General features: G+C 42.3%; 2 protein-coding genes across 3 annotated transcripts; one reads left to right on the top strand and one right to left on the bottom strand.

Annotated features, from left to right (window-relative positions):
• The first annotated feature begins 44,246 nt into the window (after positions 1 to 44,246).
• On the top strand, positions 44,247 to 54,491 carry LOC103719264 (65-kDa microtubule-associated protein 6-like). Of its 2 annotated transcripts, XR_005513107.1 has the most exons (13): positions 44,247 to 44,974; positions 45,644 to 45,847; positions 49,037 to 49,297; positions 51,357 to 51,572; positions 51,647 to 51,802; positions 51,881 to 52,040; positions 52,128 to 52,279; positions 52,731 to 52,818; positions 52,895 to 52,968; positions 53,066 to 53,140; positions 53,232 to 53,585; positions 53,723 to 54,078; positions 54,213 to 54,491. XR_005513107.1 is itself a non-coding variant. In XM_039129362.1 (12 exons), exons 1-11 carry the CDS (start codon positions 44,891 to 44,893, stop codon positions 53,571 to 53,573), a joined length of 1,812 nt encoding a protein of 603 aa, XP_038985290.1. In that variant the 5' UTR covers positions 44,247 to 44,890; the 3' UTR covers positions 53,574 to 53,585; positions 53,723 to 54,188. The 2 variants fall into 2 exon arrangements, 1 of the variants encoding a protein (XP_038985290.1); XM_039129362.1 differs by lacking the exon at positions 54,213 to 54,491 and having other exon boundaries at positions 53,723 to 54,188.
• Positions 54,492 to 55,718: 1,227 nt separating this feature from the next.
• On the bottom strand, positions 55,719 to 70,359 carry LOC103719258. The gene is made up of 7 exons (XM_017845747.3): positions 70,200 to 70,359; positions 65,435 to 65,499; positions 65,229 to 65,305; positions 65,004 to 65,152; positions 64,819 to 64,900; positions 61,927 to 62,047; positions 55,719 to 56,255 (listed from the first exon to the last, which is right to left on the bottom strand). The coding sequence occupies exons 2-6, from the start codon at positions 65,466 to 65,468 to the stop codon at positions 61,934 to 61,936; spliced, it is 456 nt and encodes a 151-aa protein (XP_017701236.2). The 5' UTR covers positions 65,469 to 65,499; positions 70,200 to 70,359; the 3' UTR covers positions 55,719 to 56,255; positions 61,927 to 61,933.
• Positions 70,360 to 71,723: the final 1,364 nt, after the last annotated feature.

Here is a 71,723-nt window from a genome sequence, read left to right as displayed (position 1 = left end):
GTAGCCTGCGGGGTCCGCGTAGGTCCTGCCCCTTTTTTGACAGAAGCCACCAGCCCCTCTCACGGTTTTGCCCCAAAAGGCGCCTCGAGAGGAAAGATTTTGGCCTCCTCATTATAAGGCACAGACCTTTCCGCTATCCGGCGATGTGGGACTAAATTCGAGAACCTATCCCACAACACAGCCCCCCCAGCGGGAAGGTCTGTGCGTGGGCGGGGCCTTCCTTCTAGTGCCATCTGTTGCAGGGTTTCGCCCCGGCAACAGTCCCTACCATCTGGACAGAGAAAACGACTGCATCCGTCCCGAGGTATTGTCCGCTCTGGAGGATTCGTGGATCGTAGCCTGCGGGGGTCCGCGTAGGTACTGCCCCTTTTTTGACAGGAGCCACCAGCCCCCCTTCACGGTTTTGCCCCAAAAGGCGTCTCGAGAGGAAAGGTTTTGGCCTCCTCATGCACAGACCTTTCGGGTTCGTGGATCGTAGCCTGCGGGGGTCCGCGTAGATACTGCCCTTTTTTTGACAGGAGCCACAAGCCCTCCCTCACAATTTTGCCCCAAAAGGCATCTCGAAAGGAAAGATTTTGGCTTCCTCATTATAAGGCACAGAACTTTTTGCGATCCGGCGATGTGGGACTAAATTCGAGAACCCATCCCACAACAGAAAGAAACAAAGGAGGCCAGCTAGTTTGGAAATAATGGAGAATCTGAGAGGTAAGTGTTCAAGTGCACGTGTGAATGAAATTACTTCGTATTTAAAAATTCCACGTACCACACCATTAATCGACAGGTCAAAACCTCTACAATCAAAGTCGGGTTGAGATGCTGTCTGACCAAAATAAATAAATAAATAAATAAAAGACTATATGAATGTTATTATATTCTTCATATTTAGGTCGTGTTTGAATGTTAGATAAACCTTGGTTCGTACATTGGGCTTGTCTATCACCCACCCGATCCCAGTTACTACACCAATCTCGTATGCCTTTAGAATTTGTTTTAATCGTAGAAAAAATTTTTCTTCACTGAAATAGTTTTTCTTAATATATGATGCCTGAAAAAATAGTTTTTGTATAATTGATTAACTATGGGAAAGTAACATATTTCAGATGGCTTATATTTTATTGAGCATCTATTTTTCTAAAAAGTTATGTAAAATACTTATTATACTCTTAATTAAGGAAAATATGTTACTTCATTCTATCTAAATGCTTAAGGGCATTTTTAAAAAAAAAATCTCAATTTTTAACCGGTGGAAATTGGATTTTTTCCATAAAATATAGAAATCTTACTTCTATGAGAAAGCAAATTTACCATTTTTTTGTGAAAATTTCTATTTTTCCATTGAGCATACTTTTCTCTCTCTTCTTCTCGTGAACCAAATGAGTCTTTAGGGATTGGTAAATTCAACAGAAAAATGTATGGTACTAGGTGGTTGGTAGTAGCACTCTAGAAAATAATGTAGCTCGGTAAAAGTAATTTTACGCGCAAAGATTTCTATCTCTCTCTCATGTTTCTCCTCTCTCAAACTTTTTCATATTTTTCTTTAAATAATTGCTCTAACCCTCAAAATCCAATGACACAAAAGATAATTAATCTTGGAATAAAGTGATAATTTATGGATACCCAAATATAAGGTTAACCACCTTTTAGTTAGCTATCTTGCATCCAAATGCAGCATAACTAACTTAAGATTAATAAAGAACTTTGTGAAAACTTAAAATAAGAAAACAATATTACATGCATAAAAGCCTAAGTACACAATTTTTAAAAAAATCCATTAAAAGAAAATGTAGATATTTTAAAATGTAGCTATCCTGCATACAATTTTTAAAATGTTTTTTAATAGGAAGGTTTGTGTGAAGCTAACGTCCCATATCAGGGATCCCATCCCATGCTGTTATGTAGATAGTTTATTGAATTAAATGGTGGGACAGGAAGGGGAATTGGAGCTATTCCTTGACATCCATCCAAGATTCTCTTATTTTTGGAGTAAATCTAAAAATTATTTGGTTGCAGAACTTGTTACTTTTTATAATGATTGCAGGATATTTGGAAATGCTGTTTGATTGTAAGATGGTGCTAAATGCTGAATAGGGAATAAGTGGTAAAAAGGGAATAACTCATTTATTTCACCTCCTGTAATGAAATAAAGTTGTTAGAATCCAAGGGGTACTGCAGCAACCAAAATAAAGTTATTCTTCAACAGGTGAATTCATTTGGCAAGTGTCTCCTTATTTCACCACTTTGGTTTATCCTGCAATCATCATACAGAGTCTTAATTCCTTTTATTCTTCTTCCAGTTGGTTCTAGGCTTCTTTTTTTTTTTGCCGATCTGATCTGGTCAACATATAATTTTAAGGCTCATTTAGGCTATCAATTGGGTCAAAGTAGACTTAGGTTCATTCTCAAGGCATTATATTAAACTGGTTATGAAAGCAACCATTGGATAAGAATGGCAGGAAGAGGGTCACTCTTCCCACCTTAAGCCATCCTTTTGTGTTCTTCTCCCTCTTTTGTTCCCTTGTAATTAGCCTGATCTTTGATTATATCTTGCTCGAATCATTTGCAGTGCACTATGATTATTGATGAGCTCTTTTGGTTCCATTGGTATATATGTTTTGCACAAGAATTACTGTAATTGATGCTCCACTAATTAGATACTTGACTCGCCAAAGCTTAGGATTTGATCCAGTAAACTAGGTCAAATAAGCCAATTAGGTCTTCTGCAAATAATTTTGACTTGTTTTGTTCTCAAAATGATATTAAGAACATGCATAGAATTTTCCTTTGAAGTCTCTAGTGGATGAAAAAGGATAATATTATATCTACTATTAAGATCATAAAGAAAGAAAAACAAAGGAAAAAGTTTAGTGGCATACGATAGATTTGGAAGTTGGAACAATAATATTTCTTTACCAAAAGAAAAATGTTAATAAAAAATGGAGAAAAATGGATATACTTCTTCTTTATCAAAAACAAAAAAGAAGAGGAAAAAGACAAACAAGATGATGGCACTTATTATTAACTTGAGGAAAAAATGGATTTGATTCTTATTCCACCACTTTTAAGTGGTGAGAGAACAGCCTTCGCTTCAACAAATATTGGGTAAGAAGGTACCATTTATTGCTTTCTCAGTACGATGTAGGGCATCACAATTATTAAAGTCAAATGATTGAGGAATCCAATCACAAGATTATGATAATATTGTTTTCCTTGTAGGGTGGACATGAATAAGAAGCACCACATGATGTCCCATGGAAATCTACCAATTAACTAACTAAACTAAAATACTTTCAGCAGATTGAGCCATCAACAGCTGAAACTATAAGGAAATCCAAGCTTTCTATTAGTTTGGATATCCTACTTGGATCAAAGAGTGAAAAGGAGCCTCCTATAATTTCAATGTTAGGTTAGTATGATGAACGCATTAACAGATTGCAATACTGAATTGCAAAACGTAGTCCAAAGATGTTTATCAAAAAAAAAAGAAAAAGAAAGAAAAACAAAGTCCGACAAGAGTTCTGCTACTGTAGGCGACCGTGGAGGAAGATGAGAGCAACGGTTAAGTGAACAGAATGTGAGGAACAATAGGAGGATGGAGAGAAGAATTTTTCCAAAGAAAGAGGAAGAAGGATGCCGGCGAACGGTACATCTTACGAGCGAGGAACGGCTCTGGGTTCCTTGCCGAAAGCAAAAGTACCCATGCCGTCCGACGCAGCAGTTAGCAGGGTGGGCTATTTCTCAGACCATTCTCTCGAAGAATAACTAGAAGAAGATACAAAAATTTAAAAAGTAGGACTTAAATTCCTTTTTATTTCATTAAAATTAAAAAAATAAGATATATAGCCTCTATTTATAATTGTGATGTCCGCCCTTACACAATTTGAATTGGATTTCTCTTCTTAATCTTAATATGACTCTCTTTTTTAAAATAGACTTTATTAGTAGAAAGCTTTTAGAAAAAGCTAAAAATATTGAGGAGGTAGATCTCGACTACTACATCAACTATGTCTTCTGTTGCTCTGCCTGATTTTTTTTCGGACAGAAAACTATTTCCAATCAAAGTCATTATGGGTCGGGCCTAAAGTTTGAACTCTATTCATTTTTTATCAGGCTTCAGAAGGTAGTTGGAGAAGAAAGATTGGACTAGACAAAGCCTGATCCATGATCAGCTTTAGCATCAAGGGTGAAGTTGTCGGGAAATGGTTGGAGAAGAAAGGTTGAACTAAACCATCCTCCCAAGTCTTTCATGGAAGCAGTCATGCATGGAAGATCTAACCCCCATGCTGACTTGACACCGCCTCATTCCCACCCTAGTTCCTGAAAGTAATCATAATAAAACCCTAGGCAATTCGACCCATTCATTCTTTGCCATATTTGACACACGACCTATCCAACCACCATGAGCAACACATGTTCCAGGCGTGGAGATACTAACCATTTTATGCAGAACTGACAGAACCTAATAAAATGCTTTAAATGTGTAATAACTCAGGACTTCACCCAAAATGGCTAGTCGGAAGATATTATTTTAGTTTCTTGATCTTATATAAATACCCAAAATCTATCCAGCGAATAATTGATGTGGGACTAAATACACGTCCATACGGATCCTTACAAAATGCTATCAGTTTGGTCATTCAGCCCATAGATGCGGGTCATCTGTGCACTGGTAGAAATCCTCTCACCGAACAAAGTCCATCCCCTCACCATGCAACACCAAGACACCGATAGTCCTACTCACAGTCCAAACCACCCACTATCTTCAAAAGTCTTCCTCTCAGTTTCGGCAGAGATGGTTGGGATTTTCTTCCTACCTCAATCATGTCGCTTTTGTGGAGACTTATGATCGACCGATCAAGGTTGACAACGTGTCTACCACCCTTGCCCACAAAGTCAATAAGGTGGACTCGTGGACAACTCACAGGCTTTTGTAAAGGGAATTCTCTGTCTCTTGCCCCCACAACCAAACAGTTTACTCCCTCATGGCGGAGGAGCATATCCGGGGAGACGGATTCTCCCTCATCGTAAACCATTGGAATCAGTTTAAGGGTGGAATCCATCACAAGTCGAAGTTTAAGGTATGTGCAACCATCAAGAACCTCCCTCTCTTTTGCTAGACTGCTGAAGCAGTCACTTCAATTCTCTCCTATTTCGAACAGCCTCCCTTTCTTTGTAACTTGACATCACAATTTCTTCTTATGTGCCCAAGTTTACCATACCGATAACGCTTAAAAGGTCTTCTTGTTACGTTTATTTGAAGAATTTACAGCATCATGTTCATGCTTGAATCATTCTTCTTCTCTTTTTCTTCAAAATTTTTCTTTCTAGCGAGCAAAGCGCTTCCTTCTTTATACTTTATTGAAACACTAGCTATTTATTTTTGCCAAGGATTCCCGTGAGGATAAGAGATTCTAAAACTCTTCCAAAGATTGTTATATATTGAGCCTATCTTTGGATTGATGCAGCATAAGAAATATATTCTGGTTTCAGGCCACGAACAATATGATGCTTCAATCGTGCTTCAGAAATTAGTTCCTCCAGATCCAAAAGAGAAATTTCTGAATACAGATTTCTAATTTTCAGAAAGAATTGAGTAATTGAGAGATAACCCTGTGTTGTATTTGCAAACTCATTCTCTAACATCTATAGTCGAGCCACATCCTTTTTGTTGAACAATTTGTCAAGGGTCTGCCATATTTTACTTGCCGAATTACATCGTATAATATGATCAAACAAACCGAAAGAAATAGACCACTTCAAGACAAATTATGTCTTTAGCATTTTTTTTCCGTCCATCTTCTGAGAGCTTTAGCATTTTGTACATTATTTTCTAGAGATATTGTATCAACTCCACCCACAACCTCCTGCAAGTTTTCACCAATAAGATAAGACTTTATACATGTTCTCCATACTCTATAATTAGACTGGTTTAGCAATTCCCCACAAAGTTCACTGATATGACCATTCAAATCCATCTTAGAGCACCAGCTGATTTTCTTCACCCGGAGATCTTGTCACATACCAGCTACCAACCTTGTAGCTATGATACCGTGTAGGAAATGATAGTGCAACCAAAGTCACACTATCCCAAGATCGCCAACCACAATGTGAACAAAAAAGGCAAACTACACGCAAAGGAGTCCCAAGAAGAATAAGAGTGAATAATTAAGCGAAGCAACTCAATACACAGATGGAGAACAATCAACTTGTGGTTGTGTTCCCAAATACAACTGATAGAAAAGTATTTTATAGACTTTATGAAGACTTCTAGTACATGCATTCACATTAATTACATGTAATTAAGGCTGTATAGGAAAATAAAGAGACATTATTGAAAGATATAAAGATGGATAAGTACATGAATATATTAATGATCCTTGCATGAATCTAGATTAATATATATCAAGACTATTCCAAAAAAATCAACTTCACTAATTTTAACATACCGCCGTAACTTTACTAATTTCACCTTCTTAATCCATTATCTACTAACGAAGTGGTGGTGGAGATACTACCAGGAGCCTCAAAGACCCTCGAGACAATTAGTGAACAGAATACTTCAAAAACAAGACACACGGCCAAGCTCCCAGCAACAGTCTCAGGTACATGTCACATCTCCGGTAATATATTTTCTAAACTAAATCTTAGTTCTTTTGGAGTATATCTCTAAGCCTGTGTAATGGCAAAGAAATCGCATTTTGGCATGATTCATGTATCGGTAAGAAACCCTCAAAGAACTTTTCCCAACTCTCTTCATTTTCTCCGAAAAACCTCATACTTCGCTGGCTAACACATTAAACTTCAGTTAGAGAGGAGTTCAAATTTCTACACCTTGAGGCCAAGGGGAGAATCTGAGTTTCTAGCACTAATGTCAAATGATGATAACAAGATCGAATGGAGATGGTGCCCCTAAAGGAAATTCTCAGTTAGAAGTAGCTATAGCTTCCTTAGCCACACAAGGATTATCTCCTCCTTCGCAAAAACCGTATGGAAAAGTTACAGCTCCAAGAAAATAAAAATCTTCAACTGGCTGGCATACCATAATAAGATCTTAACGGGAGAAGTTTTAAAGAAGAAGATGTACAGAGGCTTATAATTATAAGTGCAGGCTACATTCAGAGACTCGGCTACAGTGATCGAGTGGTTTTAATGCCGATATAGCAATAATGGCAGGTAGTCGTTGCTCCGTGATATATACTAGCTAATAAAAAGGTGTGGCTCGTTTCGGGCCACCTATTCCATCGGGAGGCAAACAGTACTGCTGGTTGGGCCGCCTTCTTAGCAGCTCATAAATAAATTTTTTTCTTATTGAAATATTTTTTCTGAAAAAATTTCTAGAAATGCGATGTCTGAAAAAATAATTTAAGCATGTTTGGTTGATCATGAGAAAGTGACATATTCCGAAATGGTTTATATTTTGTTGAGTATCTATTTTCTTCAAAAAGTTGTATGAAATACCTATTATACCTTTAATAAAAGAAAAGATGTTACCCATATATTTTAATAGCCAAAAAGTATTTTTGGAAAATAAAAGACTCTCAATTTTCAATAGGAGAAAAAGTAGCTTTTTCATATATTTCTTTTTTTTTTTTGTTGACTACACTTTCCGTCTTTCTTTTTCTATGAACCAAACAAGTCCTGAGTCTCTAGGTTCCTGAAATTCACTATACAATGATAAGCCCTCTTAATCAACATGAGCACCAAGGAATGAGCCTACATGAACATATTTAAACTTCTTCGCAATAAAACACAGGATGAAACATCCTTCCTTTTCATCAGAAAAAAAAAAGGAGTCCAAAGATGTGTTACCTATGGTGCATGTCATGGATAGAAATTTTCCCTCTAAGAGGTGTAACCTATGGTGCATGTCAAGCCTTATTTTTGTGACCAGGTGGTCTCCTCAAGCCATTATCACAAGGCTAGCTTTGTGGTTCACTACATGACTGTCGAGCCCAAAACTTCAATCCCAGAGTGTGAAACAGAAGACGTGCATGAGGACTTGCCATGCGAATGGCCAATATCTTCCTCAGGAGAAGCGAAGAAAGCATATAACATTAGAGACGGAGTAATCTGGTCCCGTTATTATGTTTTCTATCACCTCACAGATACCTTCTTAACAACAAAAAGCACTGCCTTCTTTATGCGCTTACACTACCCATCAAATAACTCAGTATATATATATTTAGACTTCTCATAACAAGAAGAACAAACATAGCACTCGAGCTTTTTTCTCTCCCCCTCTTTAATGCTGTGTGCACTAGAGATTGAAAGTGAACTATACCTCCCAGTCCCCTGATACTGTTACCTTTAATGAGACATCGATCCAAACTCGATCGTGACAACCATGATGAGAGAACAGCATAGATATGTGGCCTTGATTAGAGCATCCCCATCAGAGCAAGCCACAATCATCATTCATGTGCCAATGTCTCGCATCTTGTCATGCATATCCCAATGGTACGTCCATGCCACACTTCCAAGAAGATCCCTATAAATGGTCAGATTGCTAAGTACTGGATTCGCCATGGCCATGGCTTTTCTAGTGGAGCTTGCACCAAAAGAGCTGGATATGAAGATTGCAAATATGTTAAACTTCCCTCATTGGGTAGCCTTTCCTCTGATCAATTGAGATGCATTGCAAGAGAATGGGAGCAAGTGGTATCCCAATTAATGTTGGTCTGTGATATATAGAAACATGACTTGAATTGGCATCTATGTATGTTATAATCATCGTCATCATTGTCATTATCATATTTTTGTCATAATTGCAAAAATTGTTCTGAATGCAGACAATAATTTCCTTCACCTGAATTCTCTTTCCTTGAAGTAGAAGAATACTTTTTTCTTTGAAAAAATTTGTTTTAAGTTGACAATTATAATATACAATTTGACAGCTTTCAGAAACCTCTTTGCTCTAAATCTTTATATATTTGTGGTCGTTATCAGATATATATTGTATCTAAGGAGGAGAATATATGAAAATTTTCTAGAGGTTCTATATGGCCACCGTGTTGGTATTCAATATTCTTGAGCTCTATGATCAAAATAATGATGACTAGGAGATGATCATGACACACTGGTAGTTAAGCCATATGAGTCACAGTGTCAAGTCAGAGGTCGCTCCAAGTAGACCTCTCAACAAAAGCCAACCTGTCCATTCGCTCAATGATGCCTGTCGACAATTTTTTTCTAAATAATTTCAAAAATATTTAATTTTTTACAAGCTTTTATGTTGAAAGAATGAATGAATGATTCAAGGAACTATTACCGAAACAACCAAATTGTTTATGACCTATCGAATGAATCATGTCTCACAGATTATTCCAATTCATTAGTAGTTCTTGAATTGTGTATCGATTATACTGAGTTTACGTTAAGATCTTCCACCTTTTTCTTCTTCTTCTTTTATCTTTTTGAGGTAAACTCTTCAAATCAGATTGTACAAAATTAGTCCATACATTCTTGTCTAGAAACCTTGCTTTCATTTGATGAATGCACTACAACTAATCTGAAAGGTCCTTCATCCGTCGAAGTCCAGGACCAAAAAGTGGGTGTACATGCTCGAAAAGATTCAAAGTTACAGGTTTACATCCACCACTGCAACTTGCTTGGTTATTTGCACTATTTAGTTTATTGGTATTGGAGCCTTATCTATTTTTGCAAAGCATATTTTTGAAAGGGATATGAGATAGGTACTGTTGTCATGGAATCTGGACCAAGGGTCGGAGCATAATTTGGACAATTTTGAGGTTGGCTGGAGGCAAGCTGAGCAGGCTGATAGGGGTGTCGGGTGTTGGGTTCCCCCGAAGACAGCTTGCAAGAAAGTCTGTTTGCCGGAGAGTTTCTGGTGGAAAATTTTCCTATGCCCAAGTCAAAATAACGAGGCAATAATATGGAAAGGAGAGAATTTCAGCATAGGATGACTCTCTTAAGTAATATTGCCTGTGGTATGCCTTGTGTACTTGAGGTCCCCCCAGGCTACTTCTTTATATAGGAGAGCTCATTTTGTCCTGACTTGATCTGACATGGCGTGCAATGATGGCTAGGTAACAGCCGGTAATACGGTCAGGGCATGTGAACAAGTTTGCGTGGGAGGCGTACAATGCTAGTGGGGCACAGGTCGTGGTGTTGCCACAACTGCAGGCTGTTAGAGTTGTAAGTTGTTAGGATTGTCAGTCCTTATCACTACGTGCCAATTGTGCTCTTCGGCTGATGGTTTCTCGGTTGATTGGTTCTTCGGTTGGGGCCGAGGTCGCTTACCTCGGTTGATCGGCTGCTCGGCTGGAATTGGAGTTATTCCCCTCGATTTACGTCGAAAGTCAAGGAGGTAGGTTTGGCCTGAAGTCGAAGTGCCCAATATTTCTTCCAACATTTTCTCCCCACTTTTGAGATCGAGCTACACCTCAGCTCGAGTGACGAAAATTATGTCGTCATCTCGATCAAGGGCAATGCTCTTATCATGGGCATTAAATGCGTCAATTAGTCTTATCGAAGCGTCGCCGCATTCGGAATATCTTGAGGCATCATTATTGCAGCGTTTTCCTCAAGACACATTTACTGCATCGATTCTGGTGAATTGCTGCGCCATATTCGGAGCTAACACATGGCTTGATCGCTCAAGTAGCCGAATCGACGCTTTGATCAGGGCTGTTCGACCCCTTACATAAGGGCGGCCTCTTCCTTCAGTTGGCACATCTTGCTCTTGATGCTATCTCACCTACGGACTTGAGTGTCCAGGCTATCCGGTGGTGCTCCGGCAAAGTCCTTCATTCCCGGCTCCGGTGTCCTCTGCATTCTTTTGTTTTTCGGTGGGTACCTATTCTTTGGTTGCTCAACCACCTCCCTTTGTCTTCTTCCTCTCTTTCTTGTCTCTTCGTTCTTCTTCGTCTTTCCCACCATAAGGGACAGTGAGGTTAAGCTTTGGAGGGGAGTCGGTCGCCGGACCATTCTCTCCGGGTTCGACAATCATCACCTTCGGCTGAGTCCAAGATCCAGTCGGGCCCAGATCATGAGGTATCCATCCTTACCCAAGAGGTATTGGACCTCATCCGAGCCCATCATTTTGTTCCTCCCAAGTTCACCTTTGAGCTTGCTGGTGCCGATGTTTGAGTGACCATTCCTTCCTCTTCTCAGCTTGGCCTGTACAAGGAGACTCTGAGGGCCGGGTTGAGATTACCTATCTACCCTTTTTTTGCCTGATTAATGAGGACCTATAGTCTCGTCTTGATCCAACTGGTGCTGAACTCCTGGCGGGTCCTTGTTGGCTTTCTTTCCCTTTGTCTCCTCTAGAGCATTCGATCTTTGATTTCCCTCTTTTGGGGGTGCTTCACTCTGAAGAGGCATCCTCGGAATAGCAATTGATGGTATTTTTCTTCTCGAAAAATAGCCAGTTGATCTGAGGTACTCTCTCCTCCATCCATAGATGGAAAGAGAAGTTTTTCTTTGTTTCCTCACAGTAGCTATGGGGGTTTGAAACTATACGGAGGACACCTCAAAGGGATTTGAATTGGCCCTTGGGGTTGTTTGGTGGATCAAAGGGCCTTGGACAAGCTCCTGAAATTCTAATCCAAGACTCTTGACCTGCAGGAGTTGTTGTCCAGGAAGACGCCAATTAATATCGGTTTGAGCCTGACCGACCCATAGGATAAGCTCCTCTATGTTTTCACCTCGATGTTTTAGGCTGACCTTGTCTTTGGTTTTTCGACTCTTGCTGTCATGAAGACCGATCTCACGTTGATTTGTGAGAGTAGAAAGATGAAGAAGAGGTCGGTTGCGGCCGCCGAGGATGAGACCCCTCAAAGCAAAAGTTGATGGGGGCGTATTCCTCGACTCAGGCTATTGAGGCCATCATCGAGGTTGGAGTCGAGGCCTCGGTTTTCTCTCAAGGTGTTCGTAGCTCAAAGGGAGATTGTAAAGCTTGACCCTAAGGTTGAAGTTGTTCAACTGACTAGGTCAGCCCCTCCGGAGGTGGTCATCTTCACCCAACCCCACTTAGCCATCATGCCCCTACGTCAACCATCTCCTAAGGTTCGTGCTTTAGCTCGATCAAATCCAGGCCCATTTGCTTCAGCCTAGGAGAGCCCCTCAGCTCCAGCCCATGCCTTCAGGACCTACTTCTAAGAATGGGCGGTCAAAGAGTCCGACTAAGCTCTAGAGTCTTCTGAAGTGGTGTGGGAGCTGGTCCGAGCCAAACAACTCCAAGCCGATAGGGAGCTCGTGAGCTCCCTCGACCCCATTGAGTTCTTCGTTAAGTCACTTTTCTCAGCAACTAACTCTCCTTCTTCTTTTCAGCATGCCCTCAAAGTAGACTGCATGCATGAGAGGATAAAGATACTCTCGAGGAGCATCTAGGGTATAAGGTGAGGGCAGAGACTGCCGAGGAGCACACCCATCTGGTCAAGGCTAGGGCAGAGGCAGCCGAAGAGTGGGCTCGACAAGTCAAGTAGAGGGCGAGGACAGCTGAAGACCAGGTCGAGTCGGCAAAAGACCAAGCCTCAGCCACACGAACCCAAGCCATGCTTAAGGAGAGGCAACTATCCACGGTCAAAAAGGCCTACAAGGCTGCTGAGCAAAAGGCTACGAAACTTTCTACAAGCTCATTTTCGACCTAGAGATGTCAGTTGGCATGCTGAGCCTTCGGCATTGGGGCCAACTTTCTGCTTGGGCCATTTTCAACCTAAAGAGGTTAAGTGGTATGCCAAGCCTTCGAAGCAGGGGCCGGCCTTCAGCTTGGGCTATTTTCAACCTGAAGAGATCGAGTGGCATACCAAGCCTTCGGCTTGGGCTATTTTCAACCTACAGAGATTGAGTAGTATGCCAAGCCTTTGGCGTAGTGGCCAGTCTTCTACTTGGACAATTTTTGACCTATAGAGGTCGAGTGGCATGCCAAGCCTTCAACATAGGAGTCGGTCTTCCGCTTGGGCTATTTTTGACCTATAGAGATCGAGTGGCATGCCAAGCCTTTGGTGGCGAGGTTAGTCTTCTGCTTGGGCCATTTTTGACCTACAGAGATCAAGTGGCATACCAAGCCTTTAGCACATGGGCCGGTCTTTTTATTGGGCTATTTTTGATCTGTAAAGGTCGAGTGGCATGCTAAGCCTTAGTCTGGGGGCCAGTCTTCTCATTTCTGAACTACGATCCTAGAGGAATTTCGAGTGAGTTCAAACTTGAGGAGGCCCCAGGCATTTCCGAGGTGTCTTCTTTGTTGGGGCCTGGGCATCCTCAGGATGATCTAAGTCAAATATGTTTGTTGCAGTTGTTCAATATGAAAGTTAGAAATATGATAAAAAAAATTTTATTAGATATAAGTTTGGGCTAGAATGGACCTCACTGATAGTAGATGTGAAGGTTGTCGGAGTTCTAAGTCCGCAGGATCGGAGCATCGTCGAGGTGCTCCAGCCTATATGTTCTCGGTCACATTGCTTTAGTTACTCGGTATGGGCCTTCCTAGTTCGAGCTCAGCTTTTCGAGTTTTTCTGGTTGTGATGTTTCAGTTTTCCTCAAGACGAGGTCACCAGCTCGGAAGAGCTTACCCTTGACCCTGAAGTTTTAATACCGGGTTGCATTTTTCTAGTACATTGCCAGGTGGACTTGAGCTTGCTTCTGGTCTCTTCCAATAGATTGAGGTTAGCTCAGAGCCGATCTAAGTTTGTCCGGTTGTCAAAGCTCTCTATTTGGAGTGAGGGAAGCTCGATCTCCAGTGAGATCACTGCCTCCATTCTGAAGGTGAGGTTGAAGGATGTCTCTCCAGTGGAAATCCGATGTGTTGTGCGGTATGCCATAGGACGTTGTACAGCTCGTTGGCCTACAAATCTTTTGCTCGATCAAGCCTTGCCTTCAACTCCTACAAGATGGTTTGGTTGGTCACCTCAGCTTCCCCATGAATTTGTAGGTGTGCCATTGAGGTGAATCAGTGGTCGATCTCGAGCTCAGAGCAGAAGTCCTTGAATCGGACATTATCGAACTGACACCCATTGTCTATAATGATGGTTCGAGGGAGCCTGAACTTGCACATTATGGTCTTCCAAACAAAGTCTCGAGCTTTCATCTTGGTAATTTGGGCTGCCGGCTCGACTTCCGCCCACTTGGTGAAGCAGTCGACTACCGTAAAGAGAAACTTATGTTGTCCTGCAGCCAGTGGAAAGGGTCCGAGGACGTCAATCCCCTATTATACAAATGGCCAAGGGGTGCTGATAGGCGTCATCGATATAGCCGATCGTCATTGAATTCTTGTATCTTGTTGACATCGGTTGCATTTCTTGGCGAGGTCAGCCAGTAATACCCCTACTGTAGGACATTGTAGACTAAAGATCTGCACCCCTCTTGATGGTTGCCACAGATGCCCTCATGTATCTCTCGGAAGTGCATAATCTGCTTCGGTGTTTAGCACAAATTTAGAGTCGTTGATGCTCGGTATCTCCAGGACTTTGAGGTAGACACTTTTGGAAAGCTCATTCTTTGAAGTGGCCAATCTTGATGGTAGGTGGGCTCTTGCATTCTCCATCTGCGAGATCTATTGTATGTCAAAGATATAAAAGGCCGAGGTGATGTTTCTTACCTTCTATAGGTATTTGATCATTGAAGGCCTCTAAGCTTCGAATCTCTCCTAACTTGGCCAACTAGCAATTATGAGTCACTAAAGACCTTCAGTTGGTGAACTCCGATCTCTTTGAAGAGCGTGAGCCTGGTGATAAGTGCTTCATATTCGGCCTCATTATTTTAGGCCAGAAACTCGAACCACAGAGCATACTCTGCGACTGCTCCATCTAGACTGGTATGACTAGCCCCATTGCCCCTGGGTTTGACAACCCGTCTACATGTAGGATCTATGGGCACTTTGTGATCTTCATCTTCTTGGGGTGCTCGACAGAATTTTCGTCAGGGATGGTGCACTCTACCAGAAAGTCTGCCAGCACCTACACCTTAATAGACGGGCGATGTCGGTACTCTAGGTCGAATTTGTTAAGCTCCACCACCCACTTTGTCAGCCAACTTGCATTTTTGGGCTTTTGCAAGACTTGCCTCATTACTTGATCGGTCAGGATTGTGATAGAATGGGCCTGAAAATACTGCTAGAGCTTTCAAGCCAAGATATGAGAGCATAGACCGTCTTCTCCAACTTGGAGTACCTGGTCTTAGCGTCGCACATAATCCTACTTGTGTAGTAGATTGGCCTCTAGTTTTTTTCTTTTTTCCGCACCAGGACCGAACTCACAGCAGAAGGAGAAACGTCTAGATATAAGTAAAACATTTCTCCGACCTATGGTTTTGTGAGAAGAGGTGATGAGCTGAGATACTCCTTCAGTTGTTTGAAGGCCTTTCGATACTCTTCGGTCCATTGAAAGTCCTTTGGGCACTTTAGGTTATTAAAGAAGGGAAGGCAATACCCTGCCGATTTGGAGACAAATCTCATAAGCATGGCAATCTTCCTGTCAGGTGCTGGACTTTTTTGAAAGTCTTCGGGGGCTGCATGTTCTGCACTGCTTGAATATTTTTCAGGTTCGCTTCAATACCACGTTGTGTCACCATGAACCCTAGAAATTTTTTCGAGGTGACTCCGAAGGCACACTTCGTCAGGTTGAGCTTCATCCGGTACTTTCTAAGGGCAGCAAAGGTCTCCTCTAGGTTGGCGATGTGTTGCTCCACTACTCAACTTTTCATGATCATGCTGTCCATATACACCTCCATATTTTGGCCGATCTGCTTGTTGAAAATCTTATTAATGGGGCACTGGAAGGTTGCCCATGCATTTCTTAAACTAAAGGGCATTACCTTGTAACAGTAGAAACCTTTGTTGGTGAGAAAGATCATCTTCTCCTTGTCTTCAGGTGCCATTGGGATCTGGTAGTGCTCGAAGAAAGCATCCATGAAGGTCAACAGCTGGTATCCCAAGGTGGCATCTATGAGTTGATTTATCCTCGAGAGCAGGAAGCTATCTTTTGGGTAAGCCTTATTTAGGTCGGTGTAGTCAATGTAGACTCGCCACTTCTAATTAGATTTTTTTACAAGTACAATATTGGCCAGCCAATCAGGGTAGCTTACCTCATGAACAAAGTCGGCCTCCAGGAGCTTGTCAATCTCCTGGTTTATGATCTGTTGCCTTTCTGCGGCAAAGTTTTTTTTTCTTCTGCCACACAGGTCGGTAAATTGGGTCCATATTGAACTCGTGAACCATCACCTCGGGGCTTATGCCCGGCATGTTTACAACCAACTAGGCAAAGACATCCGCATATGCATGGAGAAAGTTGATCACTTCGGCTCGGTGTTCTTCACTTAAGCCTAATTTGATCTAGATAGTTCGGTCAGGCTCTTCATCCTACATAGGGACCTATACCAACTCTTCAGCTGGTTCTTCTCGCTGCTCCTTCAACTCGTCCATTGTATCCAGCCCCTTAATCGGTAGGGTTTCCACCGGCTTCTTTCCTTTGAGGATAGCCATATAACACTAGCAAGCTATCATCTAGTCACCTTTGATTTACCCTACTTCGTACCTCGTGAGAAATCCCATAAGCAGATGGTAGGTGGATACCACAGCTCGAAAAGTATTTATGTTAGGTTGGTCCAAAATTACATTGTAGGCTGAAGAAACACAAACCATGAGGAAGTCGAGCAGCAAAGTGTTATTTTGGGGCTCTTGACCTGCGGTGATCGGCACATTGATCACTCCTTCTACAGAAATTGAGCCTCCCAAGAAGCCGACCGGAGGAGCGTTGACCTTTCAATGTTATTTGGCAGCCAGTCTCATTCTTTGGAAAGCATCATAAAATAATACATCAACCGAGCTTCCATTATCAATAAGTATTCTCTTTACGTCGTACTTGGTGATAGTAAGAAAAATAACTACAGTAGCATTATGAAGAGTCTAAACTTCTCCTAGATCGACGTTAGAGAATGTGATGACGTTATCCGTGTGTTGTCGCTTCAAGACAGCTTCGGCCTCTTGGGGAGCTTGACTGCCCGAGGTTTCTAGGACCTCGGCAAGGATGCCAGCAATCATATTGAACACTCCAGCGGTCAGTTAGTTGTTGATCGGATCCGGGGGTGGTGGATAAGAGGCCAAAGTGGGTGCTTTTTGATGAGAGCACAAAAGTGCAATCGTCAGACTATTTTAATTAGTATTTTAGCTAATCATTAATAATAAAATTAACTAATTAACGTGGTATTTGTGTTTGAGTGCAGTAATCCAAGAAACCAATTAACATTAGGATTGAGCCCAATGCCCGGCAGCCCGAGTTCAAGTCTTCTTCCAGGGCCTGCCTGACTTCATCCCGCGATACAACACAACATCGCGAGCATCTCCATGTCCGCATCCAATGATCCTGATCAGATCCCTCCCAGCAAGGAAAATCCCAGGAGCGGTCCCATGGCACCTCTTCCAAGACTCCCAGATAAGCAAGCCGCATCAAATTCCCCCTTCCAGCAAGGCAGCACCCACAGCCATCCGATCCATCGCCCATGATCCCAGAAGCTTCACAGCACCCACAGCCATCCGTATTCATCTTCCAACTCAGCCCTCCTCCGCGCTCATCATCCACGGATCCTCATCCCCGTCGATCCCGCTTCCAAATCCGCCACGCCATCAACACCACTGCATGCCAGCGATCCCGCCACTGCAGCCTTTACCGCATCCTCACCGCGTCTCCACCGCATCCATGCCGTGGCATCCTCCACGCTAGCGAACGCATCAAACTCCATCGATCACGGCAGACCCCAGCTGCCTTCCGCTTCCAATCCCGACGATCCCGCGGCGATTCCCTCGCATCCAAGCGTCCGTGCCAGCTCGCCCGTGATCCCAGCAACGCCCGACTCACAGCCCCTCCGTGCGTTCCTCCCATCGATCACGGAAGATCCCAGCTCTTCCGTGATTCCACATCCTCCCCAGCAACCGAAGAAGGAAGCCCGCGTCCCCACCTTCCTCTTCAGCTCCCAGCAGCGTCCGAAGAAGGAAGCCCGCCCCTTCCGGCGATCCCGCATCCGTGGCCCAAAGAAGCAAGTTCCAGCCTCCCTTCCGCGATCTGCCCGACTGATCCAGCCTCCACCGCATCTCCAAGGGGCTATAAGAAGAGGGGAGGAGAAGTAATGAGGGTGTGCTCGGTTGGGGTGGGAACCAAAGGAGGTGGGAGCTCGGCTGGTTCAAAGAAGAAGAAACAGAGCAATGCTCTGTTCTTGGGAAGAAGAAAGAAAAAAAAAAAGGTGTTTTATGTTGAGAGTTCACCGTGGGAGAGAAAGGGAGAGGAAATAAGATTTCTTGTTTTTATTTTATTTGCAAAATAGGAGAGTATTAGGCCCTCTAATCTCCACTTTTATTTGTAATCAGTTTTCTTTTTATGAAATCCATCAATTTTCTTTTATGCAATCTATGTTCTAAGTTTCAGTTTAATTCCTGCATTTATTTTATTTGTACTGAAAATCTTATTTAAATATTTTTTTTTGCTGCTTGACCGCTACTCTGCATTACATTCTCAATTACAAAGTTTTCTTTCTTTCTTTTGTTTATTCTTCAAGTAGAAAATATTCTCTAGTAGACCAAAGAATCATTCAAACATCCCCGACGTAATGTTTTTCTTTGATCATTCAAAAATCAATTTTGAATCCGAGTGAACATTTTTATTTTTAAGCAACTCCAATCGTCTCTCTGTGGATCGACCTCTTACAACCACTATTCTTCGAGTAGGAAAGGTAAGAGTAGAAATTTAAATTTAACTTTTATTCGTCGGTTCTAACAACGATCTGTCTAGCGTATTTTTAGGTAGGCAGGAATCGGACGAACAGAATTTTGGCGCCGTTGCCGGGGAGGCAAATCGAGAAGCAAGAACGATCACGAAGATCAAATTGAATTTTGGATGCCCGGAGTGAACGCACTCCGGTAGTAAGTTTTTATTTTTATTATTTTGATTATTTTCAGTTAATAATTTCGTAGTTATTAAATTCTAAAATTTGAAAATTCGAAAAAAAATTTCAAAAATAAAAAAATAAAAAATAAAAAAAATAAAAAAATAAAATATAAAAAATATTTCAAAATTCAAAAATTCAAAAATTTAAATTCAAAATTTGAATTCTGAAATTCGAAATTTGAAATTTAAATTTAAATTTAAAAAATATATTAAAAAAAATTCAAAAAAAATAAAAAAAAAATTAAAAAAAAATCTATATTATTTTTGCTAGTAATTGATAAGGCGCAATCCCCCGAGGTGATCATACCTCTATTGGGACTCCTCACGGAGTAATCTCCAGAGCTTATTCAACGGGCATTCGGAGATTGACTGACGCATAAGGATTGCGTTTAGTTTACATTCAAGTTATTGTTATATATTAAAAAAAATTAATTAAAATAAAAAAAATAAAAATAGTAAAAAAAAATTGCTTGCTCATTTAATCAATACAACCTAATGACATTGCATAAACTTTTAAAAAATTATTGATTAATTGCTGCATCAAGCATTGCATAAAATAATTTAAGGGCAAAACCCATTAAAAAGATAAGGTCAGGAAGTCATTACCTGTCCTTAGCCCAAAAATCACCACCTTGCATACATATCCTAAGCCAAATTAAATTAAAATCAATTAGACGTTGGCCTTAGGGTTTTCGAGCTCAATTAGGCTCTTGGAAAGAAGCGGCTGAAAGCCACTCCAGTGAGGATTTAGTAATTGGTGATGTCTAGGAAAGTTTTACAACAGTGAGAACTGTTACGGGTATTGTGGTATCGGTGTATCCCTTCTGGCACCACCACACACCCTGGGACTTTCCTGGTCACTGATTACTGGATTGCTTAACTGGTAAGCTCAAGCTTAATCTGAAAGGGAGATTAGGAGCTGTCTAAATCTAGGAGAGAATTTCAGGAACTTTTTAACCTGATACATCTCTGTGCAACTAGATTTAAGAAGCTACTAAACCTCACTTAGCTCTAAGACTAATAGGGTCAAATTGTTGTGTGGTGTTGATTGTGGTCATCTTGGTCTAGCCCTTCTTCTTATCTCTTAGGATTTCGTTTAAAAAAATTGAGTCTAATTAAGTTGTGGAAAATGTATGCATGGTAGAAGGTCATTAAGGGATAAGTTAATCCCATTTGATCCTGAGATTGACAGAACTTTTCATCACAACCTGCGAACTGTAAACCAACCGTCGATCTCTACAATGGGTGAACATATTAGAACCCTGAATGAATTGTTTGCACCCGCATCCGCTAGTCCCCCTACCTGCATAGTATTACCAATTAATAATGCAGCCCAATTCGAGATTCGGGCTGCAACAATAAACATGTTACCCAAGTTTCATGGGTTCGAGAGTGAACAACTCTACATTCATCTGAACAAATTTTTGACAATCTGTCAAACGTTTAGAAATCAAAACTTAGATGAAGAGGGTATTAAATTAAGATTGTTTCCCATGACTTTAGAGGATCGTGCCGCTGCATGGCTATATTCCCTTGCTTCAAATTCCATCACATCATGGGAACAACTATCTAGAAAGTTCATGGCTAAGTTCTATCCCATGGTAAAAACTGAAAAAATTAAGGATGCCATAAGAACTTTTAGAGGAAAATCTGAGGAGGAATTTTCCCAACTTTGGGAAAGATTCCATGACTTGTTGGTCAAATGCCCACACCATGGGCTTGATAAGGCTGATCTGGTCCACTTCTTTTATAAAGGACTACCTCCAGCACATAGAAACATGATTGAGTCCATGCACAAGGGTAGGTTCATGAACCAAACCCCGGATCAAGCCTATGAATTTCTTGTTGACTTAGCTGAAAATGCCCAAAATTGGAGTAGCTATGGTGAGGAAGTAATTAGAGATGAGTTTGGGTCTAGAAAACCAGGTAATTATGAAATGAAAGCAGACCCAGAACTCAAAAATGTCATGTCCAATCTGGTGGCTGGAATGAACAACTTGAGTAAAAAGTTTGATGCTTTCACTGTTTCCACTAGTTCGAGTTCATACAAAGAGTCAAATCCCGTCATGAAAGTGGATCACGAGTCATATAGTTTGTGTGTTTTGTGTAACAGTCCTGAGCATCTAGTGGAGTGCTGCCCTAGTCTGCCTAACATAAAGGCCGAGCAAGCAAATGCTCTAAATTCATATAGTGCCTTTAAGAAGCCCACTCCCAACTCGTTCAGCCCAGTTTACCACCCTGATAATAGGTTCCATCCAAATTTCTCATACAAGCAAAATGAACCTATTCAGCATCAAGGTGGTCCACCAGGTTTTCAGAAGAATTTTTTCAGGATAGGTCCATCACAAATAAACCAATCATTGGCTCCACCTATCCCTACTTATAGTGCCCCTATCCCTCAGCAAACTACATCATTGGAAGCCATGATGGCTAACATGATGAAGCAGCAACAAGACTTCATCCAACAACAACAACAGACCAACATGGCTCAAACCCAGACTAACCAATTCCATGCGCAAGCGATTGCAAAACTTGAGGTTAGTCTGAGCCAAATAGCCAACTCTCTAGGGGATAGGAAGAAAGGTGAATTGCCCAGTCAGCCAGTGCCTAACCCTAGTAGGCAACAGAATCAAGGGCCGAGAGGCCAGTTTCATATTGATTCTAATGGAAACCCTACCCATGAAGTCCAGGCAATTACCACCTTACGGTCTGGCAAGCAAGTGGACAACAAGGTCCAACTTCCTGTGCAAGAAAAAGAAGAAAAGCATGAGCCAAACCCCACCCAGAAAAAGACACAAGAACAGGGAACACAAGGAATAGAGGAGAAACCAATAGAAACTTACACACCTAAGGCTCCCTTTCCTAGTAGACTACAAGACTCAAAGAAAAAATCTCAGTACGATGAAATCATGGAAGTCTTTAAAAATGTCCAGATAAATTTACCCTTCCTAGATGCCATCAGACAGATCCCCTCCTATACAAAATTTTTAAAAGACCTAACCATGGTAAAAAGGAAAACCAGTATTCCTAGGCAAGCTGTGATGGCTGCACAAGCCTCATCTCTTATTCAATAGCAGATTGCCCCAAAATACAAGGACCCTGGTTGCCCCACTGTTGAAATTAAAATAAGAGAAACCATCATTCGGAGAGCCCTATTAGACTTAGGAGCAAGTGTAAACCTATTACCCTATTCTGTCTACACCGAACTAGGTTTGGGGGAATTAAAGTCCACAAATATTACCTTGTCATTAGCAGATAGGACTGTGAAGTATCCCAAAGGAATTGTGGAGGATGTGATTGTAAAAGTTAATGAATTCTACTACCCTGTGGATTTTGTAGTCCTTGAAACTGAACCAGTAAAAAATCCAGAAAGTCACATCCCGGTGATCCTAGGTAGACCATTTTTGGCCACTTCAAATGCTGTGATTAGTTGCCGAAATGGAATAATGACTCTAGCTTTTGGGAACATGACTGTCCAGCTCAATGTTTTTCATAGTAGTAGTCAGTCAACTGAGATGGACGATTTGGAAGAAATTCACATGATTGAGAATATAATTAGCAGTTCTTTTGAAGAGTCGAGTTATTCTGACCCATTAGAAAGATGTTTGGCTAATTTTGGTCAAGATTGTGAGTCAAGTCAAGAGGTTAATGCATTGTTAGATTCCATTCCTGTGATGGATACTAGCAGATGGGCCACCAAGTTTGAATCATTGCCTATTTCGGAATCTCAGCTAGTGTCATCCAATGTCAAACCTCCACAACTAGAACTCAAAGACCTTCCAGAAAACTTGAAGTATGCATTTCTTGGAGAAAACAAGACCTTACCTGTTATAATTGCATCGAATCTAACTAAAGAACAGGAAGAGAAGCTGTTAAGTATCCTTAGGAAGAATCAGGAAGCTATCGGTTGGTCTATAGCTGATATTAAGGGGATTAGTCCTTCTGTGGTCCAACATAAAATCCATCTAGAAGAAGATGCAAAAATTTCTAGAGAACCACAAAGGCGACTTAATCCAATCATGAAGGACGTAGTTCGAGCCGAGGTCATCAAGCTTTTAGATGCAGGGATTATATACCCTATTTCTGATAGTCAATGGGTAAGCCCAGTTCAAGTCGTACCTAAAAAGTCTGGCATCACTGTGGTGAAAAATGATCACAATGAGTTAGTCCCTACTCGAGTCCAAACGGGATGGCGAGTATGCATCGACTATAGGAAGCTTAATGCCATGACTAGGAAAGACCACTTTTCTCTACCCTTCATCGATCAAATGCTAGAACGGCTAGCTGGCCACTCCCATTACTGTTTCCTCGATGGTTATTCTGGATATAACCAAGTCCCTATCGCATGTGAGGATCAAGAGAAAACCACATTCACCTGTCCTTATGGCACTTTTGCCTATCGTCGCATGCCTTTTGGGCTATGCAATGCACCAGCTACATTCCAACGGTGTATGATGAGTATTTTCTCCGACATGGTGGAGAAATTTTTAGAAGTTTTCATGGATGATTTTTCTGTATTTGGATCAAATTTTGAGGAATGTCTACACCACTTGACACTTGTTGTAGAACGCTGTAAACAGAAAAACTTAGTTCTTAACTGGGAGAAGTGTCATTTCATGGTAGAATCAGGTATTGTTTTAGGACACATTGTGTCACAAAGGGGAATTGAGGTGGATAAGGCCAAAGTAGAATTAATTGCTAAATTGCCACCTCCCAAAACTGTTAGGGAAGTCAGATCCTTTTTAGGGCATGCGGGTTTTTACCGCCGCTTTATCAAGGATTTCAGTAAATTGTCAAAACCCTTATGCGATTTGTTGGCGAATGATGCTACTTTTAATTTTTCGCCAATTTGTATAACTGCTTTCGAAAGACTAAAGTCTGAACTAACTTCAGCACCCATCATAAGGAGTCCTGATTGGAGTCGTCCTTTTGAAATCATGTGTGATGCATCCGATTATGCCATAGGTGCTGTCTTAGGTCAGCGAGTAGAGAAGCTTCCCCATGTTATTCATTATGCAAGCAAAACTCTAAATGACGCCCAACTCAACTATTCCACCACTGAAAAAGAATTGTTGGCAGTTGTTTTTGCTCTAGATAAATTTCGCCCCTACCTGATAGGATCTAAGATTCTTATTTATTCTGATCATGCCGCCCTTAAGTACCTTCTCACAAAGAAGGATGCTAAGGCAAGGCTCATTCGTTGGATCCTATTGCTCCAGGAATTTGATCTCGAAATTCGAGATAAAAAGGGATCTGAAAATGTTGTAGCTGACCACTTGTCCAGATTAATTGTTGAATCATCTGGAGAATCCATGCCTGTGTCCGAGACCTTCCCTGATGAACAATTAATGATGATTTCCCATACCAATGTTCCATGGTATGCTGATGTAGTCAACTACCTGATTACTGAACAAATGCCCAGCTCTTGGACCAAACAAGAGAAATTTCGCTTCCTAGCTCGTGTAAAATGGTATTTTTGGGATGAACCATACCTGTTCAAATACTGTCCTGATCAAATCATCAGACGATGCATCCCTGAACACGATCAAAGGAATGTCCTTTCCTTTTGTCATGACCACGCTTGTGGTGGTCATTTCAGTGGTAAAAAGACGGCTGCAAAGGTCTTGCAGTGCGGATTCTATTGGCCCACACTATTTCACGACTCACACGAGTATTGCAAATCATGTGACCGATGTCAAAGACTAGGAAAAATTTCAAGAAAAAATGAGATGCCCCTGAACCCAATCTTAATTGTAGAAATCTTTGATGTTTGGGGTATTGATTTTATGGGTCCTTTTCCTATGTCATTTGGGCACCAGTACATACTCCTAGCTGTTGACTATGTATCTAAGTGAATTGAGGCTATCGCGTGTAAGACCAATGATCACAAAGTAGTGATCAAGTTTCTTAAGGAGTCTGTCTTCGCTCGCTTTGGCACCCCTCGTGCTATCATTAGTGATGGGGGGAAACATTTTTGCAATAGAATTTTTAAAGCCCTTGCTAGGAAGTACAATATCACCCATAAGGTCGGTACACCATATCATCCACAAACGAGTGGACAAGTTGAGATTTCCAACAGAGAAATCAAGACCATCCTTGAGAAAACTGTCAATCCATCTCGAAAGGATTGGTCCCTTAGGTTAACAGATGCATTGTGGGCATATCGTATGGCCTATAAAACACCAATTGGAATGTCCCCATACAGGATTGTCTATGGCAAGGCTTGCCATTTACCTGTCGAGTTAGAACACAAGGCCTATTGGGCAATCAAACGCTTAAATTTCGATCTCGACAAGGCGGGAGAACATAGAAAGCTTCAGCTTGACGAGCTTGAAGAAATTAGGAACGATGCTTACGAGTGTGTTAAGAAGTACAAGGATCGTATGAAAGTCATGCATGATAAAATGATTACTCGTAAAGAGTTTTACCAAGGACAAAAAGTTCTCTTATATGATTCTCGATTACATCTATTCGTTGGAAAACTTAAATCCCGCTGGACTGGCCCATACACGGTAGAGAAAGTACATCCGCATGGTGCGGTAGTAATATGCAATACTAAAGATGGTAGGTCATTTCAAGTTAATGGACATCGTTTAAAACCATACCTTGAGTATTTGAGTCCAGAAGTCGAGGAGACACTTCTGACCGACCCTGTGTATCATGAATGAATTATAATTGTCTGGCTGAAGACATAAAACTTAGCGCTCTTGGGAGGCAACCCAACATATGAATATCTTCTATAAAAAAAAAAAAAATTTACTAACATGCAGGTTTGGGGAATTTTACCCCAATTTTCAATTTACCTACCCATATCAGGTAACTTCTCCTCTGTCCTCTTACTGCTTTAAATTTTCTTTAACATTGAGGACAATGTTAGATTTAGGTTTGGGGGTATTTTTAAGCATTTGAAATTTTATAAAAATTAAAAAAAAAGAGTTTTTATAAAAATTAAAAAAAAGAGTTTTTAGGTAAAATTTTTGAAAAAAAAAATTTACAACACACAAGGTATATAAAATCTAAGAGCCCAATGACTAGTTGGAAGTAGTGCAAAGTGAGTTCTTTTTATTAAGTTCCTTTTAGTGAGTTGTAAGCTAATTAGTGCTTTGAATTTCACAACACATCTGGCCTGCACTTTCTAAGGTATAGGTTCGACATTGTGTTGAGAATATGGTAGCAATCTCGAATCCTGATGAACCATCTTTTTCTGATCCAAAAAAAAAAATAAATAAAAAAAAGGATTTAGTCAGGTACATCGAAAAGGGCTACCTATTGTCAAAGGTCAGCGGGCTTGTGATGTGGAACCCGAGCATAGGTCCGTAGGGGAGTCTTGATGCCCGACACCTCATGCCAACTGGTGTGAGAATTGTCGACTAATTGCTCGCTACATGGAGGAATCATCATAAGAGTAAAAGTGCACAATATATACATTATCATTTCTCTTTCAAAAAAAAAAGAAAAAAAAAGAGAGAAGAAAAAAAAATGAAAAACAAAAAAATGTATATTGACCTTAAAAAAGACAATAGTGTGAAAGCCGTCGTTGTAAAAATTCGAGTAAACTGGAATATTACATATAAAGCCCATGAGGTATTAAAGTAAACATCCACAGCTCTCGAAATCCTGCAGAAAAGATGATTTTGAATCAGCAAATAGGTCTTGTCCGACCAATTCTTGGAAACTACTAATATTAGCGATATTTTGGAGATCCAAAACCTTAGCTTGTGCATGGTCCAAACTTCACTGAGCACTCAAGTATAAATAAGTCTTACAACTTCCTAACGGAAAACCTAATAACTTCAACTTAAATTGCATACTAACCTAGAAATTGGGCTACTTAGTAATTAAAACCTTGTGTGCTTTTGAAATTCTTATCAGTCATTTACTTGAAATTAGACTTTCATTTCATAAACCAAATTTTATTTTGGGATTGAAGTTTGTGGGTAACTTCACTGCAAACCCTCACGAGACAACACTCGTCCACTAGGGTAACCTAGGGGTTTAACGGTTTGTTGCACGTGCTAAGTACAATCGTAATGCTCTACGAAAGTGAGTATTTATCTTAGTTCATGTATATTTATATATATATATAATAAATAAAACTTTTGCGCTCTCATTTTATCATTGTCGCACTAAATCGCTAGAGACTAGCAATAAGCTGGTTGGGGGGTGTGATGAGAGCACAAAAGTGCAATCATCAGACTATTTTAATTAGTATTTTAGCTAATCATTAATAATAAAATTAACTAATTAACGTGGTATTTGTGTTTGAGTGCAGTAATCCAAGAAACCAATTAACATTAGGATTGAGCCCAATGCCCGGCAGCCCGAGTTCAAGTCATCTTCCAGGGCCTGCCTGACTTCATCCCGCGATACAACACAACATCGCGAGCATCTCCATGTCCGCATCCAATGATCCTGATCAGATCCCTCCCAGCAAGGAAAATCCCAGGAGCGGTCCCATGGCACCTCTTCCAAGACTCCCAGATAAGCAAGCCGCATCAAATTCCCCCTTCCAGCAAGGCAGCACCCACAGCCATCCGATCCATCGCCCATGATCCCAGAAGCTTCACAGCACCCACAGCCGTCCGTATTCATCTTCCAACTCAGCCCTCCTCCGCGCTCATCATCCACGGATCCTCATCCCCGTCGATCCCGCTTCCAAATCCGCCACGCCATCAACACCACTGCATGCCAGCGATCCCGCCACTGCAGCCTTCACCGCATCCTCACCGCGTCTCCACCGCATCCATGCCGTGGCATCCTCCACGCCAGCGAACGCATCAAACTCCATCGATCACGGCAGACCCCAGCTGCCTTCCGCTTCCAATCCCGACGATCCCGCGGCGATTCCCTCGCATCCAAGCGTCCGTGCCAGCTCGCCCGTGATCCCAGCAACGCCCGACTCACAGCCCCTCCGTGCGTTCCTCCCATCGATCACGGAAGATCCCAGCTCTTCCGTGATTCCACATCCTCCCCAGCAACCGAAGAAGGAAGCCCGCGTCCCCACCTTCCTCTTCAGCTCCCAGCAGCATCCGAAGAAGGAAGCCCGCCCCTTCCGGCGATCCCTCATCCGTGGCCCAAAGAAGCAAGTTCCAGCCTCCCTTCCGCGATCTGCCCGACTGATCCAGCCTCCACCGCATCTCCAAGGGGCTATAAGAAGAGGGGAGGAGAAGTAATGAGGGTGTGCTCGGTTGGGGTGGGAACCAAAGGAGGTGGGAGCTCGGCTGGTTCAAAGAAGAAGAAACAGAGCAATGCTCTGTTCTTGGGAAGAAGAAAGAAAAAAAAAAAAAGGTGTTTTATGTTGAGAGTTCACCGTGGGAGAGAAAGGGAGAGGAAATAAGATTTCTTGTTTTTATTTTATTTGCAAAATAGGAGAGTATTAGGCCCTTTAATCTCCACTTTTATTTGTAATTAGTTTTCTTTTTATGAAATCCATCAATTTTCTTTTATGCAATCTATGTTCTAAGTTTCAGTTTAATTCCTGCATTTATTTTATTTGTACTGAAAATCTTATTTAAATATTTTTCTTTGCTGCTTGACCGCTACTCTGCATTACATTCTCAATTACAAAGTTTTCTTTCTTTCTTTTGTTTATTCTTCAAGTAGAAAACATTCTCTAGTAGACCAAAGAATCTTTCAAACATCCCCGACGTAATGTTTTTCTTTGATCATTCAAAAATCAATTTTGAATCCGAGTGAACGTTTTTATTTTTAAGCAACTCCAATCGCCTCCCTGTGGATCGACCTCTTACAACCACTATTCTTCGAGTAGGAAAGGTAAGAGTAGAAATTTAAATTTAACTTTTATTCGTTGGTTCTAACAACGATCTGTCTAGCGTATTTTTAGGTAGGCAGGAATCGGACGAACACTTTTCGGTCCTACTGAGGGCGCACGTATTGGTCCAGCCACCCGCGCCAAATGAGTGCCTCGATTTTTTTCCATGAGCAGGATGCACTCTTTGGTATCGTGGCCATGGTTCCGGTAGAAGTGGCAGTACTTCTTCTGGTCTTTTTGGGTTACTGGGCGCTTCATTTGAGGCGGAGGGCGTAAATAACCTCAGCCTTGGATCTCCATGAGGATCTGGGTCCTTGGGGTAATGAGAGGGGTGGACCTCTCGAACTTTCAAGATGGACTCTTGGGTCATCGCGAGCTCCTCTTGCATCGAGGTGAAGCGCTCCTCGGCTCCCTCCAATCCTTGCGCCCCCTCTTGACTCCTTGAGGGAGTTATCTATTAGCGGACTCACAGTGGGTGGCCATAGCCTCCTTCGCATTGGCATACTTGTCCGCCCATGCCAGCATTTTAGCGAAGTCTGATAGAAAATGCTTCTCTAAAGTAACTGTTGCTGGAAATTGGACCCGGGGGCTGCCGCGAAGCCGGGGAAGGAGGAGCTCCGCTGCCGGAAGGGTGGTGGTCGGCGGCGCGCCGACTGGTGACGTCCTTCTGGAGGGGTGTAAGTCCTGCAAAAAGCCGGTGGCCGGGCTCCCCGGCACCGGCCCTCCGATGCTTAAGTCAGAGGGGGGCCAGATATGTGGAGAGAGCAAGGAAGAGAGTATATGGAGAAGACAGCCGGAATATTTTGATAAAATGAAGAAGATGAAGAGGATGATATCCCCCCCTGTGTCTGTGCTGTTTGCTTCTTTTCACCCAGTCCAGGAGGATTCTGTCCGGGGGCCCCCTCCTTTTCCCTCCAGGTTTCCTTTTATAGAAGGATTTTTGTTACTTGGGAGGTGACAGGAGGTTTGTCCTCTTTTGTAATAATTGGGCACGATTTGGCCCATTAATGGCGTAGTGGAGAACGAATCGGACCGGAATCAGGGAGTTGTCACGGTCGATCAGACCTGTTGGAGTGGTTGAACCGCCGGCTATGGTGGGCCTGGGGTCCGTGGATGGTAAGTGCATTTATTACCGAATGAACCGGCGGTCAGGGAGAGCCATACGCTCTGATGGTTTAGTGATCCGGAGATCGTCTTGGGCCGTGCTCATTAAATGACTAGGTGCATCGGAGACTTGAGGGAGTCTCATGCATTAATGGCAGGTCGTGCCGAATACCTGCAGAGATCTTATACCTTGATGGCTTGGAGATAGAGGCAGGCTATAGTAGAGTCGCGTGTATAGCCGCCGGACCTTTCGAGAAAGCTTGGCGGGGAGGAGTATTAGTCAAGGCATCGGCTCGGCAAGGGTGCCGAGCCGAGCTGGTCGCCCAGAGGGGCGCCCTGTGGCGGGGTTGCTTCGAGTACTCCTGGTCGGCGCCCTTTGGGCGAGCACCTTCTAGCCGAGCGCCTCTATTTGGCGCTCTCTAGTCAGCGCTTTCTAGTTGAGCGCTTCTCTGGTCGGCGTCCGCTGGTCGGCTGTTCCTATCCGGGCATCTCTACTTGGTTATTTTGATTGGGCACCTCTTGGCGCTCTCTCTGGTCGGCGCCCTTTAGTCGAGCGTCTTCCTGGTCGGCATTCTTTGGCCGAGCATCCTCCTGGTCGGCGCTCTTTGGCCGAGCGCCTTTCCGGTCGGCGCTCTCTAGCCGAGCGCCTCCGTGGCGGTATGACTTGGGGTTTTTCCCCCAACACTATCCCCCGACTTCCAAGTTCCAGTTGGCTACCAGCTGGAGCGTGGAAAGTAGCTTTAGTTGGGGCATTACGGATTCCGAAAATTTTAATTTGTTGCGCGTTTTGAATTATCGAGCGCTTTGAGGTGCCTTTAATAGGCGGCGTCTCTCTTTTCCCGAAGAGTCTCATTATTGGGACACTTTTTGCGAAGTGTCCTCTCGTCGTGGGCTCATGATGGGGCCGCACGATCCGATGGGGCGCTTCGGCGTCCGAAGCGCTAGCCCTAATTAAATGCGTCGTTCTGTCTTTTGGACCGACACGCGTCGCCATCTAAACAGGATACAGCGTTTTTCTCGCTGATCTGGGCCGTTGGGGAGGTCTATTTAAACTCTCCCCTGGCCCCTTGTCCTCTTTCTATTGCCTTCTGCTTCCAGCTTTCCTTCCAGTCTTCCTCAGACCGAAGTTCCTTCTCTCCGGCGTTTCCCTCAGGTCCCTCTTCTTTTTGATTTCTTTTTCTCGCAATGGGTTCTCTCCCTAGCGAAGTCGAGTCCACCATGAGCGTCCTGGAGGTCGAGATGACCGAAGAGTGGTTCTTTCCTCTTCACGGGTTCCGTTTGGAGCCCGCCAGGCGGAGGGACCGGATAACCGATCCTCCGGTAGGCCGGATCGGAGTGCATCTGGAATCGCTCTGGGCCGGCCTCCAATTTCCTCTTCACGGCTTCGTGAATGAGTTGCTAACGGTGTGCCAGTTGGTTCCGGCGCAACTCACTCCAAACGCCTGGAGGACGGTGGTCGGTTTTCTATCCCTGTGTTTACTGCAGGGGATTCCGACTTCTGTCAACGTCTTCCGGCGACTTTTTATTTTTAAGTCGAATCCGGGAGACGGGGAGTGGCTTTACATCGCCCTTCGGGCGGGTCGGCCACTCTTTCATGGTGCCCCCTCGTCCATTCATGGCTGGAAGGAGAAATTCTTCTTCCTTGGTTCTGCACAGTCCTGGGGGTTCGACCTCCGGTGGGGATCGGCTCAGCTCAAGTCCATCAACAAACCCCCCAGACTTTCTCCACGTGAGCAGGGGATCCTCGACGCCATCCGCAGCCTCGGGGACGGCATCTTACTGAACGGCCTCATATGTGAGGACGCTTTGGTGAACGTGGGCTTGAGCTCGGCACGTCCCCACGGTAAGGGTAGTTACAGTCTCTTTTTATTTCCTTACTCTTCTAATGTTCTAATCCTGTTCGCCTTTGCAGATATCGCAAAGATGGTGACGAAAAGCGAAGTCCTCTACGCCCGCTTCCAAAAGAGGGCAGCCGAGCTCTCGGGCGAGCCCACCGAGCCGAGGAAGAAGCAGAAGGTCTCGGCGACCCCGGTGACCCCGGCGCCTCCGGCGGCAGCAGTGGCCGAGGCGGGTCCTTCTCGCCCCGCTCACTCCGAGGCGAGTCCTTCTCAGCCCGCGCGCCCCGAAGCTGGTCGGAGGGAGGGCGCGGATTCCAGGGGCTCGGGCTCCAGAGGAGCCTCGATGGCGCCCCCATGCCCGGCGCCCTTGACGCAGATTCCTGGTCGGCAGGACGCTTCAGTTGCCGACCCGGAGAGGAGTTCTGCGGGTCCCGTGCTTGCACGCCCCGCCATAGTTGTGCGGCGGTCAGATCGGCCGCTTGTGCGACCCCAGCCCCCTAGCTCCGAGCCGGGGAGCAGTCAGGGAGCCTCCGGGTCGGCTCCGCCTAGGCCAGCCGATGCTGGCCTCCCGGGCCCATCGGGCTCGGTGGAACGGGTGCCCCTTGCACCCACCTGGTCGGTGTTCGAGGGTGATTCAGCCCTCGAAAACCCTCGAGTAGCACTTGAGATATTCCGGGTCGCGCTGCTCCCAGCCGACCGGGCCATGATGCAGTCCATGAGCTATAATGCTTTCATGGACTTTACCCGCTGCAACGCCGTCCGGATAAGTAAAATTCTCCACCTGTGTAATCTGTATAGATTTTCTACTGGTGGCGCCTTATGTTTTTCTTTTCGTCTCTTTTACAGCATTTGCACGAGATGGAGATGCTGATGCACCTAGTACAAGAATACCGGGAGAAGGCCCGGAGGTGCCAGCGCGGGTATGACGAGGCCCAGAGGAGGTACACGGCCGCCGAGGTGAAGTACCAGGCCTCCGAAGCGAAGTACCAGGCCTCTGAGGCCGAACGACAGGTGCTCCAAGAAAAGGTCGGAGCATCCGAGGGAAGAATTCGAGCTCTTACCGCCGAGCTCGATGAGAAAAAGGGCGCGCATGCGTTAGCGAGGTCCGAGCTGCGCGCTGCTGAGGCTCGATTGGCCGAAGTCGAGCAGGCGCTGGCCTCCCGCGAGCAGGAGGTGGGGAATGCCCGCCTCCGACATTCGGAGCTCGAGCGGGAAATAAAAACCCTCGAGAAGAAGGCCACCTACCACGAGGCTCGGGAGCTCGAGGCTCGGGAGCAAGCTCAGAGCGCGGTGGCGCTCTTTCGCGAGTCGGAGGAGTTCCGCGACCTCCTGGAAGAGGAGGGCGTGAATGGGCTGATCCAGGGCTTCCGGAATTTCCGCAATCAATTGCGGCGGCTCCTCCCGGATTTTGACGTGAACTTGCTCCAACCGGGAGCAGGGGTCGAAAGGCCGGATGCGGAGGCGGAGGCGGAGGCAGAAACTCCTGGGGCCAACCAGGAAGGTTTGGCCGGGGCGACCGAAGCCGCCCCCGAGGCTATTCCCGTTGCTGCCGAGGCTACCGAATCCCCGACTGCTGAGCCTGCCGCTCCCGACGCTGCTGAGACCGAAGTCGTCGAGCTCGAGCCTTGATATAACTTCTGTTATTTTTAAATCGAGACGGTCACGACATTTGTAAGGGCTGAGCCCGAATCCTTGTACTCAGCTTGCGGGCTTTTTTTGAAATGAATACATATTTTTGGAAACCATTCTGTTATAGTCACAAGTTTTCCTGCTCGGATCCATTTTAGGCTCCAAGGAGATGGGCTCTATGGCCTCTAATTTCGCCCGCCACAGGGTTTGGGTTTAGGTTCGGCTTGCCGAGCTCCATTACTCGGCCCTTCGACCAGCGGTAAAGCAACGCTTGTGCTCAAAAGGATTTGGGCTCGGAGAGTCCTTCCGAGCCTAGCCCAGATTTCGACTAAGCTCTAAAGCGGTCACTGGGACTTGAACTTTTTAGCAAAGTTAGTAAACTTTGGGTCCGAGCCCCACATTGCCGGGGCGGGTCGGATTCTTTTCCGATGAACGGATTGAATACTCGTCAGCTCGTGACGGGGATTCACCAGGCTTAGTATAATTGTGCTGGTGTCGTGTGTTTTCACGCCGAGGCGACTAAAACATTCTGCTCAGAGTCCACTCTTTGAGGACGTCGGCAGAGAAATCCAAAATATAATGTAGAAACATTAAATGAATGGGTACCTTGTACCGTGTGCGTCCTTGCGCCGAGGCGACTGAAGACGCTTCTCTGCTCGGACTCCGTTCTTTGGGGACGTCGGCAGAGAAATCCAAAAGCAGAATAGATAATATAAAAATATTAAATAAATGGGTACCTTGTACCGTGTGCGTCCTTGCGCCGAGGCGACTGAAGACGCTTCTCTGCTCGGACTCCGTTCTTTGGGGACGTCGGCAGAGAAATCCAAAAGCAGAATAGATAATGTAAAAACATTAAATAAATGGGTACCTTATACCGTGTGCGTCCTTGCGCCGAGGCGACTGAAGACGCTTCTCTGCTCGGACTCCGTTCTTTGGGGACGTCGGCAGAGAAATCCAAAAGCAGAATAGATAATGTAAAAATATTAAATAAATGGGTACCTTGTACCGTGTGCGTCCTTGCGCCGAGGCGACTGAAGACGCTTCTCTGCTCGGACTCCGTTCTTTGGGGACGTCGGCAGAGAAATCCAAAAATAGAATAGACAATATAGACATTAATGTAAAAACATTAAGCAAATGGGTACCTTGTACCGTGTGCGTCCTTGCGCCGAGGCGACTGAAGACGCTTCTCTGCTCGGACTCCGTTCTTTGGGGACATAGGCAGAGAAATCCGGCGATGGAGAACGAGCCGAGCTCGTTGGCTGAAGCTGGTAGAGAACGAGCCGAGCTCGTTTGGCCAATAAAGACCACATCCCAACGTATCGGGGCATCCTGATGAACCGGGGCATCTCGACGTCGAGGCATCCCGGCCGAGGTCGGGGTAGGAGCACGAGCCGAGCTCGTCCGGTCAGAGAGGACCGCTACTCAATAGTCGATGGAGCACGAGCCGAGCTCGTCCGGTCAGAGAGGACCGCCATTCAATAATCGATGGAGCACGAGCCGAGCTCGTCCGGTCAGAGAGGACCGCTACTCAATAGTCGATGGAGCACGAGCCGAGCTCGTCCGATCAGAGGACCGCTACTCAACAGTCGATGGAGCACGAGCCGAGCTCGTCCGGTCAGAGAGGACCGCTACTCAACAGTCGATGGAGCACGAGCCGAGCTCGTCCGGTCAGAGAGGACCGCTACTCATAGTCGATGGAGCACGAGCCGAGCTCGTCCGGTCAGAGAGGACCGCTACTCATAGTTGATGGAGCACGAGCCGAGCTCGTCCGGTCAGAGAGGACCGCTACTCAATAGTCGATGGAGCACGAGCCGAGCTCGTACGGTCAGAGAGGACCGCTACTCATAGTTGATGGAGCACGAGCCGAGCTCGTCGGTGGAAGTCGATGGAGAACGAGCCGAGCTCGTCTGGTCAGAGAGGACCGCAACTCATATCTCGACGTCTCGAGCTTCCCTATAGCCGGGGCATCCCGACGTCTCGGGGCATCCTGACCGTGGCCAGGGTAGGAGAACGAGCCGAGCTCGTTGGTTGATGGAGAGCGCACCACGAACTCACGGACATCTTCAGGGAGTCCACGCAGGTACTCCATCATCCCGAGGCATCGGGGCATCCCAACCGTGGTCAGGGAAGAAGAATAAACCTGATGCCATGAGATAATCAGGAAAATTGGTGAGCTCGGAATAAGTTCGCAAACCATCAGTTTATTGTGAAATGAAATTCACAGAATGAAATTCAATGGTTGAATAATGGGGAACCCCTTAGGGTTCTACTGGTGGTACACGCGGAGATTTTCAGAGCTCCAGCTCCGCGGAATGGGAGTCCCATCTAGAGACTCCAATTGATAAGTTCCGGGTCGGCGAATGCGCGTGACTCGGTATGGTCCTTCCCAATTCGGGGCCAGCTTCCCTCGCTCAGTGGGTCGGGAGGTTTCAGCTCTTCTTAGGACAAGGTCCCCTGGTCTGAAAGATTTGACTTTGACCCTGGCGTTGTAGTACTGAGCTGTCTTTTGCTGGTACCTCGCCATACGCACTCGGGCGACCTCCCTTGTTTCCTCGATCAGGTCGAGGTTGCCTCTGAGCTGCGAAGAGTTGGAGCTGGCATCGTGGTGCTCGACTCTTGGAGAGGGGAGCCCAATCTCTAGTGGAATGACGGCCTCCGTCCCATATGTTAGGTTGAAGGGAGTCTCGCCGGTGGGGACGCGGAACGTAGTCCGGTAAGCCCACAGGACATTGTATAGGTCTTCGACCCATTGTCCTTTGGATTTGTCGAGCCTGGTTTTGAGACTCTGCAAAATAGTACGATTTGTTACCTCGGTTTCTTCGTTCGTTTGAGGGTGCGCGACCGAGGTGAAGCGATGGTCAATGCCAAGCTCGGAGCAGAACTCTCTGAAATGGATGTTGTCGAACTGGCGACCGTTGTCAGAGATAAGGATGCGGAGAAGCCCGAATCTGCAAATGATGGACTTCCAGACAAAATCCCGCATCTTCTGCTCGGTGATCCGGGCGAGGGGCTCGGCTTCTACCCACTTTGTGAAGCAGTCGATAGAGACGACCAGGAACTTTCTTTGCCCGGTGGCTAGTGGAAATGGCCCTAAAATGTCAATTCCCCACTGGGCAAAGGGCCAAGGGGAGCTGATAGAAGTCAAAGGAGCCGAGGGCCGGCGCTGAACATTGGCGTTCCTTTGGCACCGGTCGCATCTTTGGACGAAATCCATAGCATCCTTCTGGAGTGTCGGCCAATAATATCCTTGGCGCAGAATTTTATGGGCCAATGCTCGCCCTCCCAGATGGTTTCCACAAATCCCTTCGTGGACTTCGCGCAGGGCATAATTAGCTTCCGTTGGGCGAAGGCATCTGAGGAGGGGATGGCTTCAGAGGTGCGCGGGCGCTTCGAGGAGGCTTCTTCCCCTGAGGCTTCCCCAGCCGAGGTCCCGCCTCGGATAGTGTTGATGACGCCGGCGATGGGCCTGTTGGCATTTGAACCTTCAGGCTGCGCTGCTCCTTCGGCTGGCTTCTTCCCTTCACGCCGGCCTTGCACAAACCGATCGAGCACCCCTCGGCGAATGAGTGCTTCGATCTCATTTCGGAGCTGGTAACACTCCTCGGTATCATGGCCGTGATCCCGGTGGAAACGGCAATACTTCCGGAGATCACGCCGGATTCTGGTGTCTGGCTTCGGAGGTGGGAGCCGGATGCAATCCCGACTCTCAATCTCCATGAGGATTTCAGCCCGAGGAGCATTGAGGGGAGTATACTTTTCATACCTCCCTTCGGGTGCACGGGCCTGCAGTGGGAACCTCGGGCGGAGTGGTGACCTCTGCTGTGGCGGTCCTCTCAACCGGGGTGGAGTCTTCGGGCGGGGCAGATTCTTAGCTCGTCGCGGAGACGGGCTTCTGGGCTGGCCGCGCTCCTCGCGACGTCTCTTCTTGGGGTTTTGCTCGGTCCCGCCCCGCCTAACCGCCACGGCCTCTTCTGCCTTGGCATACTTCCGCGCCCGAGCGAACATCTCAGTGAGGTCCGCAGGAAAATTCTTCTCGATCGAGAAGAGAAATCTGTAGGACCGGGCTCCAGTCTTCAATGCCGACATGGCGATTGACTGGTCAAGCTCCCGGACCTCCCATGTTGCGGCGGTGAACCGGTCCAAGTACTCCTTGAAGGATTCTCCCTCCGTTTGTTTAATGTCAAGGAGGGAGTCGGATGTCCGCCGCTGGGGCTGGCTGGCGACAAAGTTGCCAGCAAATTGTCTGCCGAGCTGCTCAAAGGAAGAGACAGTACTCGGCTTCAGCCCGGTGAACCAAGGCCGGGCTGGCCCTCGGAGTGTCGCCGGAAAAGCTTTGCACATCATGGCCTCCGAGGCTCCTTGTAGGGCCATTAAGACCCGGTAACTCTCCAGGTGGTCCAGGGATCAGCCTTGCCGTTGTAGGGCTCCACCTGGGGCATCTTGAACCGTAGTGGGACCGGTTCATCTTCGATCTCTGGGGAGAAGGGAGACTTCGTAGTGAACTCGAAGTCGTTATCACGTCCTGATTTTCTCCCGTGGAGTGCCTGGATTTGGCGCTCTAGCTTCTCGACCTTCTTGTCGAGTTCATTATTCTGGAGGATCGCTGCAGCGGTTCGTTCGAGCGCAGGTTGCCCTGTAACCGACTCAGCTTCTGAAGGCTGTGGCCAGCCTCCGTAGCCTCTGGCTGGGTGCTCTCTCCAGAGGGAGGCCTGGACTTGGGAGTCCTGACCTCGAAGGGGAAGTCCGCTTGTAGGAGGCTCCGGTTGAGCTGGAGCCAGAGGAGGCGGTGCCGTTGAGATGCCCCTGGGTTGCAAGCTTTGGACAGCGGTAGCCAAGGCTTGCACTTGTTGCACCAGGGCATCAAACTGCTCCGGCCGAACTTGAGGGGTTGACTCGGCCGGAGGTGGTGAGTTCCGGACGGAATGCTCAGGACTGGGTGGAGGACGTCGAGAGGCGTTGGAAGCCCCTTTGCTTCTTAGCTTCATGGCAGCGAACTCGGGCCCTTCCTCTAGCGCCAACTGTTGCTGAAAATTGGACCCGGGGGCTGCCGCGAAGCCGGGGAAGGAGGAGCTCCGCTGCCGGAAGGGTGGTGGTCGGCGGCGCGCCGACTGGTGACGTCCTCCTGGAGGGGTGTAAGTCCTGCAAAAAGCCAGTGGCCGGGCTCCCTGGCGCCGGCCCTCCGATGCTTAAGTCAGAGGGGGCCAGATATGTGGAGAGAGCAAGGAAGCGAGTATATGGAGAAGACAGCCGGAATATTTTGATAAAATGAAGAAGATGAAGAGGATGATATCCCCCCCTGTGTCTGTGCTGTTTGCTTCTTTTCACCCAGTCCAGGAGGATTCTGTCCGGGGGCCCCCTCCTTTTCCCTCCAGGTTTCCTTTTATAGAAGGATTTTTGTTACCTGGGAGGTGACAGGAGGTTTGTCCTCTTTTGTAATAATTGGGCACGATTTGGCCCATTAATGGCGTAGTGGAGAACGGGACCGAATCGGACCGGAATCAGTGAGTTGTCACGGTCGATCGGACCTGTTGGAGTGGTTGAACCGCCGGCTATGGTGGGCCTGGGGTCCGTGGATGGTAAGTGCATTTATTACCGAATGAACCGGCGGTCAGGGAGAGCCATATGCTCTGATGGTTCAGTGATCCGGAGATCGTCTTGGGCCGTGCTCATTAAATGACTGGGTGCATCGGAGACTTGAGGGAGTCTCATGCATTAATGGCAGGTCGTGCCGAATACCTGCAGAGATCTTATGCCTTGATGGCTTGGAGATAGCGGCAGGCTATAGTAGAGTCGCGTGTATAGCCGCCGGACCTTTCGAGAAAGCTTGGCGAGGAGGAGTATTAGTCAAGGCATCGGCTCGGCAAGGGTGCCGAGCCGAGCTGGTCGCCCAGAGGGGCGCCCTGTGGCGGGGTTGCTTCGAGTACTCCTGGTCGGCGCCCTTTGGGCGAGCACCTTCTAGCCGAGCGCCTCTATTTGGCGCTCTCTAGTCAGCGCTTTCTAGTTAAGCGCTTCTCTGGTCGGCGTCCGCTGGTCGGCGTCCGCTGGTCGGCTATTCCTATCCGAGCATCTCTACTTGGTTATTTTGATTGGGCGCCTCTTGGCGCTCTCTCTGGTCAGCGCCCTTTAGTCGAGCGTCTTCCTGGTCGGCATTCTTTGGCCGAGCATCCTCCTGGTCGGCGCTCTTTGGCCGAGCGCCTTTCCGGTCGGCGCTCTCTAGCCGAGCGCCTCCGTGGCGGTATGACTTGGGGTTTTTCCCCCAACACAACAAAAGAAGCGCAACGGGCGTCAGCCGCTCCTTATTGCTGACATTGTGACCGACTGATCTAGTCGCGGACCTTTAGTATCGTTATGTTGAAATGGCCAACATAGTCACAGAGGGACTCTTTCTCTCTCTGTTTGATGTCGAGCAACGCATCTGAGCCACAACGCCATTTTTGGCTGGAGATGAAGTGTGTTGCAAAGAGGTGGCCGAGTTGCTCGAAGGAGTAGATGGAATTGGCCCGAAGCCTAGAGAACTAGAACTGAGCTGCCTTGCGAAGGGTCACTGGAAATGCCTTGCAAAGCATAGTGTCAGTGGCTCCGTGTAGCATTATGAGAGCCTTGAAGCTCTTAAGGTGGTCCAGGAGATCCGAAGTGCCGTCGTGTGGCTCCACGTTGGGCATCTTGAACTGAGGTGAAATCGGTTCCTCCATGATCTGCTTGGTGAAGGAGGGCTCCGAGGAGAAGTTAAGATCGTTGTTCGTCCTTGAAGCCTGTCCTCTGAGAGCTTGAATCTGCCGTCCCTATTTTCTCGATTCTCCAATTGAGGTCAACGTCCTGCCAGGATGGGGAGTTTAGCGGCAAGGTCGAGGTGTCTAATATTTTTCTCAATAGATTCCTATGATCCAATATATAAAAAGTCATTTTTGGACCAATCTTCTTACAACCTCTAACATGAAGAGCTTTTTTTCCCTACTTTGATAAACTGACATACGAACAAAGTTAATAAGCTCGTCGATAGTTTGGTTAAGATGACGTTCAAACATATATATATATACTAAGGCGCCAGTGCTCTGATTACATTTAAGTGCTTTTTCCAGTATGACATGTCAAATAAGCAATTCTAGCTTACTTATAAGTTAATTTGTTTAGCTTGAGAGCGCTTCTTTGTGAATTATGAGATTTACGAGAACAGATATATGAAGAAGAGTAAACATCATCTCTATATTTTAGGTTCATTTAGCTAATGCGATCGAGTTTTCTTTTCTTTTTTTCTTTCTTTTTTCCCGGTTGATGACAAGGTCTAGTTAACTAATAAGCTAATACTTGCATCGGTGGATCGAATACCGTCTGACAGCTAGGAAATATAAAAGGAGTAGATGCTTATCAACAGGGGTGGTTACATTTTGTTATAACGTATATTAATTAATTGCCACGGTATAGATGTTTTAATTAATTATTCTCCTTGAGCTCATCAAATGTGGATCGAGGCTCCCTTTTGATTGTCTTGAAGGAAACTTCCAAGGCTGCTGAGCTAAGCGAATGGGTGGTGCTCCAAGCACACAGTTTAATCTTTTTGGGTCCCAAAGAACAGTTGCACTAGTCAATTTAATCATGGGGGAGTCTTCTTTGTATGATTGTGATCATAAGCACTAAAGGAAATGGAGTTGATGGGAAGACTGGGCCCATGTCATCATCCATGCCAGCTATCAACTAGTTCTCTCTCTCTGTATCTTGCCCCTTGGGTCCTACTCTTTATATGCCATTGAAACATGATCTCCAATTAATCGTACCATTAAGTTATTGTTTCTCTCTGCTCTTTGCATTGTGAATATATCGCTTAATTTTGATGCCTTCCCAACATAAGCCCAACATGACATGATGTGATGCTTGGAGCTCAAACTCAAGCAATTTTCATGCAGTTGCTTGAGTTCAAAACCAACATGGTTGATAGTATGTTGTATGCTTAAGGATGGGCTGAAATCTTGAACATGGAATCATTATATGCCAGTTAGGGGCCAAGCCAGAACCAAGATTCAACCAATTTGGCACCCACAAAAGCAGGAAAAAGACTGACAAGGAAAAGCAAGGAATAAGTGAACCATTTTAAAATGACCAAAATCCTCACATATCCTTGTCTTCATCAATACCATCATCTCATGGTTGAGCATGGAATTGAAGATAAAATATTGCTTTAAGAGCTAGGATAATAGGGATAGTTAGTGATGTTTTAGCCACAATATCAACAAATGACAAGTATGTGCCCTATAAGTACTTGCCTCTTGTATATAGATATCTTTATATACCATTGCACAAATATAATGTCTATAGCCCCTGTTTTCTATTCATTAGGCTAACACCTAACATAGAGAACATTATGAAACTATTTATCACGGTGGTTGGGTGGCCCCCAACATAGAAATCCTTTTTTCCCCTTTGTTTGATACGCTCTTTCTTTAGAAATCTTGCAGAGGCTGGCGGCCAGAAAGCGGATGGGGAGTCACATCTGGAGGAAACGGCAGGGAAGTGCATGGGCCCAGAACGAGGACTATTTCTTATCTGCTACCTCTTTTCTTTTCTTTCTTGTTCTTTTGCTTTCCAACCCATCACCACCGGATTGGCCAACGAGGCATCTACGGCATGGCGAAAGACGTGGACCCAGCATGCGTTGGAGCCGACGTGGCACTACAATGGTGTCCATCTTTCCTTTCTATCCCCTGCTTCTTATAGACTTTTGGTGTAAATAAGTTATTATGATGAGAATTTTAATGCATGCAATCAATTTTGGTTGGTGCAGCTGAAGGAAGCATGCACCCACAATTAAGGTGGTTGTTATGGAAGTGTTGATTTATGTTAAATGAATGAAATCTTTGTTGGTAGAAGCCCTACCAAAAGATATTTCCTGGATTACAATGGTCAGAGTGAGTTGATATAGCAAGATGTAACATTGTGTTGGTATTGAAGGATTGGCTATGGATTTAATGGAGATGCAAGAAATAAAGCACGGCTAAAATTAGATGTGCTTATGCCCCTTAAGCATATATCTTAGGATACTCCTAGAGAAAAAATAGAGTACATCTCATAAATTGTGTGTGTATTATTTTTCGTAAGGTGAGAATGTATTTGTTTTGAGGCTAATAAGACATTTGGAGAAGGGTGGTGATAAATGGATTTTATATGTATCCTAGGATACAAAATTACATTAATACCATCATCAAATTACTATTTTTATATGTATCCTTCTATTTTTTTTTATGTATATATATCCATACCATTTAATGTCACAATTATTGAAATTTCCTTATGGGTAGATATGCAAAAAAATTTTATAAGAATATACAAGCAAATAACAACTTTATAAGAATATTTATGCAATTGCTCATATTTAGAGGGGTATACATTTAAACAATCTATTAAAAAAAATTAAAATTTGATTGAAATCTGTCAAGTCTTTTATAATTTAGTTGGATCGACAAGTCAAAAAAAATGAAGTTATATTGTCAATTTTCTTTTTTAAGATCTTGACTTGGTTAAGTTGGAATATTAGGTGATTATTTTAGTAATTCTATTCTCCATTTTGATATAATTATCATTATTGAATCTATAATATTTACATATTCTTTATAATTTTTAAAAAATTAAAATGTTGAATTTAAATTAATTATATATGCTTAGATTAGTAAAATATTTTTTAGTGATTTATAAATGTTGAGTTGTTGTTTGTTTTAGAGGCGATAACTTCATAAAAGCAACACGATTTATTCCTATAAGAGTTGATATTAATATGATTTAATCTTTTTTGTTATCTTTTTTATTAATAAATTATTTTTACTGAATTTTGATTATTTTTTATTAAATTTTTTTAAGTATATATCTTCTTAAATATGCGTAATTATATGAATACTCTCACAAAGTTGCTATTTGTATGTGCATTAATATAAAACTTTCTTTTTGCATGTCTACCCCTAAGGGTATTTCAGCTATTTTAATTTTAAAACCGTTTTATTTTTAACGATAGTATAGGTACATATATAAAAAAGAAAATAAAAGAAGGATATACATACAAAATAAATATTTTATGAGGATATACATATTTTTATGAGAGTATTCATATAATTTTATATATTTCGAAGAATATACCTGCAAAAAATCCTAAATGAATCCAAGTGAGATATTACTTCTTTTTTTTTTTTTTTTGAGGAGAGTTAAGGTGGACACTAAGGAATTATTTGAGAAGAAAAACAAAGATAAAGATCCTTCAAAATACTATTTCATATATGTCATGAACTGAATGAATACGATGCTTATTTATTGATTTGGGAACGAGGGCTCTACTTGCAGGACTAAGGAACCTCGCGAGCAAAACAAAAGGCATTATCTAGAAGAAGAGACTTCTGTGTCCACGTACCATTTACTTAGAACCACTTTCATGAAGTACAGTAGGTACCACACAGCAGCAATGCCATGCCTAGGAGGGAAACACACAACAAAGTTGGCCCTCATTTGTTACAAGGTCGATTTTCATTCAATCTTTTTCTTTGTACTCTTTATCTTGTAGTAGCGTATCTCTTCCGGATTGAAGCTTTTTTTTTTTTTTTTCCTTCTCTTTCACTTCAACCATATGGCTTGAAGCTAATCGTGCAAACTATCGAGTCTCTGAATGCAAATTGTGCTCGAAGCCATCTGGCTAAGGGCAGAAGGGCGAAGAAAAATTCCATCAAAAAAAAGATTTGAAGCCTATGCACCAAGCCAAAGCACACAAAATTACCGCACCAAAAAATTTCAATTCGTTGTCTTAAAAAAAGTATATTCATAGCTTAGTAAGAAAATCTAATGTTGATTTGTAGGAATCATCCACAAAGATTCGATTTTCCATTTCCTAGCAAGACCAAAAGAGGCATCATTGTCTGTCCTCTTTTACCACTGCAGAAGGAAAGCATATCAGTTACCACTTCTTTCCACCCTTACGAATTAATAAAACCACCCTTACGAATTAATAAACTTCACATACTGCCTTGGGCTTCGTCACTTTTTTTTTGCTTCTCCGCTTTTCCTCTCTCTCTCTCTCTCGCTTTCCCTGCACTTCTATACAGCTACTCTTCACCCACTTCTACCAAGTACCTCTCAAGTTCTGCGTTTCTTCTCTTTACCATAATTTTGCGCACATTTTAATTCTCCGGAAAAATCTTTAAAAAATCTATCTTTAAGTCTCTCAAATTCCCCTTCTTTCTAATCCTTATACTCACGTTGGGGTCATCCTTTCCATTCTCTGCCTCTTCTTTCTTTCTTTCTTTCTCTGTTTCAACTTGTATTTTTGGGAGCTTATGTGCCCTCTAATGGCAGTTTCTCTCTCTTTCCATTTGCCTTAATCTCTCTCTCTCTCTCCCCCCCCCCTCTCCTCTCCCCGTGCAGATCCCAAGAAAGAGAGAAATGGGAGGAACGTAAACCCTAAGTAAAGGAAAAGGGCAACACTCTCTCTTTATCTCTCCTTTTCTCTTCTATATTTGCTTCCGGCCTCTCTCTCTCTCTCTCTCTCACGGGCTAGACTCCCTTTTCGGAGGGCCGAGGGAGAAAGTTCGACTCTTTTTCTTCTCCAGATTATTTTCTTCTTTTTTTCCTACTCTCTTGCTTAAGTTTTGAGCGGTGAGGAAGTGGAGGGAGGAAGGAAAGGGGAGATAATGGTGGGGGTTGGGGTCGGGACGAGGTTGTTTACCAGTGTCAGCATGGAAACCAGCTGCGGGGCTTTGCTTAGAGAGCTTCAGGTCATTTCCTCTCCCTCTGCCTCTCTCTCTCTCTACCCCCTCCCTCCCTCCCTCCTTTCTCTCTCTCTCAGATTTTGTGTTGGAATGCAACGGTAATGGGATTTCTTTTGTTACTTATTTATGTTTTTTAAAAAAAATCGGACTTTTTGTTTATTTATGGGTAAAAGTAAGATTTAAGTGTTTAATTTTAGGGCTATTTTGGTTCCTTATGGAATTCCTTTTCTATTTCTTTTTTTTTTTTAGTGTTTCCTTTGTATTAACATGTTGTTTTTGCCAATTTTGTTGCTAACAGAAATGGAAAATTTCTCATGTTTTGTGGACCAGTAAAGAGTAAATTTATTCCGTGGAGTGCTTTTATTCTTTTGAAGTTTGCAATTTTTTGTTTTCTTAAGGTCTTCCATATATATATATAGGCAAAAAATATGGTATTTTTATTTCAGAGATATATAATTCTTCTTCTTCTTGAAGGTTCTTCTTTTTCTTTCTCCCTTCAATGAGCTTCTCTTTTTCTAGTTGTCTGAGAAGTTCTAAATTGTGCTTTATAGGTTCTATGTAAAAGAATGTTGTGATGGAAGCATGCATATATCTTATCTTCTTATTCCTGTTACTAAGGGCATAGCACTTCTGGTTTACCCTTAGTATTCATTTACTTTTACTGTGTGAGAGCAGCATACATGGGCGGAGATAGGGGAGAGCGAACCAGATAAAGAGCGTAAGTTGTTGGAGATTGAGAGGGAGTGCTTGGAAGTATACCGGAGGAACGTTGATGAAGCCAGCAAGGCCAAGGCACAGCTCCATCAGTCTGTGGCTGCCAAAGAAGCAGAGCTTGCAGCTCTCATGGCTTCCCTCGGGGAGCACACTCTCCATTTGAAGGTACACCTCCACATCAAACACTGGAATGCATTAAGACTAACTCTGCAAAAAAAAAAAATCCTCTATCTGTTTCCTCCTCTGCGAAGTTCTCATTGTTATGCACTTAAAAGTCCTCAAGTTATTTTATTTTTTATTTGAGATAACAGATTAATCTTGATTTCAGTTAGCAATGACTGAAATAAAATGGGGACATTGGTTATGGTAATGTCAATACGAAGTATATGTGCATTATTTCATAACTTTCAGTTGCAACTTTTGTCTTGCATGAGACACTGTAGGAGTGAGAGGCTACCATCTCTGTTATCTATCTTCAGTTGATGGTGCAGAACATGTTATTATGCACAATGTAAACCAATTTTACCAAATAAGTTCTCCTCTAATTTATGCTTGCTTTCTCTCAATTTCAGTCAGATTGAATCTTTTTTTAGTTTCTTTAATTTGCATGTCAAGTTTCAATATTCACCTATGATAGAGAGTCATGAATGAGGAAACTAATAGAACTTTTCATGGAGCAGCAACCCTGGGTGTCACTTTTTCCTTCAATAGTTCCCTCCAAATATGATAGTTTCTAGAAATAGACTGTAACAACCCAGGGCTTCGCCCAAAAATGCCAACCGAAAGATATTTTTTTGGGTTTTAGTCTTGTATATGTACCCAAGATCTGCTCGGCGAATAACCGATGTTAGACTAAGCACACGCTCGCATGGGTCCTCACATACTCTTCCTATTTAATCTCCGACGCCGTCGTTAGGCTAAGGATTCAAATTTGTTCAAATCTAAATACAAATACCATGATCAGTCCGTAGTTAGCCCCATGAACTCGTGCTACAGTGTCCTCTAGTCCACATAGGTTATAGGCCGGGTCTATTTTGATACTATTTGTAACAACTCAGGACCTCTTCTAATATGCCTAGCTAGAAGGTATTTTTTGGGTTTCTTAATTTTGTATAGGTATCCAAGATCTTTTCGGTGAATAACCGATGTGGAACTAAACACATGCCCGCATGGGTCCTTACATACTCTCCTCGTTCAAGTTCTGACGTCCTTGTCAGGCTACAAGCACCACGATAGGCCTGTGGTCAACCTTCATAAACTCGTACTATAGTGTCCTCTAGTCCACATAGGCTATGGGCTGAGTTCGCTCTAATACCATTTGTAACAACCTAGGACGTCACCTAAATACGCTATTCGAAAGGTTTTTTTTTGGGTTCCTTAGTCCTGTATAAGTACCCAAGGACTTCACCTAAAAATGCTAGTCGGAAGGTATTTTTTTGGGTTTCTTAGTTATGTATAAGTACTTAAGATTTTCTCGGTGAATAACAGATGTGGGACTAAACACACGTCTGTATGGGGCCTCACATACTCCCTCCATTTAAGTTCTGACGTCCTCGTCGGGCTAAGGGTTTAAATCCATTCAAATCTAATCACAAACACCACGATTGGCTTGTGGTCATCCCCAAGGGATCCGTGTTGCAGTGTCTTCTAGTCCACATAAGTTATGAGTTGGGTCCGCTTTGATACCATTTGCAACAATCAGGACCTTCCCCAAAATGGCTAGCCGGAAGAATTTTTTTTGGGTTTCTTAGTCCTGTATAAGCACCCAAGATCTCCTCAGCGAATAATCGATATTGGACTAAACACATGCCCGCACGGATCCTCACATAGACTATGTGGTCTGAGACTTAGTGGCAGGAAATTTTTACCTAGTGTAGCATATCTGCTTCAAAAAGTCCCTAGAAACTTGAACCTATTAACTGGGTGTCACTCCCACCAACCTCACACATCTGCTCTCGATTCTAGTAACCATGTCTTGAGCATGCCATTTATGATATTACTTGAATAAATGGAGTCTGGAAGAAACCTTTTACATTGCCTGAGCTTATATTTGTTGCGATATGTTTGTTTGTGGAGCATGTTGTCAAACTTTTCATGCTAGGTCTTTCATTGGACAGGTCTAACTATTGCCTGGCTATTCCACATTCTTGACATTGGAGATTTTGAAAGAACCATCTATAAAAAAGATTTATGCATGAAGACCAAAACTAGAAGACAAAATAAAGTAGATTTATGCATGTTAGAGTTATGTGTTTCTGTACAACAGTTTCTATCTTAAATAAAGCACGATATCGTATAGTCTGATGCTGATGTGTTGGCTTAAGTTTTAGAATATCCCATCATGCGGTGCTTCTTCCATCCTATAGTCTTGCAGGTTTCTTTCAGCGCAGGTTGGTACTTTAGTTCCATTAGGGACACTCTTCTTGTAGCCACAATTTTGTTGTGGAAAAAAGAAAAATTGATCAATTATTAGGATCTTACTTCCCAACAGCATGCATATCATTAATTTTTATGAGCATGTGCATGTTTATAGACCAACAGTGTTTGTTGCATACAAATGTAGGCTTCAATTACAAAAACTGATGCAATGTGAATCCATTTGTTGGCTAGATATGCTAATGACCCTGCCTCTGGGCACGTACACCAACGAACTAGTGAATTCTTTTCTCAAACTCTTTCCATGTCATTGTGATCCTATGCATATGCTCCTGCATTGAGTTTTTGTACCATTTTTTTTATGTTCAATTTATAGGTTGTTATCTATAATATTGTGGCTGCAGTGCAAATAATTCTGTGAATTGCTTATGAAACTAGATTTGAATTCTTAGTCTTTGTCTGATTTGAATCTGCAACACAAGCATTGTTAACATATTGACATAAATGGATTTCAGCTGGGATTTTTGTCTGCTAGACATGGTGTGGCGAAATTGTTAGCATCTTGTAGGATATTTTCTTAAGCTTGTTTGCTCATTATTATTGATGGATAACTATTTTCTTTTCATTCTTTTTTTGCTTGTGGAACAATGCATGCATATATAGCAATTTATGTGATTGCCATTGGTATGGGGCATGACGTTTGAAATAGAAATTTACGTTTGAAAAGCTTGTTAGATGTTTTGACTCCGCAATAGTTTTACTATTGGAATATGCTGTTAGATTTCCGACTTCATAATTTGCCAGCATTTACAACTGAGTTGCTTTGGATATAGTAGTCATTTTTTCCGATGCTATTAACTACTGCAAACATGAAATTTTTTGACTGCATAATGTCAAAGTCTAATTTTAGCTCTGAAAGCTGATGTTTTGGACTGGTCTTGCAGTAATTGATTACTAGATAGCTTTGTATGTCTGCAGAAAGACAAAAAACTTGGATCATTGAAGGAACAACTTGCTTCAGTTGCACCTTTGGTGGAAGATCTGAGAGCAGAGAAAGAGGAAAGGGTCAAGCAATTTGCTGATATACGATCCCAGATTGAGAAGATCAGTGTTGAACTAACAGAACACAATCATCAGAATGACACTTCAACTAGCCCTGTTTCTACTGAAGAGCATGATTTGTCAATGAGGAAGCTTAATGAATACCAAGCAAGGCTTCGTGCGCTCCAAAAGGAGAAGGTATCTCATCCCTAGCATGTTGCATAGTCTGCAAATATTAACTCTTCTGTAGCCATCAAAGCCATGTGATTGTTTTCTTTTTCTTCTTTTTTTTTTTTAATTCACAACTGTAAGTGGACACAGTGGTCATTTTTATTTTAACTAAGTTATATTGGGATTTTAAGGCTATAGAATCACATCAGTCTATAAAAATTACAACGGAATTAGAGCTACCATCAAAGAGTTTCAGCAATTAGACAGAGAACAATTTATAATATTGTATTAACACATAAGGATATCTGAAAAAAGTTGGAACACCAACTGCCCATGCTGATTTGGTGCGGTTTAAGGAAATATAGTAGCCTCTTTACTATCAGCGGCCGCTTTTGGTAATAATGGTCAGCGCTTGATTCTAACAACTGGTATCAGAGCCAGAGGTCTCGAGTTTGAAACCCAGGCATCACGGGGGGTGGATTGTTGGACATGCTCTGCCGGCACTGTGGATATACCCACGGGGTCCTTGAGTCACGTGCGGGGGGTCACTGAGCCACAGTTCTGCCATCGTGGATGCGCTGGTTAGTAGGGTGGGACGTATTGCGGTCACTGAGCCCACTGACGGCGGATGCTAACTCACCGAGGAGGTGATGGCCGACTCGAGGCGCTGATCTGGTGTGGTTTAAGAAAATAAAGTAGCGCCTTCACTATCAGCGGTTGCTTTTGGTGTAATGGTCAACGCTTGATCCTAACAAGCTCAAATCAATATTTTCAACCTCATTGTTAAAGAAACTGAAGATATATGAAATGGAAAAGTTGTTATAAAGAAAAATTAGCACCTGTGAAATGCTTTAAGATACCTAAGGAAATGCTGGTAAGGATCTTGAATATGATATAATGCAAAATAACTTTTGATAATGTTCAAGTTATTGCACTGCTTGCCATATCATTGGTATCCTCATGTTTGGAGTAAGTGAGAGGACTCATTTATAGCCCTAATGTCATAAACATTGCTTGATTGTTTCAAGGAGGCCTTTTAGCATCTGCCAGATGTAATATCACTTATGCCTCCATTCATGTAAAATATCTGTAAGAGCACTCACGTTATTCTTGTTGATTAAAAAAACAACTTTCAACTCTGCTTCATTATGAGCTTTCTATGCAATTGGCTGAGAATTTATTAACAAAAGATCTTTATTGCAATTTCTTACTACCCAATAATGCTGAAAAGAAGCAAAACTATAGGCAAATTTTTGTAACTCCCTTTGGTAAAGTCCTTCATATGAGTTAAATGTATAAGAAGTAATATTAGGAATTCAGCTTGTACATTTTGATCTCTGCTAAATTATCATGCTTTTCAGGTTCTTTGGGTATATTTGCACTCCAAAAATATCACTTTCCCATACCCATATACTGAACTGTGATCAAGCTGTGAAGCTCTTTTCTGAAAGATCCAAGTGAAAGTTCTTAACCAGATAAAGGCACTAGCAACATTATTTTTATTCACACCAACTCCAAGAGTTCCTTCTAAACGTGAAACTGCAAATGGTTCCATTTAACTCTCTAAAGTTAGGCCAGAAGAAGCAAATCTCCATTTCTGGCCACCCCTCAAAGGTGTGGGCAAAGAATTCTACCCAACCAAGATGCCACACAAACAAGGGATTATATCTCCTTTGTGAGCATATTATTGTTCTCCAATATTCCCTCTTTCAGATCATATTAACTTGCATGGAATGTGAAACCAAGAAAAATTTGTAAAAGAGAACTTCATCTCGCATAAAAGTACTCCTGTTGCCACTACTACCTTTCTCGTGAACAACTTTTTACATGATCTACCACTTTATGCCTCATCTAATGGTTATTCTTTTAATAACCCAATTTAATCTCTCGATTCTCTGTCCTTTACCTGGGATTTTCCTTCTGCCTACTGGAGTATTCAAAACCTTTTCAATGTAATACCTTTCATAGATTAGTTTTTCCACATAATTGCATGCGAAAAGCTGCAACATATGTGGTTGCTAGCATATTCAACCACTTTCAATGGTAGCACTAATGCTTTGCTGACGATGTGCTCTGCTGATTCCAGTCTGATCGCCTTCATAAGGTTCTGGAATATGTAAATGAAGTGCATTGTTTATGTGGCGTGCTTGGACTGGACTTTCAAAAGACAGTGGATGAAGTGCATCCAAGTTTGCATGAGACTGGTTCGGGGCAGTCCACAAGCATTAGTAATAACACACTAGAAGGTCTGGCCCAAGCTGTTTTGGAGTTAAAAGCAGAAAAGAATGTTCGAGTCCAAAAGGTAATGAGAAAATTTTGCAGTCTTATATTTTGTTTGTCTATGTGCTATGCTCATGACCCATTCTTTCACTATAGCTGAGGGAAACTGTGGAATCACTGTTTGAACTTTGGAACTTGATGGATTCATCTGATCAAGAAAGGAGGCGCTTTGGAAGACTAACATGCATCATTCGATCACCAGAAGAGGACATCGCATATTCTGGTTTGCTTTCACAAGAAACAATTGAACAGGTTTGGTCATTGGGGTCTCTTCATCTCTGAATACCACCTTTGGTCCAGCTAGTTAAATCAATATTATATCCTTGACAGACAGAAGCTGAAGTGGAAAGGCTGAAAAATCTTAAAGCCAGCAGAATGAAAGAACTCGTTCTGAAGAGAAGGTCAGAATTGGAAGAGATATGCAGAAGAGCACACATTGAGCCTGATATGACTACTGCACCTGAGAAAACTAATGCATTGATAGACTCTGGTATCATACTTCTTCTGCTTGCATCTGCTTTACAGAAAATACTGCCACATATTTCTGGCCATTACATTACCTATCTTCTGCATGAAGGTCTTGTAGATCCATCTGAACTTCTGGCCAATATTGAGGCACAAATAGTGAAGGCAAAAGAAGAATCTATGAGCAGGAAAGAGATAATGGATAGGATAAGCAAATGGCGTGCTGCTTGTGATGAAGAAACTTGGCTTGAAGAATACAACCAAGTAGGCTGGTTTTTTCTGATCCTGCTAGTCTGGCCACATGTAGATGCAGTACGGAAGTCATGTGCACATGCAAGCGCACGTGCGCGCACACACAGATGCTTATTCTATGACAATGTTCTACAGTTTTTGCTAACAAATATTTGATCTTCATTCTTGAGTTTATGCTTGTTGTGAAGCTAAAGTTGGTGTAAGAAAATATAAAATATATAAATAAATCTACCTCATCCTATAAGCTTAAGCTTTTAGGATAAGTGATGATTTTAACATGGTATCAGAGCAGAGGTCTTGAGTTCGAACCCTGTCTCCACACTCTTAACCCACATGTGAGAGAGAGTGTGAGGGAGAGTGTAAGAAAATATAAAATATATAAATAAATCTACCTTATCCTATAAGCTTAAGCTTTTAGGACAAGTGGTGATTTTAACAGTTGACACCTTTACCTGGCATGCAGGACCAGAACAGGTACAGTGCTGGAAGAGGTGCCCATTTGAATCTAAAACGAGCAGAGAAGGCACGGATCACTGTCAGCAAAATTTCAGGTACTTTTTTGCCCCAAACCATGTATCATCAGTAATTTACAGCTATGTCAGAGCTGACTGGAGATATTTTTCTCAGCCATCGTGGATAGTCTTATAAACAAAACTTTCACCTGGGAGAATGAGAGGAATATGCCATTCATGTATAATGGGGTGAGTTACGTTTTCCCCTGGTTTTCGTATGGATATATGAATTTATCTATTTCCCCCAAGGTCGTTCATTTGGTTGACTGTGACATAACATTTTCAGGTTCGTTTAGTATCTATTCTAGAGGAGTATAAACTTACTAGACAGCAGAAAGAAGAGGAGAAAAGACGATATCGGGTAGATTTTGCTTGCCAAGATGCCATTGTCAATCCATCGCTACTTTAGACAAGCAATCAATTGATCATTCATCTGTCTTTACGGGTTGCAGGATCAGAAAAAGCTGCAAAGTCTACTTCTTACAGAGAGGGAAGCAATATTTGGGTCCAAACCAAGCCCAAAAAGGAGCAACAGTTTTAATAGAAAGCCGAATGGATATAATGCAAATGGAAATGGATTCATGACCCCCATTCCACGGCGTCTTTCTGTTGGTAGTGCCACCCCTGAACTCCTTACACCACGCTCATATGCTGGTCGTTACAATGGATACTTTAAGGAGACAAGACAGTTGTCAACCACACCATTGAACTTTGTTTCTTTATCAAAAGATGATACCTTGTCGACCTTCACATCTGTCAGTGGTTCAGAACCAGAATCTCCACAACAAATCTAAATCTGGACGCTGGTATCTCTCTCGATATCTCTATTTTCATATCCCTCATGGCTGTAGTGTGCATTTTCAGCAAAATGCAGTGTGGTGAAACAGCTAGTTATGCAGTTTCTAGCAACTAACTTGAACTGGATTCTGATCTGTTTCTGCAGAAGAAGAAAGATCTTATCATGGATTCATAAGTCAGACAAAAACGTTACTGGAATGAAGGAGGTGCAGGCATCTGAAGTTGTTAGCAGAATTGTACACTAGTGTTTTACCAGTGTTTTTATCTTAGGACTTCGACTGGTGAGTGTTTACAGTTGTGAGATAATGCTTTATAAGCTGAAATTTTATGGTGTAGATACAGAAACTAACTAGGAGGTGCTGACTGCGTTGCATTAAGATTGGTTCTTTAGCTGAGAATAGCATTGTGAAATTATGTTGGGTGCTGGGTCTTCGTGTACATAAAGCAGTGGTGCTTGTGTGAACTCCCTGTCTGTACCTTGTACCGCTAGAATTTCAACAGGTAATATGTTGTCTGTTTGCCATCATCTGTTAGTGGCTGTTGTTTTGATAATTGCAAACATATGTAATCATTCATGTGATTTTCTAGATGGCAGTGTTTGCATTTCTCAAGAGTTGATGGTTTTAATTACACAGGATACAAATCTTTCAGAGATAAGAAAATATACTAACCAGTGGAGCTGAAGAAATTTTCCATATATCTGTACCAAAAAAAAGGGAAATTTTCCAGAAGATGCTTTACTTTTTTTATTTCTTTTGCAGGTTTCAATTAGCAGTTGTTCAAGTTTGTGATGGTCATCTTTTTTATGTCACAGAGAGGCGATCAAATATATGATTTGTTTTTCTTAGAATTGCTACATTTTAATGCTCAACTTATGACAAGCCACTAATTACAGCATTGACAGTATTTCTGTGACAACTCCTTCGAGTATGATAATTGTTGTGGTGAAGCAAAGTTTGTTGCAGTAATTTCTGTATGATTATAAATAGACTTGTTTATTTTCTGAAGGCAGTTACTAGGATTTTGTTCAACTTGCACCTAACATATTATTTAATTCTCCCTAACTTGAATGTTAGTTTGTATCAGGTTCTTGGAAGATTGATCACCATGTACATGACACCAGTTTTCATGTAGTTAGGCTAGGTATACGAGAATTGAAGTCCGCTTGGTTGGATGGCAAATCTAATTGTTTTCGTTCTTGAGAGACTTCTTGTTTTAAGACAAGCTAGAAATTGGTGCATATAACCATTTGAAATCAAGGTGACACATTTAAATCCCGTTAATGATTGGTTAGGGAAGCCTTGTGGGTGGTGGGGATCAACGAGCCCTTCACCTAGATGGCATTGAGGAGGGCTAGATCTAGAGGGGCCCGTACATGCGTTATGACCTAAACTCGAAGGAGGATGGGATAATTTTAACTAATCAAAACTTTTATACCCTAAACTTCTTTTATCTTTCATCCATATTGTTCTCTAATCTGACATTGCCACTGCCAGACTTCTTCCTCCAAGTTGTCAGCTTAGTGGACGCTGATTGAAAAATTCATGGGGACCTGATCTTGTAGACTATGCTCTTATTAATGGAGTGGAAATGCACTATTTTTTCCAAATAGAAGACATGCTAAGCCATGCGATGTTCATTTTATGGCACAAGGATTGTTCTGGCACTCCATCTTTTCTGTTCTTGGAAAAACACCAACACTTTTTTTTCTTGTAAGGAATGCTGCAATTTATTGATCCAAGGGGATTACCAAATTTTAGCTATTATGAGAATGGATAAGGTTTAAGAGCGAGATTCGCTGTATCAAAAGTTGAATCAAATATAACATACCTATACAACAGTACTTATTTTTTTTTAAAAAAAAATAGGCAACTTTTTAAGCTCATATAGAGCCACTTCTCAATGTTGTGGCACATTGAATGGTCAAGAACAAATTCTATCATTTGGGTTTCAAAATGGACCACACAAATTTTTTTTTGTAAAATTTTTAACTGAAAATATCTTCTAATTTGAAAAGAATTAGATGGAGTAGATATGTCTATTAAACCTATGTCAAAAAAATATTAGCGCACAAAATATTAAAAGTGGTAGATGGCAAAGCTCCAGGTCCAGCACTTGTAACATTCCTGAAGGAATCATTGGAAGCCAACCGGTGGTCTTTCAAAATGGGCTTGCATCGACTGAAAAGGTTGTACATTTTCTGTAACCAATACAGTGATATGCAACGATCGGTGCTTTACACGTAGGCTAGTTTTCCCAAATAAACGGCCAATACTTGTATTCTTTATATGCTAACACTGAAACGTTAGATCAAACAGATTCTGCCAATATACAGTATAATCAAACTGCATGATCTGATGGCCAACAATCATTCCAACTTAGTAAAGGTTGTCGCAGCATCTGTAGTAGGACAGAGGACTTACTGCAATGCTCCAACAGAAGTCAATAGCATGGTCTTTATCAAGTTTCAAACTCTTTACATTGATGAAACACTTGAAAATATTGTACTGCAGATTCCTAAATAATGAGGGGACAGAAGGATCTTGAGCAACGGAGTGATGCCTCTTGCGATCAGTTTGTGCAGAAGATTGTTGAGCTGTTCTTTCTTCATTTGCTGCTAATTATCTGTTTTTCTTCCATAAGCTTTCCACATATTATTCATTCAATATGTCTCCAACCTACAAAAATAGAAATATAGTATTCAATTGTCCGCAAGCATCAAACTAAAGATTAACCTGTCCAATCTATGGCCTATTTCGTCTTTTCTGTAGTTCATCCATTCTCTAGGAACAAAGTTATTATACAAGTGAATGTCAAGTTGTTGGAGTAAGTGCTCATATTTAAGCAGTACACTAGTATTCTTATTTGAGTGGTACACTAGTATTCTAATGAAACGGAGCAAAGCGATGACATGTGCTTATCTTTGGGACAACTGTCTAGTGTTTTATTTTACGAAGGATGTTGATAGGAGTTGGGAGTCTGAGGCTAGGGTTAAGCATAAATATCTTGTAACCCTTGTTATTTTTGGAGATAGTGAAATTACAACCACTTCGCTCCCGTGGACATAGGCACATTGCCGAAACACGTAAAATCTGTTTTAATTTTTTTTTTCTTTGCTGCCGTAGGTGTTGCTCTCACGTGGGGGCTCAGGCGGATTGTGGGTGTTCTCTCTCCCAAGCCAAGAATACCAAAAAAAAAAAACTCAACTTACTGCCCTCCCTGTTCCCGTGTGGGTTTCTTCTTGCGGTGGCTCCCAAGGAAGGGGAAAACCCTTGAGACGGCTGACGATGACCCGCCCGCGAAGCGGCCGTTGGCATATGTTCCCCAGGCCTTTTTTATGGGACCTAAGGCCTTGGAAACATATGCCAACGGCCGCTTCTACTGCACCAAGACTGCCCCAATGCATTCTCAACTAGCATCCATGTACACTTCAAAGGGCTTGCTGAAATCCGACAATGCTAGGATCGGTGTTTATATCATGGCTCTCTTTAAGTTTTTAAAAGCCTCCTTTGACCCTTCGGTCCACTCAAATTCCCCTTTCTTCAAAATGGTGGTCAGTAGTTTTGCAATCAGCCCATAACCCTTTACACAGCGCCGATAGTACCCCGTCAATCCCCAAAATCCCCTTAAGGCTGAAACATTCCTGGGTAATGGCCAATCAACCATGGCTTCAATCTTCCTCTAATCCACTCGTACACCCTCTTCCGATACGATGCGTCTAAGGTACTCCAACTCCGATTGAGCAAAGACACACTTCGAGGGTTTGATGTAGAAGTGTTGTTCCTCCAAGATGTGCAACACAATCCCCAAATGCTTCATGTGCTCTTCCATAGACCGGGAGTAGATTAAGTTGTCATCAAAGAACACTAAGACAAACTTCCTCAAGTATGGCCTGAACACTTTATTTATTGCCGCTTGAAAGGTGGATGGAGCATTGCAAAGCCCAAACGGCATCACTAGATATTCATAGTGCCCCGAATGTGTCCTGAAAGCTGTCTTGTGCACATCTTCTTCTCTCATTTTGATCTGATGGTAACCAGCCCTCAAATCCAGCTTCGTGAACACTTGTGCACCATGGAATTCATCCAGCATCTCATCCACTGTAGGGATTGGAAATCTATCATTTACGGTGGCTTCATTCAAGGCCCTGTAGTCAGTACAAAACCTCCAAGTGCTATCCTTTTTCCTTACTAGCAAGATGGGTGATGAGAAGGGACTTGTGCTATGCCGAATCAAACCTTGCTTCAACATCTCTTCAACTTGTCTTTCAATCTCTCCTTTTTGGAAATGGGCATACCGGTATGGTAGGACATTCACCGGTGTGGCCTCATTCTTCAAATGGATGGGATGATCGAAATTTCTGCGGGGTGGTAGAGTAGCAGGCACCTCCAAGACACCCCAGTGTGCTTCCAACAAGTTCCGAACCATCAATGGTAGCCCTTCCAATTCATCTTCTGCTGTGGCTGATTGCTTGCTTTATGGCTTTGGTTTCTCATCAAAATAGCAAAACAAGTGGCCCCTCCTTTGCACCACTTTGCTAGCATATTGTCCTCGCAAGGCCTCACTTCTTTGTTGCCCATTGCTGTCCGTTTCTTTTTTTGCCCACCGAGCTTGAACTCCATGGTCATTGTGCCATAATCAGTCACCACTTTGCCCAAGCTCCGTAGCCATGCATTGCCTAGCACCACATCAAGTCCTACTAGCTGCAAAACATGCAAATCAGCCTTGATTCTCACCCCTTGGACATTCCTCCGAACATCCTTCACCACTTCTTCACATTTTAACCTCTCACCGCTTGCTATCTTCACCTTAAATGGTTCCATGGCTGCCCCCTTCAATCCCAGTTTTCTTACTATGCTAGCGTTGATGATATTATGTGAGGACCCGCTGTCTACTAACAAAGAAACCTCATGCTTGCTGACCCATGCCATCAGCCTCATGGTAGAGGGCCTTTGCACCTCCAACAACGCATGCAAAGATAGTTTGGCTTCCTCATTTTCTGCACCATGTTCAGCCCCATTTTCATGCTCCAACTCCTCACTACTCTCCTCTGAAATTCCAGCTTCAACAGCTTCATCTTCGCTGCCCACATCAAGGAGGAAAGCTTGGTCGACCCTACAACGATGTCCTCGGCTCCACTTGTCCCCACATTTGAAGCACAACCCCTTTTTGACATAATCTTGCAGCTCTTCCCTTGACAGTTTTTTGACTTCCTTGGGCCGGTCTTTGCTGCCATTTCCAGCCACTTCTTTGCCCTTCCAAGAAGCTTTCAGTTGCAAGGATGTGGTGGCCCTGTTGCTAGAATTTTCCTTGGTCATACCCCTCTCCGAAGTGTAACTTTGATCTAAGATCTCCGCCATCCTCATAGCATCCTGCAATCTAGCCGGCTGCTTGAGCTTCAATTCTTTTGCTAACTAAGGTTTCAGCCCATCTAGAAAGGTACCCAAAAGTGCCTCTTCGGACCACCCACTAACCATTGTTTGTAGTTGCCTAAATTCGTCAATGTAGGACTGCACTTTCCCTTTTTACTTCAACTTGGCCAGTTGCCCATGGTGATTTACAACCGGTGAGAGTCCCCATTGTGACATGAATTATCTTATAAATGTCGTCCACCCAAGCTTCCTTCCATCCTTCTCATATAGAGCTCGGATCCACCTGCACCAATAGCTTGCCCTTCCGTCAACATGGAAGCTAGCAAGAGTGACCCGATCAGCCCTTAGAACTTCACAAATATTGAAGTATTGCTCCGTCTTGTCCATCCACTCAGAAGGCTAACCACTGCTGAATTTGGGGAAGTCAATCTTCGGCTTCCTTAGTCCTCTCTCTTGTGGCCGTGGACCCCTAGCATCCTCCTCACCATAGTCATCTCTCATCCGACTTATCCTCCTCCCATCCATGAGACCTCTCCAGCCAATAGGCCTTCGAGCATGGAAGGGCTCCTCCTCGAGCTCACTATCTTCCTCACTATGGCTACCTCCCCTTGCACTAGGCCGATCCTCCTTTAGCCATCTCTTCACCACAACCCCTCGGCCTTCTATTCTTCCCCCTCTCCTCATTCATCCCTTGCTTGGCCTTGCCGCGAGGCATGTGACCAAGGCTCATCCTCATTAGATCTCCTATACTCTCTCTCTTTCCCCTATCCTCCTTTCAAGTCTCTCCAAGTTGACATTAGTTTCTCTCCTCATTTCAACCAGCTTGTTGGACAAGTTCTCTATGGCTTAGCTAAGGTTTGCAAAACTTCCCTCCAAGGCTTCAAGTCGTTGTTGGTAAGTGATAGAATTAGCTCCGAACTCCATTGCTTCCAAGACACCTCTGAAAGCCTCTGCTGTTGCCTCAGACCCAAATCCACAAACACCTCTAGCTTGGTCTGCTCCCAGTCACTGTCACAAGTGCCCAGAAAATTTTTGTTGTTGCCAATGCACTTGTAGAATCTATTTTGTAGCACCCAAACTGGTGGCCGCCCCTTGCTGAAACACTTCTAACCTCTGGTCGTCACCCTATGGATGAACCGACCTACTTTTGTAGCAAATGCAGCCTCCCCAGCACACAACTCAGCCACCAACACACCAAACACACAAACACAGTCTATAGAGTGCAGAAATTTAAGAACCCCCACCGATCCCAAACAAGAATCTTTTAAACACCCCCGCACATTCACAACAAGATATATATTTGCAGAAAACTTAAGAGTTCATGGTCTGCCGAACCGGTTCGGCCTGGAACCGGTACCCGGACAGCGTGGAAACCGGTTCCAGCTATTTCGGAGCCGATCCCGACCGGTACCGGTCATGTACCGGTGCGAACCGGCGGTGTACCAGTTGGTATTGGTGCGAACCGGTCGGTTCACACCGGTACATTTTTTTTCTTTAGTGGGAAAGTGCGTTACCTAGCAAGATCTTCCCCAAAGAAGATCTCAATGAAAGCACCAAACTGATGGGGTCTCACGGTCCCAAGCCCCACACCAAAACCCCCTTGCGGCTGCTCCTAGCCGGACGCCCTAAAGAGGTTGCTGCCCGAATCGATTTGGGTGGTAACGCTCGCTTGGATGCTTCCTTGTGCCGTGGAATCCAAGGCCAGAGATGGGATTACTGGCTGCAGCTGATCCCGACCTTTGGCCTTGGTTGAATTAACATTTGCAAGAAGAACAATGGTGGGAAAGGTTGGTCGATTCTATTCCAAAAGGTTACAAGAACAAAAAATAAATCTAGGAGGAACCGGGATGGATCTTTTTAGCCCAAGTCCTAGAACAAGCTCTAAGGGCCGAATACAAAGGCCTAAGCCTCCCCAAAGCCTTGGCAGCTGAACAAGATGAATATTCTAGTTGGATGCCCTAACCCTCACACAACAAAGCCTTATATAGTGGCTCCCCAAACCTTAGAGACGGCAGATTACAAGAATACCCCCAACAGGTCCAAAACTAGGCAAAAGTGGCTAAGTCATGGCTTGGCTGGTGTATCGAGTGTGAGAAAAGCTAGTGATTTAAAGAAAAGTGAGTTCTTGGAACGTGGGTTTCAATTCCAGATATTTGGCTAAACACAAGTCAGCTTTTAGAATTGACTGAAGTAACATGTCAACTTTGATCAAACATGGTTAAACACAATCACTTATAGTTAATCATGTGCAAGTATGGTCAATCAAGGTCAAGTATGGCCAAACAAAGTGCGAGAAGTCTAAACATGGTAATTTCAACTAGAGAAGATTGGGGCATCAAAACTTTTATCCAGGTCACTTTTGGAAAGTGAAGGCAATCTCATATCAACTCAACCACTTACGTAATCACATGACGCATATCGTGGATTATTGGTATATATGTTGTATTTTAAATTTTGAGGAACAATGTTCGTTATGCCATGTGTCAGTGTGTAGATAGCGAGACTATGGACTTGTCATCAATATTTTTGGTAGTGGATTTCAGAGATCCCTGACAGTAGATGTGCATCAACATTGGTGCCTCACTAGCTTTAAGATTAATGCATGTCCCATGCACTATCAGTGTAGAAGAATACCAACTTTCGACACCAATCTTGATGCACATAAATGGTCATAAAGTTGTTAGATCTAATATCAAAAGTGTAAACTCCAATGGCAACAAATATATTGGACTGGTCTTAATGTTAATTAGGAATAAAACCATAGTCAATATTTGGTGGGACATCCACATCAGGGATTCACACCATTTGTCAAAATCTACAATGCACAAAATGCCTAAAAACAAAACAGTAGCTCCTTTACATTTAATTACTAAATAATTTGCTGGGAATATTTGGGTGGACCCTAAATGCATTAAATATGGACATTATCAATTGATGCATTTAATGAGTACTATCAAACCAAGGCTAGAAAACATACCAGTGACCTATGTGGCTCTCCTGAGAAGCAAAGCCAATATATAACAGAGGGCTGAATCAATAGTGGACAATGCAACAATGAGAAATGCTACAAGAACAAGGGTGAGGCATGACGTCTTCAACTGCAGAAATACCAAAGTTATCAACGCCCGGACCAGAAACATGTTAAACTGTACAAAGTTGTTGTATAAACAACTGGAATAGCACAGAGTTTAATATCAACATTAAAGGGACAATTTTCTGCTAAGTGACTAGAAAGCATGAAATTTGAATCCAAAACTAGCATAACTGTTCAGCTTTACAAAAATGAGATTAACTTGAACCCAATAATAGAATCAACAATTTGAAAGAAACTGAGAAAACATGCACTAGAAAGCAGGAGGCTGCCACCATTATCATTGTCGTCATCACCAAAATCATCCATTTCTTTTCCCCATCAGAATGAGGTTGGTTATGCAACAAAAAACCAAGTTGAGAAGGCTCCATGGAATGATCGAGCAAAATGCATTGAATCCCATGGAAGCTTTAACTGGCTGTTGATTTAAAATAACCCTCCAATAAAGGTGATAAAGTCTTGATCAAGTTATTGCTAGGCAAGAAAGGCAAGAAGGACCTACCAAAAAATCCAAGAAGATTTGTTGGCAAGTAAGAAGGTGTACCCTACTTGTAGCAATAATAACCCTTCAAAATTCCCCTATGCTTGGAAGGAGTGTAAAGAAAGTAGGATAGAGAGGGTTTACTTAAGCAATTGTGTTCATCTCTGAGAGACATAATGCTATCCATTCGTTTTCTTTTTCCTTCGATGAGACTCATTCAGCTTCTTTACATTACTCAATGGTAGAAATGTACTTGAAACAAACAAATATGAATTAAGGTCATTTATATATAAAGAAGATAAGATGTCCAAAATAGGTGGTACAAAGTATTTGTGGCATTTTGGGTTGTTCGAGTGAGAAGCAATGCTTCTAATGCATTTATTAAAAGAACAGCAATGCCAGCATTACTGATAGATATAATCATGGTTCAATCCATATTGTAGACAAGGCTTCATTAGAAGAAAGTTAGATATTGTAAACTTGTAAATGTTCACTATCTTATATTGCTTATCCAACATGCTTAAGTCCCATCACGACAGTATCTTGTATTCTTAAAACCGAATATTCAACAAGGTTCACAAACTTGAACTTAGTTTCACTTGTGGCAATTACTTTTTGAACCATAAAGTTTCAGCCAGAAAAATCAGAAAAAAAAAGGAAAAAGAAACAGGAAAAGTAAAGAATCTATCGATCATAACATTTTAATGTGTACTATATTTCTTGCAATATTTTGGTGTATTATGTAAAGAGTTGATGATCTAAAAACTCATAAAAATTATTAAACATTATTCAGATAATTAAACTCCAGAATAATATAGAAAAATTACACAACATAAGGAATTAGTTTAGGCACCAATTTGGAATTATAATATGTGATTTGCTAAGAATGCATATAACAAACTTATGCATTCCTCTCAGAATCACAAAAACGTTTGCTATACTATTTATAAAACTACATGTCCTAATTTGTGAAAAATTCGCTTGTCATATGGTACTTACAAAATGAAAGAATGGTGTTCATGATCTTCCTTATTTTACAAAAATTCAAAATACTAACATAACTAAGTCTCAGAAAAAAGATTATATCCCCTTATTTTAAAAATTCAAATCTTGCCCTTCCAAATCTAATTAAAAGTTATGAAATCAAGATTTTCTTGCAAAGAATTCTCCTAGAGAACTAACTGAACAACCTTAAGCAAGCACATTCCCCTCCTGGAAAAAAAAATAGAAATAAATTGTAAATGAGGCTGTTGCAAGGTCTGCTGAACCGACCTGTACCGGTCGGTTTAGCCCGTACCGGACCGGTACCGAGCCGCACCGGTCCGGTACAGGGGTATAAAACGGTTCCGACCCAATATGGGTCGGAACCGTTTGGTTGGAGCCTCGTACCGGTGCGAACCGGCTCGGTTCGCACCGGTACATGTGTGAACCGGTGCGAACCGCTCGGTTCGCACCAGTATGAGCTCGAACCGGTGCCGGTTCGCACCGGTTCGCTTCTGAAAAATAGTGCCAGCGCTGTGGCACTTTGAAAATGCCACAGCACTGGCCAGAGGCTGGCACTTTCAAAAGTGCCACACTGGGGCACTTTTCAAAGTGCCACTTAACCCGATTTTAGATATTCGAGAGTTCTTTAAATGTATGTAATTGATTGTATCTTAATTTGAAAATATTTTATGTTCTTCATTTCATTATTTGAATCATTTGGAAGTAATAAGTTGCATCATCTATTTTTAACCTTAAACCTAAACATAAAAACATCAAAAATATCCAAAAGTGAAAGAACTCCAAAATAAAAAAAAAACGACGATGGGGTCGAAACCAGGCCGAATGTGCCCCATCGGTACGGTATCGGTTCGGCTCGGTTCGGCACCGGTACCGTACCGTTACCGGAGCCGACCGGTACGTCGGTACCATCGGTACCGCGAACCTTGGGCTGTTGGCCTCGCATGAGTTGATCTTGGACCGCTTTCAGCTGTAAATATAGATGCCAGATGGTAATTGATCAATTTCAACAAAATGCTAGCTGAGAATGCTGAAATTGTTGAATCTCAAGCATTTTTGGTATCCACATTTCCATTTTCAGAAAAAAGTAGCACAAGAAAACATCTTAGGATTGCATTCTCATTCATTCCCATATTCTCCATCTCTAAGACCACTAACCTACCTTTGATTCTTTTCATAGACATAGAAGCATGATACAAATTATCAAAACCTTGGGGTCTAGAATAACACATAAAAATATGCACAAGTTCATAAAAAATTCTGTTTTCTTTTTCTTGTCTCGGGGATGTAATTACCGTGCTTTGAAAGGTTGGCCACTCTATGTACCTCAGCTGACTTGGCTGCTCAGCCAAAAAAAGAGCTAATGATTTCAAACTCCTGCAGACAAGAGGAAAATAAAAGGACTTGGCAAACTTCACAAACTTGACTCTGTAAAGACTAAAGAGTGAACTTGTATCACAACCAGGAATTTATCAGTTACCAGCCAACATCCTTGATCATACTCAACCAAAAGGGTTCATGGTCAAACTCATTTTCAGACACAAATCCTTGATGATAATTCCTTCCTCTTGTTGCACAGTGTATGTTGTTATGAATGTGAAACGATCGCGAAATTCGTGTTCCTGAGATCTGCAAAGACATAAATAAAACCAAAAACCTAGAGAAAAACATTCTAATAATCTAGAAGGTACAGTGTCTGGTGGACCTTAACAAACTGATACTTGGTCCTGATGAATTGCTGGATGCTAATGGATGGTCTAAGACTGCAAAACAGAGATGAATCTAAAGAGAAATCAATAAAATTTGACAATATATATGCACATACATATGTACATATGTATGCATGTATGCATGCACGAATACTTACATGCATGAATATATAAGAAAAAGAAAAAAATGAAGAAAGCAAACCTGCAGAATAGACCATGAAACTAGCAGTCGACATCTTCTTTTGAACTAATAAATAATCAAAAACACTAACATAAACAAAGTTGATCTTCATAACCGATTTTGTATAGAAACAATAAATAACATCTAAATTGCTATTTTCACTAATTTAAAAAAATAAAAGACAAACAAAATAATAAACATTATGAAAACTTAAAATGTGCAGCGTTGTGTAGTTGGCTGCTTTTAAGGGACTAACATGCAAATTTTTTTCCTCTTTCCCTAAAATCTTTCATATTTGCATACTAATTCATGTCTTTTCTATATTTTTATTTTAAGCCCTAAAATTTTGTAACCAATCCCTTAACCCGTGCCCTCCACCTTTGGTTCTCTAGCAGCTAAGTTTCAAGCAAGAAGAAGGCAAAATAGTCAAGAAGTCAAAGTGAGTGTGAGATGGCGGATCCTTGTACCTTATTCACTATTAAGCCAAGGGCATTTTTGTCCTTCTGGAATCCCAGTTAACGTTAACCAGGATTCAGGAAGAAAACTAGCAGAAGGACCAAGTTGTACAAATGAAAAACCTTACAAGAATTTTTTTATAAATACGAAGAAGATAGGGATTAGCACACAAATATGAAAGATAATAGGGACTAATATGCAAAAAAAATCCCAAAAAAGAACCCTGCTTTTAAAAGCAAAATTCATGATTCATTTGAATATTCAGATTTTTATATAGGTTAGGACATAACTAGGTCTAAGCCCCATATAGGCCAGAACATTGTTATGTTACGAGAGAGACAAAGAAGGAAGGAAAGAGAGAGAGAGAGAGAGAGAGAGAGAGAGAGAGAGAGAGCATAAGGGCCTGTTGATATCAGGCAGAACTTACCTATATGAGATGAATAAAATACAATGTCATTTCTGTAAACTAGAGGCAAAATAGTTTACAATATTTTCCAAGTTTAATAATATTTGAATTTTGAACACAAAAAAAAAGATTTTCCTCGGTTTTCTTTAATGGCTAAAAGAAGGGGTTAATGGAAGGAAGAGCAGAGAGAAGAAGAGACGAAGATGAAAAGAACACAGGAAAGAGGACAGGAGGAATAGGCAAATAGGAAGAATGCCTAGGTGTCGGCTGCCGATGATAGTCTATAACAAGACTCCACTAGGATATTTAGGATGATATACTCGATGCTTTGAAATATATTAGAGGAAGCAATTATATTTTTTGGAATATTGATAGTCGTAATACAAGATTAGTATACCACGGAATTTAGATACTATAGTGGTAGCAGGACTAATTTTGTCACCAAGTAGCAATGTAAATTCCAGTGCTGATAACCAACTGATTGCATTGATATTTTATAAGAATACATGCATCATGTATTATCACATCTAGCATGAAAGGTTCCAGTAAATTGATCAAAGAAATTATTATACAGATCACGATATGAAGCAGCATAACAAATAAAGAATTTAGAGTTGTTCATAAATGAAGAGAACATTCTAGCATACCTATCCATCAAAAAAATAAAACAAAATTTCCAGTCAATTGTTTTAAAGAATGAAAAACGAGGATCTATTTAAGTCCCCGATTAAAAGAATAAACTGAATGAATCCTCAAAACTAAGACCTAAGTCACCGGAAAGCACTGAACCCACCATACAAAACAAGTGAACAAACACAGAAATTATGATAATTAGTGATGGCCTTATACAGTGTCAAAACTTGCAGATCCACTTGTTTCCTGTTTAGACTAAAACTCCTGATTTAGATAAACTCTTTAAGGATGGTATATATGCATCACCTCAAGCGATATGGAGCTCATCAGCTAAAATGGCAATTAGTGAAAATGCTTCCTTTAAGAAATCAACCTAAAATTTTGCCCTAATGATTAGCCAAATGAAATTCTTGATAAACACATCTCTCTCCAATTCAAGTGGCATGACTCCTCTCACTTACTCCTACCACTTTCCATTCATTTTCTCCTAAAATGTGTGAAACAAGGATTTCCTCAAGTTCCAAATCTGAATTATTTATGAAGAATGCACAAACTACATAGAAAACAGCGAAGACAAACATTGCAAAATACTTTTTCCATCACATTCTTTGCACGTGAAAAAAAAACTACAGTAAAGCCTTCTCATGGCGAGCCAAAGATTTAGTTGTCCTATATTTAGAAAACCATTTCTAATCTACAACAACCAACTAGCCAAAATGCCTTATCCCATCTATATGGGAGCAATTTAATGGATCAGAACAATGATTCATAAAGTTCAAGAACATTTTATAATAGTTCCTTGGTATGAAATCAACTCTCTAAGTTGGTAGCGAGTTACTAGCAATTACCAAAAGCAACTATGGGCATAAGAGGCACATATAGTGAAACCTAGAAGACCACTTGGCAGACATAAAGACCTCTTATCCTACTCATAGTTTAAGTTCACGCAATTGAGGAACTACCATTCTCTGGTCTGCTAGACAAGTGATATAATCCTGGTTGAGAATAGCATGTTCGGGGCATAATTTTAGTCCAATATTTTTAGTTTTTAATCTTTAGAGAGTCTTCCGAGTTTAGAATGTTCATTTTATGTCATTTCAGTTTACAGAGTTTGTTTCTATGTCTTTTGACCCTTTCTAGTCCAATGCCTGAGGTTAAATATAATCATAAGCCCTTTTAGAAAGTTAAGGTTATCTTCTAATTAAGGATGAGGGTCAACAAGTAATCCTCATCAGCACTGGGCTGTATAAGACCTTATCTCATTGCAGGAGCTTATAAGGGGTGTATAGATAATCTAATTTACACGGGAAGATGGGGGTGCCAACAACTGCAATCGGTAAAGTCATTGGTGATTAGCTACCAATGACCTGTGTTCACGTCCCACCTTCACCCTCATTTCAGCCAGGCTTCCTTGCATTCTAGTTCCCCAAAAAGGAAAGAGAAAGAGATTGACATGCATGCTAACCACACATACTCACACTCATGCACATGCAAGCATGAAGATAGAGACATAGAGGTAGTGGAGGGACTGGTGACTAATGAGAGAAAGCATCATTTGCAAAGACATGAGAGAGAGAAGAGCGAGAGATTAGACATATGGGGAGAAAAGAGAGGTAGTGGAATTTGTGGATGGAGAAAGAGAGCCCTCACGTGCCCAAGGAAAAAACATGATCTTTTGGGGGCTTGGAGTGAAAAATGAAAGCGTAGAAATTTTAAACCTTTAGGAAAACTTGTTTCAAAATTTTTTCTATCAACCTACAAGTTGAAATTTAAATTTACCAACCAAAGTCTATTTTCATTTGTATCCTTTGGTATTCAAACAAGTCCCAAAAATAGAAATTAGTGTTTTAGCTAGAATTTCTAGGAGATACCTTGGATATATACATGCACATATATGCATAAGTACACAAACATGTGTGTGTGTGTGTTGTGTCTGGTATGTCCATTAGAAGTCACAAAGTCAATCAGCAATCAAAAAAAATAATAGAGATGAAAAGAAGGGCATAGTAAATCTAGAACATTGTCAGTGACCTAGACTCAATTGTCATGATGGGACTAGATTCTGGATAGAGCAAATGACCGATGAGACAGAGCATGATATAAACTTTTCTTCCCTTTTCTGTATTTTTTTTAAAAAAATCTTCCCTTGTTCATATTCTTTCAAGTTTGGGGCAACTTGGTAAGGGGAAATTGCTGGTTGCATGAATTTAAGTTACATAACCAATAAGGCAGGTATCTTATCCACTAATTAGGCTTCTAGGTTTAGGTTTCATGGTAGATTCCTCTCTCGCCGAACTTGTTAAGACAAGAGTCAATTTAAAGGGTTGATGTCAAGCTGTGAGCCAATCTTAAAATGTCTTTGGTCTGTAGTCGCATGTTGACCTGTGATGCTGCCCCCATAAGGTTAAGCTTATTCTATCAGTATCTCTGTGATGCATCTTCCAGGCGCAACAGGGAGGTTGCCGGGAGTGTAGCAATCCAATAATCACAGACTAGTTCTTGAAAACTAGCTGTTAGAATCCAACTGCTATAGCGTGTATGGTTCTTAGCTAAACATAAAACTTAAAATTGCTACAGAATAATAATAGAGGTGCATATTTCATACCTCAATCATGATTTGATATGCTATAATTTCATCCACCTCCAAAGACAAATATTTCTGAACAAATTGCAAAACCTACCCACTTTCCAAAAACATTTAAGTAGAATTTGCAAATCCAATATTTAGATTTAGTTTTACCAAAATCCATATTCAAATCATCCATATTCAAAATCCAATCTAGAACACAAATGTTGTGGCGTCCATCATTTTATGAAATTGTCAGTCATCCAAATTCGCTGTTTCTTCAGTAACAAAGTTGGTTTTTTATTTCTGGAAGACATTACAAGTCTAATAATTTAACTAACGAACTTCAAGAATCAATTGAACTCAACACAAACTTATAAACCAACCAAATTCTGAATTACAATTTATGTGTCATTCAAAATTACTTAACATTCATCACCGACAGTGCGACCCAAATCAAAATTCAACAAATTAGAACAAATCTATTTTTGAATCAAATTAGAACAAATCGTATTAGAAGAAACTGAAAATTCAGGGAATGAGCAAAATTCATCGCACGACCAAAAACTCCAGTAATTTGCAAATCCTGACATTAGCTACTACAATCAGGGGGGTAAATCACAGCAGCGCTAATGACTCGGGTAAGGAAGATAACGGCGAGTGGTCAAGTTCGTTTGGAAAGTAATGGATAGCTCCCGGGGAGAGAAAGTGAGAGAGAGAGGTACCAATAGGAGCTGAACTCTAACTTCTTTCGATGGCCGCTGGGCGGGAGGGTTCTGAGGCGACGAAAAGAGATGGAGAGCAGACGAAGACGACGGGGTCCGGGAGCTATTCTTATCCGGTACAAGCGGTTGCGCCGCAAACGGCTCAGGTCTACCTGCGATCCATCTGATTCTGACCTAATTAGACTCTACTTGATCATCGGATGATATAAAAAAAATAAAAATCAGGCTAAGTTTGAGTTTTATTTTTCTAATCCAACTCAGCCTGTAAATCATCAAGGTCTAACTTGTATCCAGGTGCCCGGTTTGAATCGGTGCCGATCTAACTTGACTGAAAATCCGAGTCACATAAAATCTCTTTTTAAACTTATCTCTATATCTCCCTATCCATCTTCTCAAATATGTATGTGTTTCAATTATAAAAAGTTGGGCTGTAAATAAAAAATAAATGGATTATAATTATATCCGATATAAATAGTTGGGTTGCAAATGGATGAGGTCGACCTACCAGCTTATCTTGGTCCTGACCTAATTAGAGCCTACTTGATCATGAAGGCATTTGAATCGGATAGGATGATATATAAAAAAAAAAAGTCGGACTAAGTTTGAGTTTTAGTTTCTTGACCCAACTCAGCCGGTAAATCATCAGGGTCTAATTTGTATCCAAGTGCCCAGTTCTAATTTTAATGCCAAATGACTTTCCTAATTCATTGAATTTGAATCCCTACTTAAACTTATCTCTATCTCTCTATCCATCTCTATAATCCAATCTTCTCAAATATGTATGTGTTTCAATTATAGTTAATAAGTACTATTTATTTCAGTAGATCCTTATTATAATGTTCTAAGTATATGATTTATATTTTAAATACTTGTTGTTGTTTGTAAATTTGTACCATAAGAATGATGAATTTCTTAGATGAAATTAAAGTTTTTAGAAAAAAAATTCATGTTTAAGTTGATTTCTCTTAGTTCTATTTTAAAATTTTAATGATTTTATATTAATTATCAGTTATTATATTTTAGCAATAAAAGAAAAGCTAAATGGTTGACTCAAATTATAGACTCAATCTAACTAGATAACCTGTTTAATCTAAAATCTTTTTTCTGGACTCAACTTGACCGGATGCAAATACCTAATAGATTGGGTCTGAGTTTAAAATTAAGACTATGTCGAGTCTGGGTTAAGAATACCCTGGACGATCCGACTCATTTGTAACACTAGTACTACATTTGGTTCACTAGAATGAGCATTGTAATGGAACTAGATTCCAGCTTTGGCCTCATTCTAATGCTTGGTATGGGAGAATGAACTCACAATTCCTTTAGAAACATGATTCATTCATTTTGAAGGAATGGCAAATACATGGGAGCATTCATATAAAAATGAGAATGACTGATATTTTAGATAATAAACTAATTAACAATATTTACAATATAAAATAGGAACAAATATTTTATAGGAATCAATTATTAATTATCATGATATATAATAAATATATAATTTAAATTTTATTTTATTAAAAA

Source organism: Phoenix dactylifera, chromosome 8 (assembly GCF_009389715.1).
Source record: "Phoenix dactylifera cultivar Barhee BC4 chromosome 8, palm_55x_up_171113_PBpolish2nd_filt_p, whole genome shotgun sequence".
Lineage (NCBI taxonomy): Eukaryota > Viridiplantae > Streptophyta > Magnoliopsida > Arecales > Arecaceae > Phoenix > Phoenix dactylifera.
The sequence above is the reverse complement of the archived record's forward strand: the minus strand, read 5'-3'. Positions and strand labels throughout refer to the sequence as shown.

Bases quoted from the DNA above. Each gene is read 5' to 3' on its own strand.
- LOC103719264 (XM_039129362.1), top strand. From the start codon at position 44,891: ATGGTGGGGGTTGGGGTCGGGACGAGGTTGTTTACCAGTGTCAGCATG. The intron at 51,573-51,646 runs GTAATGAGAAAA...CTTTCACTATAG, and splicing joins AGAATGTTCGAGTCCAAAAG to CTGAGGGAAACTGTGGAATC. The intron at 51,803-51,880 runs GTTTGGTCATTG...TATCCTTGACAG, and splicing joins CACAAGAAACAATTGAACAG to ACAGAAGCTGAAGTGGAAAG.
- LOC103719258 (XM_017845747.3), bottom strand. From the start codon at position 65,468: ATGTCGACTGCTAGTTTCATGGTCTATTCTGCAG. The intron at 65,153-65,228 runs GTCCACCAGACA...ATGTCTTTGCAG, and splicing joins CCAAGTATCAGTTTGTTAAG to ATCTCAGGAACACGAATTTC. The intron at 62,048-64,818 runs GTAATTACATCC...GTATTTCTGCAG, and splicing joins GGCCAACCTTTCAAAGCACG to TTGAAGACGTCATGCCTCAC.